At 35.3% G+C, this 72,089-nt stretch overlaps 1 protein-coding gene across 6 annotated transcripts; it reads left to right on the plus strand.

The window, feature by feature from the left end:
• The first annotated feature begins 20,757 nt into the window (after positions 1-20,757).
• LOC147406189 (lipid phosphate phosphatase 2-like) lies at positions 20,758-42,985 on the plus strand. 6 transcript variants are annotated; one of them, XM_086434152.1, is made up of 9 exons: positions 20,758-20,882; positions 21,174-21,232; positions 34,906-35,127; positions 35,242-35,329; positions 35,449-35,558; positions 35,956-36,049; positions 36,663-36,851; positions 36,947-37,006; positions 42,594-42,985. In XM_086434152.1, exons 3-9 carry the CDS (start codon positions 34,912-34,914, stop codon positions 42,791-42,793), a joined length of 957 nt encoding a protein of 318 aa, XP_086290278.1. In that variant the 5' UTR covers positions 20,758-20,882; positions 21,174-21,232; positions 34,906-34,911; the 3' UTR covers positions 42,794-42,985. The 6 variants fall into 6 exon arrangements, with proteins under 6 accessions (XP_086290278.1, XP_086290275.1, XP_086290274.1 ...); XM_086434149.1 differs by having other exon boundaries at positions 20,759-20,882; positions 21,174-21,228; XM_086434148.1 differs by lacking the exon at positions 20,758-20,882 and adding an exon at positions 20,914-21,017 and having other exon boundaries at positions 21,174-21,228.
• Positions 42,986-72,089: the final 29,104 nt, after the last annotated feature.

Consider the following 72,089-nt stretch of genomic DNA (forward strand, 5'->3'; position numbering starts at 1 on the left):
CTAGAGTTTTGTCAACACAGAGCTAAGGTTGGTCAGCAAGAAGTTGTATGTTTGTCAACACGGAACTGAGTATTTGTCACCACGAAGTTGGAGTTTTATCAGCATGGGTTGAGGTTGGTCAGCAATGAGCTGTAAGTTTGTCAGCACGAAACTGGGTATTTGTCAGCACAGAGCTAGAGGTTTATTGGCACGGAGTCGGGGGCTCGTCAGCACAGAACTAGAGGTTTATCGGCACGGAGTTGGAGGTTTGTCAACACGGAGCTAGAGGTTTATCAACATGGAACTGGAGGCTTATCGACACGGAGTTGGAAGTTTATCAGTATGAAACTGGGGTTTGTCAGCACTGAGCTAGGTATTTGTCAGCATAGAACTAGAGTTTTGTCAACACGGAGCTAAGGTTGGTCAGCACAGAGCTATAGGTTTGTCAACACGGAGTTAAGTATTTGTTAGTATGAAATTGGAGTTTGTCAGCACGAAATTTGAGGTTTATCAATACGGAGTTGGAGTTTGTCAGTATGGAGCTGGAGGTTTGTCAGCACGGAACTAGGATTTATCGACACGGAACTGGAGGCTTGTCAGCACGGAACTAGAGGTTTATCGCCACAGAGCCAGAGGCTTGTCAGCACAAAACTGGAAGTTTATTTGCACGGAGTTGAAGGCTTGTCAGCACGGAGCTGGGTATCAACATAAAATTGAAAAAATATTTTGTAAAAACAAATTACTGCAAACGGATTGAGTTTGAAAAACAACATTTTTTGTTAACCCCCAATTCAATTCTCTAAAATCAAGATCGGTCAGTCAGATCCCCAAAAAAGAGGTGGCACACAATGCCTTAGCAATGATACTCTTAAGTCACCTCATTTCATTGAATAGATATAGTTTATTCCCCTCGTATTAACAAGGTAAAATCGTTCTCAGGTATCGACTTTGATCAAGAATTGCAATTGGTACTTTAAAATTCTTTTTTTTTATTTTAAAATTTTTTTAAAAAAATTTCAAATCTAATTTGTTGGAAAATGATTGGATTCATTTGGATTGATCAATTGATTGTTGATCTTAATGGATCACATATGGATCATGATTCAGGTTAAAATTGGATGATGGGCCCAATTTGGGTAAAATGTGAATTGTGAACCCGATTTGGGTTGAATAGGGATCATGGACCCCGTTTGAGTCGGATTTAGAATGTTGATCCGATTTGTATTGGATACAAGTCGTAGACCCGGTTCGAAATGAATATGGATCATGGACCTAATTTTAATTGGATAAGGGTCGTGGACCCGATTTGGATATGGGTCGTGAACCTGGTTTGGATTGAATATAGGTCGTGGAACCAATTCAAAATGGGTACATGTCATGGATCCAGTTTGGATTAGATATGGGTCGTGGACCCAATTCAAAATGGATACGGGTCGTAGACCCAATTCAGATTGGATATGGGTTATGGACCCAATTTGGGTTGGATCGTGGACCCGGTTTGAATTGGATATGGGTCATGAACCATATTCAATATGGATACGGGCGCGGACCCAATTTGGAGTGGATATGGGCCGTGGACCAAGTTTGGAGTGGATACGGGTCGTGGACCTGATTTGGAGTAGATATGGGTCGTGAACTCAATTTAAAGTGGATATGGGTCATGAACCCAATTCGGGTTGGATTCAAGTTATGGACCTGATTTAGATTAGATATGGGTTGTAGACTCGATTTGAGTTAATCCTCAATAATGGATGATAATGAGTTTGATTATGACCGAGGTCGATAGTATATCATATTGAGTTGAGATCAATTTTGATCGGTAGAGAGTAGGCGAGCTTCATTTTGTTCAAACAAAAGGTAGCGAGTGGTAGGCCCTAAACTTAATGATAAAAGTGGTTCATTTAATCATCTTTAGGACTTAAAATTCAAAACAAAAATAAAGTCAAAGGAAAAAGTTGTTAGGACTAATATAAGGGATAAAATGAGCAATTTTTTAAAGTCTGTATTTAATGCACGGACTGAGGTACTTTTATACTGGTCCATGTTTTGAATACGGACCAGAACCTTAATTTTCGCCAAATTTTTTTTTTTTTTAAATAATGCAAAACATAAAGAAAAAAATTAGATTTCTCATTTACCAAAGGGAACATACAAAGAAAAAAAAACAACATAAATCTATACAACTTGTCTTCATGGACATTACAACTTTGCCTTCAAGGGCTTAAAAAAATAAAAAGAAAATTACAAGATACCTAAGGGTTCATACATCTTGAAACATTTGTATCATATGCCTCTAGTCGTATTGATGCATGTGGCTATAGCTGGTTTGAGGTTACTCAATCTTCAAACCTTCATGCACATTGAAATGTACACTTCTTAAGTTGGTGATTGAGGTGGATGTTCTCCTCCTTATCTTCTTAAATGAATGATCTATGAGGCTTAAGAGTACTAACATCCGGAATTAGATTTTAAAATAGGTGCAATGAGTTATGAAGCGATTGTGTACAAGTACATTTACAAATGTGTATCAACCCTCACAACGTTGAATCAAAAAAAGATAAAGAAATAAATATTGCATGTACTCTTACAAAGAAAACAATAAAGACAATGAAGTAAATCAACCAACAAATATGTTAGAAACAAAAATAAATACTAAGAAAAAAGTTGAATATTTTTTTTGAAAGAAAAAAAGAAAGAAAATGGCCAAGCAAAATTGGTTCGGACCCACTAACTTTTTCCAGTAGAGTCGCCAAGTTGTAGACATGAAAATGTTTATCTTTGAACCTCAATATTGCATTTTTGGAGTTACCACCATTCTTTTTTAGAAATGGATGTAAATGGGCACCCAAAATGATTTTGAAATCGATTTTATATTGTAATAACTCTCATTTATTGAAAAATGCACGGTCTACCTAGGATCTAAGTAAATAGGTCCAATTAGAAGATGGAGAAGGTGTTAGGCATCTCATCCTTTCCACCAAAGTGGTTATCTTGAAACTTATCCATTATTTTTTAAAAACTTAAGAAAATAAATGAAAAATGCATGCTAGAGGTGGTGTGTGCATTAAGTGAAAATGTTATCTCAGAAAAAGGTTTTGATTTCAATGTGACATTAGGGGCATCCTATGGAAAATGATAACCCATGTAGCCACATTATTTCTTATGGATATGAATGTTGGTTTGAATTTTTAGAGAGACTCCATGATAGAGTTCCCTTAAAGCCATAACTTTGATGCATGTATGTAAGGTTAGAAACTTGGTGTTTCACCTTAACAAGAGGGTGATACATTTCTTCATCATTGTCATGCATATGTGAGTAGGTGCATTGTGTACAACATAATATATGAGATTAAGGAAAAGAGGATTTCAATCCCACCCTTTAGATCGAACCTTAGTCCAAACTACTAGAGATGAGAGAAGATATGCATTACATTCTAAGGAATTTCTTAAAAAGAAAAATAAGAAGAAGGTTAGAAGTAGAAGATGCAAACTTTGAAAATAAACCTAACCTACTCTAACTCACATTGTCTCTTGATTCTCTTGGCTAAGCTTAAATCTTGAGAGGGGTTTGAGAGTTGAATGCCTTAGTTGAGAATGGATGATTAAATATGATGGGATTTTTGGTTGAAGGTTAAGAGATGGGTGTGAGTCTTGAGTTAAAAGGTTGAGTTGAGAGAGAGTTGGAAAAGTGAATATAAATTTTTTGTAGAGTTTGGGGTAAAAAAATGGGGGCTTGAGAGCATATCTTGTTCATAGAAAATAAGGGTATTTATAGAGTTTTTGGAGGACATTTTGAGATAAAATGGTCTAACCCAAAAAATAAAGAGAATGGACATGAGGTCTAGTTTATTTCTTTTTGAATTTTTCATTTGTATGATAGTAAAGGTGGAATTTGTAAAGACCCAAAAAATATGTTTTGATATTTGATTTTTTGATAAATAGAGATGAGAAAACAAAAAACACTTTTATGAGGGTAAGTAGGAGAGTGTCATATGTAAAGGTAGAGTGGTAGGTGAAAAGTAGACCTTAGTTCATTTGTAAATAACTCATAAAGCAATGGTGAATGTATATTTTTGAAATTGATTAATGGAAGAGCTTCATGTATGTACTTGAAGATTCTCACTTTTTAGGTGTAAGATTGGAAGTTCTCTCAAACTTTATGGATTATTATCAAAACACCTTTTTTGGTTTGACCACACTTTTTGGGAAGGGTATTTTTGAATTTTTACATAGCGGATTTGACTCTCAAATTGGATTAAAACATTGGGTATTGAGAGCTTATGGGAGATCAACATATGTCACATTTTGAGTGGGTGTGAGAGAATGGGCTTGGTGTTGGGCTTGGAATGGATTTGGGTTATGGACTTTATGATTTGAAAGTGGACTTGGTTTTGGACTTAGATAATGAACTTGATTTTGAGTTAGGAGATGGACTTGGGTTTAGGGTCTAGTATGGACTTTGTCTTGGGTTTAGATTGGATTAGGAAATAGACTTTGGATAGGGTATGGGTGATGAATTGGTTCATAGGGAATGGATATAGATTAGGGACAAAGTTGAGCATGCAAAATTATATGACATGATGCATGTATGCATGAAAATGATGCCAAGCAGCAATACAGGTCCGTTGAAATGCTTAAGTTCTTAGTTGAAATCCATTCGAGAAAATTTAGTTTTACAAACAGGTTCGTGCAAATTCAGTTGTCTACACCGGCAACCCATCTACATCTTCGTTTTCAATCGGAGTAGGGGTTATTTTCTATAAGACAACGTAGATTACTACGTCCCTTAGAGAAATTTTCTTCTTTATTTTCATGTTCTATTTTATAACAATTTATAGACAACAGATTATTGCTCTAATGACACAAAACATCAAGTTTATGAATCAAGACCTTGAAAAACTTGATCATTTTGATGGTCAAATTTCAAATGATAACAACAAAAGCTATTATTTATGTTCCGTCACTTTAAGGTTGCGTATGTTCCTACAATAACATGTCCAACTATTTCAATGGATGCAATTTCTAATTAAATCGATACTCAACGAAAATGACAAGATGATGATTTAGATTGTCAAGACCATGTACTCGATATAATGACTAACAAATTATTCAACTCACTTTGCAAGTGCACAACTACCAAAAATTATGTGACTCATTAGTGAAAAAATATTTAACCAAAGATGCAGTATAAAGTGTTTTTAGTTTCTAAATACTTTGATTTTAAAATGATAGAAAATAAATCTATTCTTGAACAAGTTTAAGAGTTGCAATTTATTGTTATTGAGATAGAAGAAAAAAATATTAAACTTCCCGAAAATTTTCAAATGGGTGCAATTATCTCTAAATTACCACCCAGTTGGAAAGATTATAGAAAAACTTTGGCTCACAATAAGAATTTGCAAAATTTTGATGAGATTTTAAAGGTTTAAAAATAAAAGAAGAAAATAAGATTAGAAATAGAACTGATGATCGCTCTAAATTTATTAAGACTCAAGAAAAAAAGACAACAAACATTTTACCAATAGAAAATCATTCAAGAAATTTATCAAAAAAAATAGTCATGGTCAGTTCAAAAAGAATGAAGGCAATTGTTATGTGTGTGGAAAAAAATGACATTTTATAAAAGATTGTAGAAAATATCAAAGAAAGAAACCAAAAATTGAATCTAACATGGTAGGAAATGTAGTCATTGACATTGTATCTGAAGTAAATATGGTTGAAATGAAAGGACATTGGTAGATCGACTCAGGTACAATATGACATGTGTCATTTGATAGATCTGCTTTCAAATCTTACAAAGTTCGAGATGAAGGACAACTTTACATGAGAAAATTTTCTACCATTAAGATTGTGGGATCTGGTATTGTGGAACTCAAACTAACTTATAAAAAAATTCTCTTGTTAAAATATGTTCTTGATGCTCAAGAAATTAGGAAGAATTTAATTTCTTCTTGTATGTTAGACAAAAATGGGTTCAAGTTAGTTATTCATTCTAGAAAACTAATCTTGATCAAAGATGATGTTTTCTCTAGCAAAGGGTATGTTGTAAACAATATGATTAAATTGAATATAATTAATTATAGTACTTCTGCTTATATTGTCGAGTCTTTTGATCTGTGACATGCTAGACTATGACATTTAAATTCTCAAACTATAAAGAATATGATGAATTTAAACTTAGTACCTAAGTTTAATAAGGAAAATGATGATAAATGTCATATTTGTATTTAGTTTAAAATAGTAAAGAAATCACATCGTAATGTAGAGAGAGCTTTTACTATCTTATAATTAATACATTCAAATTTATGTAAATTAAATGATCTATTAACTAGAGGTAGTAAAAGATATTTTATTACTTTTATTGATGACTTTAGTAGATATTGTTATATATATTTGTTAAGAAATAAAAATGATATTTTTGGAACTTTTAAATTATATAAAACAGAAGTATAAAAGAAAATTAAAATTTTAAGGAGTAATAGAGAAGGGAAATATTTTGATAATGATTTTACTGTATATTGTGAAAATTTTAGAATTATACATGAAGCTTCTACCCATATAATACCTCAACAAAACGGTGTAGAGGAACGTAAAAATAGGACATTAATATAAATGATTAATTCTATGTTTTGAAATTTTGATTTACCTATGAATTTATGGGGTGAAACTTTGTATTCTGCATGTCATATTTTAAATAGAATACTATATTATAAAGTTAACAAAATTTCATATGAACTATGGAAAAATAAGAAACCTAATTTAAAATATTTACGAGTTTGAGATTGTTTAACCTATGTCAAAAAATCAGATGACAAAATTAAAAAATTAGGATTTAGAACATATAAGTGTGCTTTCATAGGATATGCCCAAAATAGTAAAGTTTATCATTTTTAAACATAGATGATAATGTTATTATAGAATTTATCGAAGCACAATTCTTTGAAAAACTTCAACTTAAAGATAATGTTTCTAACTTCTAAAATGAAATTCATTCTGAACAAGTGTTAGGAAAAAGACAAAACAATGAAGAATTGGAACTTAGAAAAAGTAAGAGACCAAGAAATGATCCACATTATAATTTTGATCCAGATTTTTATACCTATATTTTAGAACCAGATCCTAAGATTGATAAATAAGCTATAACATCTTTAAATAGTATATTTTGGAAAGAAGCTATGAATGAGAAATAAAATCTATTAAATCTAATAGAACTTGGGATTTAGTATATTTACCTCTAGGTTGTAAGGGTATAGGACATAAATAGGTTTTCAAAAAGAAACTAAAACCATATAGTAGTATAAAAAAATTTAAGATAAGATTAATATCCAAAGGGTTTAAACAAAAAGAAATAATAAACTATTTTGATACATTTTCTCCCGTTGCTAAATTAATCTCTATTAGAGTTCTTTTAGCATTAGCATCTATTTATAACTTGTATATATATCCAATGGATGTAAAAATTACATTTCTAAATGGTGATTTAAATGAAGAAATTTACCTAGAACAACTAGAAGATTATGTAGAATCAAGTAAAAATAAATTCGTTTGTAAATTGAATAAATCTTTATATGGTCTTAAACAATCATCAAAATAGTGGCATGATAAATTTGATAAAATAAAATAAAATCATTTAATTTTAAATCAAATGAGTGTGATAGATGTATTTATTATAATAAGGTGATAAATGAAATTTATGTGATTGTGTCATTGTATGTAGATGATATGTTAATTTTTTATATAAATATTAATATAATTGTAGAAATTAAAAATGATCTTAAATCATCTTTTAATATGAAAGACATTGAGATGACATACTTTATTCTTAAAATAAAAATCATAAAAGAAGATAAAACCATAAGTTTATCTCAAGTACATTATGTTGAAAAAATATTGAAACATATAATATGTTTGACTATTCACCTTCACCTACTTCTTTTGATCTAAGTAAGAAATTATTTAAGAATACTAGTAGAGCGAAATTTCTATTAGAATATTCTAAAATAGTTGGTAGTCTTATATGTTTAATGCAATGTACAAGACCCGATATAACTTTTATAGAATGATTATTGAGTAGATTTACAAGTAATCTAGGACCTAAACATTAGAAAGCTATTAGAAAGGTTTTAAAATATTTAAAACATATTAAGAATTATTGTTTACAATATAGTAGTAAACCTGAACTAGTAGAAGGGTTATCAAATACTATATGAAACTTTAATTCTCATAATTTAAAATCTATAAGTGATTGAATTTATACTTTAGTAGGAGGAGCGATATTATGGGGGTCAAAGAAATAGACTTGCATTTTTACATCAAGTATGGAATCGTAGTACACAGCATTATTGGTTGCGGTAAAAGAAGTAGAATGACTTCAGAATTTTATTAGATTTATTCCATTGACTCCTATTCGTGATTATGCAATTATTATTTATTATGATAATAAAGTTATGTTAGTCATTTCAAGAAACAAAAAATATAAAGATAAATTAAAGCATATAGGCCTTAGATATAACATTATTTGACAGATGTTGACAGATAGGGTAATCGTGCTCGAGTACGTACCAACTTTAGAAGTGCTAGCGAATTCGTTAATAAAATCACTACCTAGAGAGGTAGTTTTGAGAATATCGAGGGGGATGACCCTAAGATCGATATCTATGAAAATAAAGTAGTTGAATCTCAATTTAGTAAATTTGGATATCTCATTTTCTAAGTTCAAAGAGATAAGAAGCTACTTTACTTTCTTTATTAGTGCACACAATATTTATAGATTGGCTATCTCTATGATGTTATCTAGTGCACATATCTTGTAATGTGAAAACGAAGAGTTAAAGTCTTAATAAATTTGTAGGCTATCTTAAGCTTAGGTGTTAAAGAAGTTACAAGGGCACCTATGACAAATTCACCTATATGAGTATAAAATTTTAACTATTTTAAACAAAGAATCAATCCTCTCTCTGAAATACTCATGAAAATCATGATTTCAGCGCATGACTGCAAAACACTTGTCACTAGTGAGTTAGATTATAATAAGTGTATATATAATTTCAATTTATTAAATAGAATTTAAGTCTAAAACTATAAGTTACTTAAATATCTTATAAACTTTGAATTATATATGCAAGTCAAAGGTTCAAATCGTTAGGTGCCCATGATTATACTTATTATGATCATTCTAATACACATCAAGTTTACCTTTATTCAATTAATTATTTTTTGAATCAAGTGGGGGATCGTTAAAATAAATATTGATTAATATTTATTTAGAATTGATTCAAATAAAATTAATTTTGTTTAAAATAATATTTAAAAGTTACTTTATGATTGGTATATTTTTTTGTTAAAACAACAGTAAGTATTTTTTATTTAGAACATTTCTATTGGTTGATATCTTTTTACATGGATTGAAGATTGTAAAAGTACTTTTTGACTATTTTTTTAAATAATTTGTAAATCCCACATTATTTTCTAAATTTTTTGGAGGGATTTTTAAACTTATAAATAAGATCTTATTCTCAATTCTTTCTCATTCCAAAGACTTTTTCCTTGAAAGCTTCTAATGGGTTGGGTTTTAGCTATATAGAAATTTGAATAATTCTTTTTTATTTTATATATATATATATATATATATATATATATATGGTCCCGTTCAACACCCTACGCTTGACCCTACACTTTACCTTATGTGTTTTGTCCTACATGGGTTAGAAGTTTTGGAATAGGCTGATTTTTGGTGAGGATGATCTCTATGGTGATGAGATCATCCTCACCAAAAATCAGCCCATTCCAAAACTTCTAACCCCATAAAAAATGGTTTACAAAAAATGGATGGTCCACGATTTTTCAACTTGTAAACATGGGGCTAGAAATTTTGGAATGAGCTGATTTTTGGTGAGGAAGATTTTCTAACCATAGAAATCATCTTCACCAAAAATCAGCCCATTCCAAAACTTCTAACCCATGTAGGACAAAACATGTTAGGCAAATTGTTGGGTAAATGGTAGGGTGTTGAACATTTCCCATATATATATATAAGAGAAAGAGAGAGAGAGAGAGAGAGAGAGAGAGAGAGAGAGAGAGAGAGAGAGAATACAAATAAATGAGGGCCGTCCAAATTTGGATAGACTCCAAAACTGACCTGACAGGTGTCGAAAGGGCCCACAAGGTGTCTAACAAACTCTTTGATTTGAATAGGTGCCTAGTGATTCCAATGAGTTTGATACCTATTGAGATTCTTAATCCATTTACGAGTGGATGTAACTTTTGAAATTGTTCTTTATTTATAGAGATCAATTCTGTTAAAAAAATATATTAATTAATTCAAACTTTCTATAAAAACAATATTTATGTATCTGAGATTCTGTGAGATAGATTTTCTCAAAATAGTGCAAATTTTGAGGAAATATGCAGTTGTGATAAAATTGGGCTCTGTTGTATCCTGAAGATAAGTTTGCCAGCAACCCATCTGCATCTACGTGTTCAATCGGAGTGGGGGTGTTTGTTGTCTATAAGACAACATAGATTACTACATGCCTCAGAGCAATTTTCTTTTTTATTTTTAACTTCTATTTTATAACAGAAATGATTAAATTATTTTATTTCTCTAGAATGTTCTATTTTAGATTCCTCTCTTTTAATGTGAAAAATTTTTGAAGCACCCATCCTTCTTCAAAATTTCAGTATAACCCTCTTCTTTGGATTTCACGTGGTGTTTCCAATGAGGTATGCCAAATATTAACGAAAAAATAGGGGCGTAAAATAAATACAAAAAGGCACATGTCATGTTACAAGGAAAGGTCCCCCAAAATTTTGAAGCAGTTTGACCGTTTCAAAGTTGGACTATATTAATGATTATTATGGATTCCTCTCCTCTTTGTCATAATGAGTTATTAATATGAGCTTGATCTATTGGTGTTTTTGGATTTCTGATAACTTTGATTGCAGAAGGTTAAAATTATTTGATTCCACTTGAATATTATACTAGCTCCTAGATGAATGTGGGTGTCTTGTTCATGTTGAGCATGTTGAAATCTGTTGATTAATTATGCTCCATTTTTTCTTTGCTCTTTATATATAGTTACATTTCTTATTTCTTTAATATTTCATTGTATTTTCCTACTACACCATCTCCTCTTTTTTCGAAGGTTGTCAAAGATTTTATGTTATGCAAAGTGTTTAAGGAGTTTAGAGGAGTCTTCTATGAAGATTTCCTTTTTAGATGAGATCATCATGGTAATATTTGAGATTTATAGTAGGAGTAGACAGGGCCGGCTGAAGCATAAGGCCATTTAGGTAATTGTCTAAGACCTCAATTTGTTTTTCTTTAAGGCCTCTAAAAAAAGTTATTTTGAGTTGCTATCCAAAATAATATCTTATCTCTAATTAGGATTCAAAATATGTTACGACGCATACAACCCACAAGTGCATCACATAATTTAAGGTTGCTTACTTAAATTAAATCAATAAAGGTTGCAATGGTTTATAAAATAGTGGAAAAGAAAATCATGGTTGTGCGTGTTAGAAGACCAAAACAAAACAAAAGATGTGACTCTTCGTTTTTATTTTTTAAATAAAGCCAATAGATATGTTGTTTAGTTGCAAAAACCTAGAGGTCAAAATTGAAGATGTAACACCCCGGATTTTCAACTCATATCTCGAGGAAATTAAATAGCGAGATTTGGAGAAAAATATCGAATGAGAGACTTAGAGTAAAATACTCGAATATTGCTATGGTTAATTTTGAGAAAAATCGACTTCGCCATTAGATTCAAAAGGATCGAAATATATACATTAGCCTGTAAGCAAGTCCGAATTCGAAGTCGGATAGAGAAGTTATAGAATCCTCGAATTTCGTGTTAAGTGGGACCCAAAACATTGGAATTTCGTTAGAGCGAGAATCGAAAAGATTTAATGATACCATTAGATCCGTAGTAAAAAATTATTCGAAATGGTATATTCGTTTGTCGTTTTCCGAGTCTGAATAGTTAAGTTACGATCGAAACTAGAAATGATGGGAAAATTACAAGTATACCCTCAGTTTTATTATAAAAGAAATCTTATTTATTTTATTTCATTTCATTTCTCTTCTTCTCCAAGGAAACCAAACGGCAGCCACTTCTCAACCCTAGGGTTTCAACCCATTCCCTTCAAGTTCTAGCCCGAACGAAGTCGAGTTGAACCTCGACGAAGAAGACAAAGTTGTCGGCCACGTCGAGAGCTACAACTTCACCATCTTTACTTACCCATTCTTGTTCATTTTCTCCATCCTCCATCAAAACCAGCCGGGTAGCTCGAGTAAACCTCAACACATTCCATCCGAGGGCTTCATCGAGTTAGGAGCTAGGTCTATACTTCATTATAGAGGAGAAGGAGAACGTCATTGTCGGATACCTTGCAAACCCTCGCTCGTTTCGCATCTAAGTCAGTCCAACCTCAACTCTCGAGCCATCCAACCTCGAGTTGTAGTGTTAGCTTGGATCCTTGGCGTTCACAACCAAGTAAGGGACTTCCAATTCTTATTAGTAGCTTTAGATTTCCGAAATGTGCATTTAGGGTTTTGAAACAAAACTTATTGTTTGCATTTAAATCGTAAAAATTGGTGTTTGATTCAAATTCATGGTAGAAGTAGGTGTTTTGTTTATGCTTTATCGAATTTTGATAACAAAATCGTGGGTGGGTCGAATGGTTCGAAGAATGGAAGAAGAAATCGAAAAAGGGATTGAAAAACCCAAAAATCGCGAGTGAGGTTCAGGCTGTAGGTGGGAAGGTCGGTGCCACCGGCACCTACCGAAGGCATTCTGTCGGTCCCACCGACAGAATGTTGCTTCTGCCACCGACGAAATCAAGAATCGTCGAAAATTTTATACTGTCGGCAGAACCGTCGGTCCCACCGACAACTGCCGATGAGTAAACTGTCGGTTCCACCGACAGCATCCTGATTCTGCAGCCGACAGCCACCGACAGACACAGTTTTGATCAGAACAGTGTTCTGACTCTTGGCTTGACCTCCTCACACCTTATACACTATTTCTCACCCTTTATTTCATTAAAAACATTTAAGTAAATGTCCTCTTTAATTTTTACTTTCCATTTACTTTAAGTTCTTTAATGAAATTAAGGTTTTACCCCCCATTTCGGAACAATGGGAATGGTTTTAAGATCCAAATCTCAAAGGATCAAAATCCGAATTTTGGTTTCAAGAACAAAACGTATTTTTCGACGTTTTCGGCAAGTTTTCAAAATGTAATAACTTTCGTATTACTTTGAATTATATTACAAAAACTATATGGTTGCGAATCTCGTGATCGAGACTTTCATTTCGAAAAACCCGTTTTCAATTTCGAGAACTTTGAAAAATTGAGTTTCCGATACTTAGCCAATTTTCACCAGCTTCCCTTAGTTTTAACAGCTTTGGTCCCGTGCATCGTCGGTACCTTGTTTTTAAATAAACTTTGATGGTTTTCAATGGAAAGACCAAAAGAATGACTTTGAAAGATTGAAAATGAATGGTTGATTTGAAAGGATGAAAAATGAGAATGTTGAGAGAATGGGAAAAGGGAATGAACGGTAAAATGTCAGAATCACACCCGAGGGGTGATGTCTGCATTTTACATTGTATGTTGTGTGTAGGTTGGTGAAAGGATATCCAGGTTATTAATGAAAGGGTTGCATGTTTATTTCCGATTATGTTAGCGCTTGCGCTGAGTACTGTTATTTATTTTAGGCCGGGTGGCCACGGTTGCATGGTAGGAACTGGATATCCGTTCTCAACCCTGTTCTGTTAATTTCTCTTTTGTTTTAAATGAAAAATCATATATGTACGTAGCTATTTTGTGAGTTGTTAAAGGGTTTGTGAATGCCTGAAGGGATAGTGTGTCACATCATCCGGAGGGGTACACTATCCTGGGATGTACGGTAGGGACCACCAAACTCATACGTGGTATGGGACGCGTATGAGAGTGGAGTCACAACTGGAATCCGGGTCCATTCCTTTCTTATCTTTACCAGTGAACGTGTATTGTAAAGGTGGTCGTATACGAGTGGAGTGTCATTTGGGAATCACATGCACGCCTGATAGGCATAGACGAAGATGATTAGTCAGTGATCACTAACAATCTAGTAGTAGTCGAACGTTCTGACACATCGAAAAGAGACCCATTGCTTACGGTCACGTCAAACGGCCAGCCTGAGCCGGATAAATGGTTCCGCAAGCGTGGTAGACACGACCAGCCACAAAATCAGGAACTACGATGTTATTGGGGAATATCATGTCCTGACTGGGAGCGATCCAGTCGTGAATCCCAACTCTTTAATTCCAATACTCCACCATTTGTATTATGTATCTGTTGTTATATTTCGAATTATAAATGAGAAGCATGTCTATTATTTCAATGTTGCCAACATTATTTGCATAAAATGGAAAATGTATAATGAGTATGGATGATTGATGCTATGTGTTACTTTTAAACTGTTTAGTTGCTCATCCCTGGCTATTTGTACCAGTTGATCGTATTTTATCTTGTAAAAATCTTGCATGTATTAAAATGTTCAGTATGCTTTATTCGATCATGTTTAGGAAGGGTTATTAGTAGGAATTGGCTGTGGACTTACTGGGTAACCATTGTTACTCACCCTTTCCTTCCTATTTTTTTTAGTTTCAGTACTTGCAGCTACCGAGGCAGGCGTAGAGTCAGTAATTGAGGAGTATCTGGTCGATCAGATCGACGATCAGAGTTTATTGCTTGGTGAGCACTAGGGCCACATCCCTTAGCGTTGTCAGTTTCATCCAGGATGTGTGTAGTTTTTGGATTGAGAGTTTAGGCCTATGTTAGAGTGAGAATGTTTTGGTAAGCCTGTATATTGATAAATCTTCCGCACTCTGATCTACTTACATGTTAGATGTAATTAGTCTTCCGCTGTTATTTTCCTGTATCTACATTTTTATATACAGGTTTTGTTATAAATTGGTTTATCAGGTTTGAGTTCCGTGGAACGCTAACATAAATAGAGGAGACCATGCCGAAATTTCGAGGTGCCACCTAGTACCTTGGGATTTGGCCTTGGGATTTGTGTTAGCGTTTGGCGGGGCGCCACAGAAGAGGCGCAATTGTTGCAATCTCAGTCCATTTGAAAATAAATAATAAAACATCAAAGCTCTTCAGTTGATAATAACTTAACTAAAAGACAAAAACATAATGAAGACGAATAGTACTTTATTTATAAAATATCTAATAGAAAACTTTGACAAAATGGTTTTATAGATTAACTTAAACCTCGAATGCTCTGTTGTGCAAGCACTCCCTGGTCATCATAAGGTTTTGTAGGTATTGAGGTAGGGAGATGATATTTTCCCCAACCTATTTTATCTTTTCCAATTACATATCCAGGTCATGGGAAGTTGCTCCTTATTCTCAGGCCCAACTGTTTTTGTGTGTAGATTTCATTTAAAGGCTATAGGGCTGACATTTATGTAGTTTAGTTCGCTTTTACACGTTGAATAAAAAAAAATACTTGAATTCAATAAGCTGATTTTCTAATGTAAAGGTGAACCAAGAGTGGCTCAAAAACTCATAAGATCAATGGCCAGAAAAAGTATATCATTGTAGGCATGCTATGGAAATCATATGAATCAGATCTTAATCTATCATATGGATCTACCTTAACCAACATGCAATCATATATATGCAGGTAAAGAAAATTAATCATTTTTCTTGTCACACCAAGGATTAAATGTAGGTGACACATTCTTATACTTTGTGACTTATGGAGTGTATTGTAAGTTGTAAGCCTAATAAGGCTATTAGTGCTCACATATGCAGCAATCAAATCAAGGCCTATCAATCATGTATTGTAACATGTGTCTTGGGTCGAATTATCATGTGGTACATAACACATTTCATATCTTAATTATATACGTTAAGCCTAATTGATGTGCGAGACAAAATATCGAGATGCATTGGTAAGGAGGGGATCTATCTTGGATACTCCCACCATGTCACAATACCATGTGTGACAATGTTAATGCAAGACAACCCATAGGAAAAAAAGTTAATGATGTACTAAGTATGATGATTAGGCGGTATCTACCATGCTATGTCACTAAATCATAATACACAAATATTATAACTCAAAAGTATTAATGTCCTTTCACGTCATTTTATACTTATATAAATATGATAGTTGGTAAGGGCAAAGCTAGGATTTTCTTGTAGGGGGCAAACTAAAATTAATAGTAATGTTGAAGAATTTGAAAATAAATGATTTTGGGGAAAAATTCAAGAATTTTTTTTGTTAGAGATTAAAGAAAAGGGCATTTAGGTCATTTCTTATTAGTCTATGAGAGAAGACTAAAGTCAGATTAAAAAACGTAGGATATCTCAAATATCTTTCGAAACGCCTACATGTCCCTTTGGCGTTGGTCTTATCACCCTCTTTAACTTGAAATCAAATTTTTTTTGATATTTGATCTTTTCCCAAAACTTGCCATCTTCAACCCTCTTGAGTACAAAATTTTATCCTAATTTTCAACATGAAATTTAGTTTACATTAACCTTAAGATCTAAATAACAATATATGATTTTTGAAATAAAAAATGATGACATTTTTTTATAGAAAATTACAGGGTCTTATATAAGGCGATTAAGGCAATATTCAAACGTTGGATTGGATTGAAGATGAAGTTAAATATATTAAAGTTAATTTTTTATATAGGTTGAATTGCTTGAAGATGAGTAAGTTTAGGAAGAAAAAAAATAAGGTTAGTTCTTTGGTTAATAGGGTTGCAACTCGGGCAAGCTTGCCCAAGCTCAAATCGATTGATTGGCAAGCCTAGCTAAGATACGTCAAACATGGGTTGAGCTTGGGTTACACTAACTCAACCCGAACTTAAATTGGGTGGACCTTGAGTTGAGGGTTTGGGCAACCTAGTTCAACCTAAACCCGATGTTATATCTAACATATAAATAATTTTTGTACTAATTATATATTTTTAAGTAATTTTAATGATTTCTTTTTCAAGATCTAATTTTTTTTTTTACTAATTAAAAAAAATTAGGTTTGTTCAATGAACCAACCCACCTAACTTGTCCAAAACCTCTACCTTGGGCTAACACGAGTTCAAGCAGAGTTTAGAAGCTCAAGCTTAAGTTGAGTTTGGGTTAATGAGCTTAGGCTCAATGTTTGGGTTGAGTCGAGCTTCGATTGTTGAGCCTGGGTTTAGGGCTATGCCTGGGAGGGGAGATTAGAGGGCAGTTGGGGAGGGTGACAACAAACTTTAAACGGACAAGCGTATCTTGAATTAAAACAAAATGCAAAGAAATCTAAAATCACCCAAAATATTAAGTCCCCCCTCCTTCCCCTAACTTTGGCCCCTTATCACGCCTAATTGTTGAGATCACTTGGAAGATAGAACATTTGAGAGAATGAAAACTTCTCAAAATATTTCTTTAAGCCTATCATTTTCTTTCGATCATCTCTCTTTTTAACTTACTACTTATATCATTTATCCTTGCGCATGCAATTTCAACCAAACATATGCTAAACTCCATTTAAATGAAGACAAATGAATCAATTTTCTAATATGATAATTGACATGTATATGCCAATCATGATTTGTGTACTTTTATGTAGGTAAAGACTCCCCTACTTATAGTAAAAACCTAAATTTTAGTTTTTTTTTTTTAAATTACTTGAAGGACCTTCGCGGAGGAATTTCTTTTTAATAAGTCCTTGAGTTTTGGAGGGGTTGCTTGATAGTTCATTTAGTTAACTTTTTTATTTCTTAATGGTCCTTTAACCTCATTTCAGGTTATAATGTTTTTTAAATACTCTAACTACTTTTTTTTTTTCATCTTCTTCACATACTTAGGTTTTCCAATGACGATTATAATCGTTTTCGACGATTATAATCGTTTTCAATGATTTTTACCAATTTATTATTGAGTTCGACAATAAAACTGGTGAGCTTGATAATGGTAAAACCTACCCTTTTTTCGTTTTTTCAACTAAAATACATGGAAAGATTGACTAAAAACTTGACATAACGACTAGTATAGATGCTTTCAAACAAAATAACCATTCTTGATGGATTTTCATAAAAAAATAAAGTAAAAAAATTGAAAAAACCTAGCTTTTTTACATACATCTTCAAACTGCTTGAAAAAACCGTTGAAAATGACTTTTTCTTCCTTCTCAAATCCTTTTCATCGAAATGGATTCTCCGAAATTCGACTGGGGCATCGAAAATCCAATATTTTTTAGATGAAAATGGTGAGTTCAAATGATTAGAGTAGTTTTGACATTTCAATCATGAGAGATGTGTGGACTGGAGTTAAAGGAGTGATTAGAAATAGAAATTTTACTAAATGAACTATTAAGAGAAGATCAAAAAATTTAGGGACTAGTTAGAAAGAAATCTCTCCACCAAAGCCCTTTAAGTAATTTTCTCTTATTGTTTTGGATAAAAATAATGGCTTTGAGGCTTATTCTTTTCTACTTGGGATTGAAGTTATATATACGAATCTATGTATGTAAAAGAAGGAAAATTACACTTCTTTTTAAAAATAACAAAGGTATTTGGCTAGAGGGATGATACTTCATTTAGAAAATTTTGAATGGATTACCCTAGCATTGCCCAATAGAAAAGGTGGCAGTTGGAGGAATGTGGGATCCACCATCGCATGGATAAAGGGAGCGGATCCTTTGTGTTACTTATTTCTTGCAGTTTCGTGTAGTAATACTTGGTTATATTTTGATCATGATTTGAATTAGATTTAAAAAAAAAAAAATAAACTTCTATTGTAAGCTTGATCAAGAAGATTGAAAATGAACAGTCTTTGAATTTCGAACATTTCAACAAATCGGTTTTGGTCTTTACACCACGTGGCGCTCTCTCAACCATCAAACCGTACTACACAAAACTGCAGAAAATAAGTAACACATAGGATCAACTCCCATGGATAAATATCAAAGCCAAATCAATTAATCGATCGATCTGTTATAGACTTTCTATAGACCAATTCAAATCTATTGGTTTTGACACTTTAACCACCGTGATATTAAGTTTCATATAAGTGGGATCCATGAAACACGACTTCATGATAAGATCATCTCGGATATTAATAGATTTGGTTGGGATCAAATTGGTACCAAATTGATGTCCGTCCAATAAGAAATTTACTGCACCCAAATTTGTTTGATCCAATCAAATCTATCATTTTCTAGTTTTGAATTGATTTGGTCAAAAGTTAATATTTTTGAATGGATGCTAGTTCAATTTGAGTCAATTTAATGAAAGTAAATATAAAGTATAACATATTATTTGTATATTTCAAACAAATTATCAAATTAATATCTATCAAGTCCGAAGATCGTTTATCCAAAATTGATCTTCTAATCGCCCTTTAGAGGGTTGGCAAGATGGCTTGGATCAAATCGCCCTTAGGGACCAGTCTCTGGGATTTATACTAGAAATTACCCGATGCGTGCTTGGAGTACTGCACAAGCTTGAGGGAGTAGTAGGTTTGCTCTAAGAGACCTGAACCCCTTTATTACCACCCAAAAAATGAAAAATAAATTGGATTCTCATGTAAACCCAAATCCCTGATCCAGATCCATATCCAGACCCATAGTTAATGAATCGGATCTTGGATCCGATCCATTGATAACACTAAAATTTTGTCCAATCAATGATCGGACCTAGGGATGACAGTCCACCAGGGATGACGGTAATACGACCGATAGCAGATGTTGAACGACCAATGAGGCGTCATTTATGTGATAATACCTTAAGAGCATTAATATCCACATAACTGTATGACACGTGGCAAATATTTGGGACCGAAGAAGAAACTTCTTAGAAGCACCCCCCCCCCAGGCGAACAACTCCTCGGTTTGAAGTTTAAAACTTCAAACAGAAACAGGTTTGAATAGAGAATTAGACAAAAAGACAAATGGCGACTGTAACACCCATTTATCACGTCCATTTGTGGGTCCCACTTTTATTTCATTTCAAAGCTACTCTAATTATGTTATCAAATCAGGTTTCCAAAATTGGACCGGCACTCAATGAGTCTGGTTTGACTCATGATCCAATAACTCAATGAGTCTTATTTGACTCATGACAATTGAATCGGCTCAGACAAGTCAAGTTATTTAAATTAAATTGTTTTAATAATAAAAAATATATTATAAATTCTGAAATATTATTATTATTATTATTATTATTTTAATTATTGTGGGGTAAAAATCTAGTATTATTATGAAAAGAGAAATCCAACCTGATTTAGTATTAAGGTTCTCCATTAATCTTTTTTGAAAATGTTCAAACGATTAAATTTGTGTCAAATTTGAAAGAGTTTGGACTAAAAAAAAGAATTCCTATTTTTAATCTAAACTTTATCAAATTTGACGCATCGAAGAAGACAATTGAAGAATCCTTATAAGATGAAGAAATTAATTAATATTATATATTCATAAAATCTTCTTAATAAATATTTAAGGTTTTAAATAATATATTAATTTTAAAAAATAACTTAAATTTTCAATCACTCAAATGGATTAGTTCCTACTAGTAAATTAATTTAGTCTATTGATGATGATAGCAAGACATTTATCTCAATAAAAATAATCATATATTAGTGATTTCTAAAAAAAAATAAAAAAAATAAACTGACCCGACTCAGTAAATTCTTCATTAGCCAAGTCCACTCGGAATCTTGCGAGTTTAGTAACCATACCAACAAATCGTCTTGCTCCAACCATTCTGTTTTGAACTTCGGAAAAAAAGAAAAAAGAAGAAAAAAAAGTACAGTTAAAACTTAAAGGAAGGGCTCTGATTCGATTTTAATCCTCTCCTCTTGTTTTTTTTTCCATTAATCTCTCTCTGTAAGAAATCCAAGTTAAAGGTAGAAGACACAATAAACATTGGTTTTCTCGCTTAATTCCAATAAATTTTTTTTTTCGCTTTTTCTTTATTTGTTTCCTTTCGCTTTTTCTGAGTTTTATCTGTCTTGGGAATAAAAGATTATCTCTTTTCGTTGGTAACAATTCAAGCTTCTCTTACATTTTTGTTTTTGTTTTGTTTTGTTTTTTTTTTATCCCCCTATTTTTACTCTGAAAATCTGATTATTGTTCGTTATCTAATCCGTGGAATCTTGCTTAATTTGTCGGGGTTCATCAATGTCTCGATTTCATAGGGAATCTGGATCTCTCCGTTGTTTCGGGAATTTCAGAAGAATTTTTCAATTTCAGGTAGGTAAGATTTTTGTTCTTTTCGGATTTTAGTTTTTTTGTTGTTGTACTTCGTTATCGGATAAATCAAGAAATTACAACATTTAGCTTCCTGTGCCATAATTTTGGTGTTGAAAATTTCAAATCTCTTGTGTTTTTTAGTCATTTTATTGTTTCTGATTCTTTGTGTATCCTTCAATGCATCCAATTTTGATCCTTGAAACTTGATAATGTTCAAAATTTGAATAGCATTTCGAACTCATGTATGTCGGTGTTTCTAATTGTAGTTATGCTTATATACTTGTTTGTTTTACGTTTTATGTTTTTTCTTTCTTTCACACTTTTGAATCTTTGGATCTGCTGCTTGAGAATTTATCTAAAACCCAGAAATACTTTGGGCCAATTTTATGATAAAAAAAATCTGATTCTAGAAACTTGCAACTTGAGTGATGGTCAAAGATTATATTTTATTTTTAAATTATTCTTCAAAAGGTTGCAGACCTTCTATGACAAGACATCTTTTATAGTGGGTAAGGAGGAAATGTAGAGAAGGTGTTTGAAGTTTCTCTTTAATGGGTGTTTTAGGTTACCGACATCTAGCTGGAATAGTTGATTTCATATAAATGGTTGCAGGAAGGCTTTTAAGGTGTTTTTTGGTCCAATTAGAGGACTGAACTAGGAGTTTGGAATTATTGGGCTAATTGAGGTTGAAGATGACAAATGGGTAGGAAGGGAAGGGAGACAGAGATTTGAAAATGTGATCACATTAGAGAGTTTTGACGGTTGTGCATTATATTGCACACTAAGGCCTGAATATGCAGTTATTGATTCCCAGCGTTTGAAGATGACAAGTGGCTAGAAGGGAAGGGATCAGTCTTCGAAGATTATAATTTATAAGAGGGATGAGGGATGCAAACAATATTGCTGATTCTCTAGCCATAAGTGGTGAAATTAGGGACCTTATGTAACTATTGGAATAGCTTCCCCAACTTTGTGCTTATTAAAGCAATGAATGATGGACTACAGATCCATGTGTCGTGTATGCCTACGCAAGAGCAGTTGCTTGTAAGAGTGAGTGATTATATATGTATTTGACAAAGGTAGCGATTGTTTGAGACTTGATGATGGGGACAGCCTTTCTAGAATTAAAATTGTTGTGTGAATCTCACAATTTTTTATAAGTATAATCTTATTGAAAAGAAAAGAGAAGGAGGACGAGATGAACCCTAAATAAAAGAAAAAGCAAAAAAAAACTCAAAAAGACAAAAACAAAACCAATCTCCCACTACATTACAAGAAGCAAAGCTCCTCCCACTTGAAGACAAAGTTCTCTAAGAACACTCTTTCAAAGTCCTTGTGAGTTGCTACATGATTTTTTTGGGTGGTCTTGCCAGTATAATTTTATTACCTGTAAAGAATTGATTTTCTTTTTGGGAGGTTGATAAGACTCAAAAATTTGATAGAAGGGGCATGTTCTCCTTCGTCAACTAATGGCATTTTGAAGTTTGTTGACCAAGGGACACTTATCAATGTAAGATTGAATATGGTATTTTAATTCAGTTGAGTTGACTTGGGGGTTCATTTCCCTTGTTAAAAAACTTGAGGAGATTTTCAATATTTGATATCCACCTAGGATATTTAATGTTTTTGACGGCATCCTATTGCATATAATATAAGTTATCGAAAAATTGCAGTATCCATTTACTTAATGAAAAATAATACCTTAATAATTTAGTACCAAATTGATTCGCTTTATATTTTAAATAGTCGATTTATTTCTTAATTATTATATGTTATTTATTACTCTTAGACTTAATGACATCATCTTACACGCACCTTTTGATATCTCAATTATTGTCATTGGTCTTCCATGATTATATATATAATTTTTTTTGCTAATCTATTTTCCATGATTATATTTTGTTAGAGTTCTATTCATTGTACGAATGATGTGGGTCCTACCCACATGTCTCTCATGTGTAGGTGGGAGACACTTCTTATAACATGTATAGACATGTGTATGTGGGAGACACCACTAAATATATCATGTATAGACATGTATGTGGGAAACATCACTACATATACCATTTATAGACATATTTATGTGGGAGACATGTGGGCCTAGCTGTAACGGCCATGTACTTTGACACCTAGAGTTTAGGTGTAGCTTGCCTTGGAGTCGCCCGGGAGCATTCATGTAATATTATATAAGGCTCACTATGAAGCCATGTCAGCCCCGTGCCAGGGCATGTCTGTTAGCTTAGTGACATTTATGTAATAAGGGAGTATGACCGGCCTCCATTTTTGATGTTTCCTTATTGAAACCTAGGAAATGAATATTAGCATCCTTGTAGGAAAGGTGTCTAGTGCTTCCCAATCCCCGACCTATACCCATGTTGACTGAAGCCCTCTAGCCTAGCTACGTGGAGTCTCGCGTGTCATGGGATCATCTATTGCTTGTAACACACCTATTGCTTTTGTTACGTGTTACATCGTGTAATCTCAATATTATATCAACAAAGTTGCTTCTAGGCTTTGCCTCGTGTTGTCTCGTTTACTTGTTTACTAGCTACGTTTGTGGTGTACGATCATTTTTATAGGCTTGCTTGTGGATTAGCACCCCTTGTGCCGCACGACCTCACTTCGAAAGAATACGGTCGTGATAGTTGGTATCAGAGCTATAGTTGTTAGAGCACAGTTGGTATTTAAACCACGTTGGTTCGGGTTCACTTTGGTTTCACCCCCAAGCTCTTCCCTCAGTTTCTATTTAGTTCACGCGAATAATGGCAAGAGGAGAGAAAAGTACTGCGGACCAATCTGCTCCAAATACACCATTACCACGTACAAACCAAGAACGTATTAAGGTATTAGAAGACAAGATGGCCATGCTATATTGTCTCGTTGAGAAAATTACACAATTAGATGGTCGCCAGAACACGCTAGAAGAAGAATTCGTGACCCTCAGAGTTAGAGTAAGTGACCTCGCGGAAGATACCCGAGGATCCCTAACCAACTTACAGGAACAGATTACGGAGCTCACTACGAAGGTAGGTCTCCTAGTCAGAGCCGTTGGTAATGAATGGCCTACAAGTAGTGATGCTTCTCCCTCCCGTTTGCGAGTCCCCGAGCCATGCGCTTTCAGTGGTGCATGCGATGCGAAAGAGCTTGAAAATTTCTTATTTGATATGGAGCAGTACTTTCGTACAGCTCGTCCGGATTCAGAAAAGGTAAAAGTAACAATTGCTTCTATGTGTCTTGCAGGTGGTGCCAAACTATAGTGGCGAACAAAGTACACTGAGATGGAAAGTGGCCAATGTTTCATCGATACATGGGAAGACCTCAAAAGGGAGCTGAAGAATCAGTTCCTACCCGAGAATGTGGAGTTCATTGCCCGTAGAAAGTTGAGGTAACTCCAACAGACAGGTACCGTACACGACAATGTCAAGCAGTTTTCTGCCTTGATGCTTGATATCCATGACATGTCAGAGAAAGACAAGTTGTTCTTATTTACAGAAGGTCTTAAGCCTTGAATTCAGACAGAACTACAGAGGCAACATGTGTAAGATCTCACGACTACTATTGCCGCAGCTGAGCAGTTGACAGATTATTCTCCCGTAGATGGGAGCAGAAAAAAGGTACCCTCTCAGTCGAAGGGGTACTCTCCGCAGCGTGAATGCACTAATGGGTTTTCCAAAGGTAAAATGGAGGATCTAGACATAGTCCAAGCAGGAGATCCCAACGGGATTCCTCCCCTTCGAAGAACACATGTATCCAGTCTGCCAATCACCGCAACAAGATTCTGTGTTACTTGTGTGGTCGTCCTTATATGATGTTCAAGTGCTCGTAGAAAAGCAAGTTGAACGCACTGTTAGCTTTTCAGAGTGACCCTAGTCACGAGAGTACAAGTGAGAGAAATGATGATAAATCTTCTCACATGGGAGCAATGCATCTGTTGAATGCAATGAAGCAGATATCTGAGACTCAGAAGATCCGTCAGCGTAAGGGTCTCATGTATGTCGACATCGATATTAGTGGTAAGACCACCTAGGCAATGATTGATATGGGAGCTACGCATAGCTTTATTACCCCTGCAGAGGGGAAGCGCCTCAATATCCGGTTTGAGAAAGATTCAGGTCATATGAAAGCTGTTAACTCTAAGGCCACTCCTATACAAGGGTTGGCCAAATTCGTGACTGTCAAGATAGGCACATGGAAGGGTAAGTTAGATTTACTTGCAGTTCCACTCGATGAGTTCAGAGTTATCATTGGGATGGACTTTTTGCGACAGAACAGGACCGTACCAATGCCATTCGCCAACACTTTGTGCATGCGAAGTGAATGTCCAAGCTTCATTCCTATCTCTACAGGTAAAGAAGAGGAAAAGATGATTTCAACCCTTCAGTTGAAGAAAGGTGAGCAAACGTATCTCGCTACCTTACGAGTTGAACCTGATGATCAGGACCATAGTTCAACTCCCCCATTAGTAAAATAGATATTGATAGAATTTGATGATGTGATGTTAAAAGTGCTTCCAAAGGCCCTACCGCCACGTAGGTCAATTGATCATCAGATTGAACTAGTACTTGGTGCCAAGCCTCTTGCAAAGGGGCCATACAGACGAATCCTCCAGAATTAGCTGAGCTACGCAAACAACTTGATGGACTTCTGGAGTCTGGATTTACCAGCCCTTTGAAGGCACCTTATGAGGCGCCTATTTTGTTCCAGAAGAAACATGATGGGTTATTACGACTTTGTGTAGACTACCGAACGTTGAACAAGGTTACCGTCAAGAATAAGTATTCGATTCCACTGATTTCCGATTTGTTTGATCAACTTGGGGCAGTCAAGTATTTTTCCAGTATGGATTTGAAATCAGGTTACTATCAAGTACGGGTTGCAGAAGGAGACGAGCCAAAAACTACCTGTTCTACTAGGTATGGTGCTTATGAGTTTTTAGTCATGCCTTTCGGCCTTATTAATGCACTTGCCACATTCTGCACCTTGATGAACAATCTCTTCAGACAGTACCTCGACAAGTTTGTTGTGGTATATCTTGATGACATTGTGGTGTACAGTTCCACCCTTGAAGAACACATTCAACATTTACGCAAGGTATTCCAAGTGCTTTGCGACAATCAGTTGTATGTCAAGCTAGAGAAGTATTCATTTGCTCAAGAACAGATCATGTTTTTTGGCCACATTGTGGGTAATGGACAGGTTCGGATGGACATGGGGAAAGTGCGAGCTATTGATAAATGGAAAACCCCTTTTACCGTTAAAGAACTCAAGTCATTCCTTGGTCTTGTGAATTACTATCGACGTTTCGTCCTAGGGTATTCAAAAAGGGCCGCACCTCTCACAGACCTGTTGAAGAAAGATCACACTTGGTTCTGGTCAACAAGTGTCATGAGGTGTTTGAAGACCTCAAGCTTGTTATTATGCAAGATCCTGTCTTAGCTCTACTCGACATCACCAAGCCGTTTGAAGTTCAGATAGATGCATTTGATTTTGCTATTGGAGGAATGTTGTTACAGGATGGGCATTCGCTTGCTTATGAAAGTCGGAAGCTCAATGATGCTGAGAGACGGTACATTGCACAAGAGAAAGAGTTGTTAGCCGTCATCTACTATTTGAGAGTTTGGAGACATTATTTGCTAGGATCACAAGTTCAGGTGAAGACTATTAATGTGGTCATGAGCCATTTCCTGACTAAGAAGAAGTTGATCTCAAAATAGACTCGTTGGCAAGAGTTCCTTGCAGTGTTTAACTTGACCTTGAATTATAAGCTAGGAAAAAACAATAGTGTGGCCGATGCCCTGAGTCGCAAAACAGAGCTAGCAGCATTTCAGCAACAAGTTTCTTAGGTTACCAGCGCTTTACAGTAAATAATTTATTATGGTTTGAACAGTGATCGCCAGGCGAAGGCCATATTGGATATGGTGCAGAAGGGGAAAACACGCCGTTTTTGGCTTCGGGATGGGTTATTATATACCACCAAGAGCCTCATGTATGTTCCACGTGCGGACGGGCTAAGACGAGAACTAATGAGAGAGTGTCATGACACTCCATGGGCTGGCCATCCAGGATAGCACTGCAAATTAGCTCTCTTGGAGCGATGATGCTATTGGCCGAACATTTGAGATGATGTGTTAGATTATGTGAGAACCTGCCTCATTTGCCAGTAAGACAAGATCGAGCGGGACAAACCAATCGGGCTACTGGAACCGCTTCCAGTCCCCCAAAGGCCTTGGGAAAGTGTTTCTATAGACTTTGTCTCTAGTTCGCCGAAGGTTGCAGAGTATGGTTCCATCTTAGTGATTGTGGATTATTTCTCCAAATATGCTACATTTATCCCGGCATCGACATATTGCTAAGTAGAGGAAGCAACACACTTATTTCTCAAGCATGTCATCAAGTATTGGGGTGTGTCCAAGAACATTCTCTGCGATAGAGATTCAAGATTTACAGGGAAGTTCTGGACCGAATTGTTCAAATTACTTGGGTCTCAGCTTGATTTTTCGACCAGCGGACATCCTCAACCAGATGGGCAGACAGAAAGATTTAATGCCATGTTAGAGGAGTATCTCAGGCATTTTGTCACTGCCAACCAGAAGAATTGAGCGAATCTTCTTGATATTGTACAGTTCTGTTTCAACCTTTAGAAGAGTTCTTCCTCCAACAAGAGTCCTTTTGAACTTATCACTGGCCAACAATCTTTAACTTCTCATATTATTGTTTTAGGCTATCAGGAACAGTGTTCAATGACGTACAAGTTTGCAAAGCTTTGGCAAGACAACAATGAAATTGCCAGATCTTTTTGAAGAAGCTTCGAAGTGGATGAAAAAATTGGCTGATGGACATCGTCGACCAGATCGTTTTAAAGTTGGTGACTTAGTTCTACTCAAGACAGATCAGTTGAGAAGGTTCAACCGAGTACAACGAGCACACAGAGGACTACTATAGCGTTATGAAGGTCCAATGCTCATCTTCTCTCGAGTCGGCAAGGTCTCCTATAAGCTGAAGTTACCGCACTGGTTACGTAACATCCACCTTGTCTTCCATGCCAGCTGTCTCAAGCCATTCCATGCAGATCCAGCAGATCCAATGCGCAACATTCCAACACGTACACCTTCTCATTTAGCAATCCAGTTAGAACGTGTTCTCGACAAAGTTCTCGCAGAGTGTCAAGTTAGCAGCAGTTCAAGCAAGCAGCATCACACGGAGTACTTCGTCACATGGAAGAACATGTCAGAATGTGAAGCTACCTGGGAAAGTGCAGAGAACCTACAACCTTTCAAGCAGAAGATTGATTTGTCAGGGACAATGTGACGAGGACATCTGCAGAATAGGTGGGGGAGACTGTAACGGCCATGTACTCTGACACCTAGAGTTTAGGTGTAGCTCGCCCCGGAGTCACCTGGGAGCACTCATGTAATATTATGTAAGGCTCACTATGAAGCCATGTTAGCCCCGTGCCAGGGCATATCTGTTAGCTTAGTGGCATTTATGTAATAAGGGAGTATGCCCGGCCTCTACTTTTAATGTTTCCTTCTGGAAACCTAGGAAAGGAATATTAGCATCCTTGTAGGAAGGGTGTCTAGTGCTTCCCAATCCCCGGTCTATACTTACGTTGACTGAAGCTCTCGAGCCAAGCTACGTGGAGTCCCGCGTGTCATAGGATCATCTATTGCTTGTAATACACCTATTGCTTTTGTTATCTGTTACACCATGTAATCTCAATATTATATCAACAAAGTTGTCTCCGAGCTTTGCCTCGTGTTGCCTCGTTTACTTGTTTGCTAGCTATGTTTATGGTGTACGATCATTTTTACAGGCTTGCTTGTGGATTAGCATCCCTTGCGCCGCACGACCTCACTTCGAAAGAATACGGCTGTGACACTAGCACTACTCATATCTTATTCTTAAATGGACTATATAAATAAAACTTAAGAAAATGGGTTGATTAACCAAATCTCTAACCATCTCTATTTTCTCATCTTCTTTCTTTTTCTTTTCTATTCTAAGTGAGTTTCTTGGACTTAAGTTGCTGTTAAATCATAGAAAATCACATAGAATAGAAAAAAAGATGAGAAATGAGAGATGGTTATAGACTTGGTTAATCAGCCCCTTCTCTCAAGTTTTATTTATATTCCATTTAAGCATAAGATATAAGTAGTGGGTTAGGCCACATGTCTCCCACATACATAAGTTTATACATGGTATATGTAATGGTGTCTCCCACATACACATGTATATACATGTTATAAGAAGTGGTGTCTCCTACCTACACATGTGTCCCTTACCTACACATGTGAGATATGTGGATTGGACCCACATGTCTTTCATACAATGAATAGAACTCTAACACCCCCCTCTTAAGCTGGACCATAGATATCAATGATACCCAACTTGGAACAAAACAAAGATAAGGGTTTAGTAAGGCAATTCACATTGCCACCTGATTATCACGATACTTCTTCACATGTAAACCATGATTTGAAGAAGAGAGCAGACCCACATCTCCGAAGTTGTGTGTGCCATCGCACAATACTCAGCTTCAACACTAGAGCGAGCCACCACTTTCAGTTTCTTATTACGCCAAGTAACAAGATTACCACCAACAGACTTAGAATAACCAAAACAACTGTCGAGACTAATTGTAGCTCCTTCAACTTGATCACGTAGCCCCCAAAAAATATCCACAACAACTCACAACGACAATCAATAGCCCTAGATTCACATTCATGGTTTCATTTGCATCACAACAAGGGATTGAAACCCTTTTTTACCACAAAACTATTAAAGGTAAACCGAAGGAGGAAGAAAAATTGAAATAGATTTGATTGATGATCACGATCATATATTGTTGCTAATGATAATCTTGATGGAGAGGACAATAGCAGTTAGGAAGAAAGGCTACAATGCCATATCTTGATCTTTTATGGAAAGAAGTGAATCTGGTGATGTATGTAAATTGTTTGATGAAATACTTAATAGACATAAGTAACAAATGAGTGGTTGTTCGCTAGCGGTATTGCCACTGTCGATGTGGAAGATGGACTACCAAGATCAGTCTCTCAAGAGAAACTATGCTCTGTTACCAAGTTAAATCATAGAAATCACATAGAATAGAAAATAAGAAGATGAGAAAGGAGGGATGGTTAGAGACTTGGTTAATCTGCCCCTTCTCTCAAGTTTTATTTATAGTCCCTTTAAGCATAAGATATAAGTAGTGGGCTAGAGGCCCACATGTCTCACACATACATATGTCTATACATGGTATATATAGTGGTGTCTCCCACACATACATGTTATAAGAAGTGGTGTCTCCTACCTACACATGTGTCTCTCACCTACACATGTGAGACGTGGGTTGGACCCACATGTCTTTCAATAACATATATGTTATTCCAAAAACATCATGAAACATGGGCATACAGGTGAGTCAAATTCCTTCTTTTTTTCCCCTTTTTTTAAGGTGCTCGTTCATGTTCTGAACTAGATCTAACTAAACTCAATATGGGAATCCGAATGAAATCATACTAAAAATCTCATATCAAGATTTAAACTAGATCCAATGTAGGAATCAAATACCTACTGCATCATAAAGATGAAAATAGTAATATAAAATATATTGAAAAATAATTATCCATAGGAAGGAACTAACAACATCTAAGACTTGATGCCATAGCTGACATAATTAAAATAGTTCCTAAATTATCCAAATTATTGAAAATGAATGGAGATTGGTTGGATTTGGGTAATTGAATCTAACCTTATCTATTTCATACTTTGTTAAACAACAATTTACTTCAATATCTGAACTGTGCATCTTTCTTTTATATAGTAATTGTTATCGGGGGGGGGGGGGGGGGGGGGGGGAGGGGTTCAACTTGATTAACTAAGATTTACTGAATAATAATAAATGGAACAGAACACAACAAACTTTTTACAAGTTTTGTCACAAATTCAATTACTAAGTTTCTTTTCCATTACATCTCCAAGCCCCATTTCACATGTTTAGAAGCGTCAGGATATGAACCCCCTTTTTAGTAGGTGGGGTAAGTAAAATATCATGTCATACATGCCTTCATATCTGAAAATCACACGTCTTTAGTTGGTGAGTTGTTGCTTCTCCTTGTCATGTCCATGGTCATGTCACCCCTCTCTTGAAAATCATGATGTTATACTCTGGGCACATTTTTTCTTAGGATTTCTTTGTCTATGCAATCCTCAGACTTGAGAGTCATTGATTTTTTTAGTAATGGTTGTGCCTGTGGACTTGGAGGGTACCAAACTTCTCTAGATTTGGGACTAAATAACTGGTAGTGTTCAGTCTTAGGACTGGGCAGAGATTTCATTTGGGCTTTTAGGTATTTTTTTAGAGTCATGCTACTCGCGCCCACCAAATACGTTCTCCGCGCCCACTTACTTTCCACTAATACCCTTATTGAAGTATTTTCCACACCCACCATCTTCTCCACAGCCCATCGAACAAAAAACCCTTCTTCTTCTTCTCCCCCTTGTCCTCCTCCTCTTCTTCTTCTTCTGTCCATCTGTCTCTCTCTCTTCATATTTATCTCCTTTTGAGTTTTGTGAGAGGTTGAATCAATGTAGATTAGATTTTTGAGATTTTTTCTTTCAAAATATTTATTTATTTATTTTTCTTTTACTTTTTTGCATTTAATCATCAAAGAAGATGGAAAAAACACCATTAAAATCTTCAAAAATGAAGATTTTGAATCGAATAACTAGAAGTTTTTTTGTACAATTTTGCTCGGTAGGTTTAGAACGAACTTGTTTTAGCAAATTCAGTAGGTTCCTATTGAACATAACTTCCTACTGAACTTACCGAACATTATCTATCAAAGAACATAACTGGTTTTGCAGTGCTTCTGTAGGTTTCCACCGAAATGGTTTTGTCATGTTCTATAGGAACTTATGTACGGTAGGTACCTATCGAATTTGCTTAAACAAGTTCGGTCTGAACCTACCGAATGACTGAACAAAACTGTAAAAAAACTCCGAGTTCTTCGATTCAAAATTATCGTTTTTGAAGGTTTTAATGGTGATTTTTTCTATTGTCTTTGATGATTAAATGCAAAAAATTAAAAGAAACATAAAAAAAGAAGATTTTGAAAGGAAAAAAAACCCTAAAACCTAATATCCATTGATTCAACCTCTCACAATCTCAAAAGGAGATGAAGCTGAAGAAGAAGAACAAGGAGATTGAGGGAGAGAGAGAGGTAGATGTGGAAAACAAGGAGAGAATGGATAGAGAACATGGTTTGGATTTTTTGATTAATAGATGGAGAAGATGGTGGGTGTATGGAGAAGGGTAAAAAAATAACTTCCAATTTAAAAAAAGATAAAAATAAATTAAACTTAAGTGGGCGTTGAGAGCGTATTTGGTGGGCACGAGTAGCACGTCCCTTTTTGTTATTATGATTTGCCTAATTTTACAATATCAAGATTTCATGTGACTAGTCTAGATTATGCAGAATTTTTTTAGCTCCCACAGTAATTGTTACAATGTGCATTGGTATTTCCTTGTAAGGAAAAAATGAATATTAAAGAAAACAAGATTATAAATGTCAATCATCCATGATACCATTATGAATAAAATTTTCTTCTCACCTTTTTTTCTAAGATAGAGTGCTTCGACTGCTGTGAAAGATAAGAAACACTGCTTCCGTTCTATATTCTAAGATCTCGTGTTACTTGATCATTTGATTAGCTACCTTATAGAATAGGTAGTTGTGAATATACATCTAGATACATAAGACTCTTCAGTACATAGTTTTGGAACTCGTTCTATATCTAGTCAACTCAGTATACCTAACTGCTGTCAAAACTCATGTGACCAAAGATTTTGTTTATGACTTGATATTTAGACTGACTCAGATTTGATTTGGCATGACTCGACCAATTCTCAGGATGGCTCATGCTCCACCTTGGTCTGTTGTCTCAGTTGACTCAGATTTGTTCAGATCCGATTGTCCATATTTTCTGAGTCACTTGGTCTTGGTGTCAAATGATCTGGACTTTGAGTCCGAGTTCTAAATTCATGATTTTGTAGGCTGCTATAATTTAATCCATTCAATGGCCTCTGACTTGAGTTTACTCTCAAAGCGGACTTTCTGTTGTAAGAGACTCACCATGACAACATCTGATGCACATACCTCAGAGGTTTGAACCAATTGAAGTACAAGTGAACTCGTCATCCCATTGAACAATGCCTTCGAGAGGAGGTAGCCCAAGAAGTGTCTACTTCTATTAATATCAAGGATCCTACTTCAGATGAATTTAACTGAGCATGCTTGGATTTTAGGAACTTAGAAACAGAAATAAGCCCAATAGTAGGTAACAATAAGCCCAATAGTAGGTAACATGAAGCAACTTCTTGTTCAACATCTTAGATGAGAAGAGTTCCAGTTAACACTCAAGGATCTTCTCACAACAACCTCCACTACGATACAAACCTGACAATGAGTTTACGAGTGGTGCGAGATAGGCTAATCACCAGACTGCTCTGGAATAGGTTAATAGCTGGAGACAAGAACGAGTGAATCTAGTTTTGAGAGCATGACAGTGGCGTAGAGTTTTTAAGTGAAGGCAAGCGCAACTCTCTATTTCCTCCCTCAAGGCAGGTCCGCTATAAAGCCTACCAGCCAGAAAGTCCTCAAGAACGGGAAAGCTGACCAAAAGACTATTCCATAACCGACTCTTGTTGCCATAATAAATCTTGTAGCTTCGGTTGTACCAAGCTCTAAAAGAGTTTTCTTTGAGCGAGCGATCTTTCTATTGGGTTGCATGCCCAAGGCAATGCTTTTTTCAGATTGAGCTGGATTGATCTTCACTATCGTGCCTCTTCCTTGTATTAGTTGATGCTGCAGCAGTGCCTAATATGAGTTTGCTCCTGCCCCAGACAGCTTCGAGGTTTCCATCGATCGATTATGGAGGGTTTAACCCCTGCAAAGTCAGAGGAATCATTATTTACAGTCCTAAAGCTTCTACAAGTTTGTGGGATGTGATCTGTAGGAGCATGTTTTAGTGTTTCATGCAATATTTTTCATGACCGATCCTTATGCTGGATGTAGCTTATTAGTTACTTAAGCATAATCCCAAAATTTATCATTGTAGTAAAGATTTTAAATGAGTGCTTGTACACATTAAGTATTCTATAATGGGATGTTTATATGATAAACTGAATCCGAAATATGGGGACCAATTTGCAAGTTTTTTATTTTTGTACTGTTGACCCAATGGGATGTGGTCGTGATGGGACAAATACCCCAAGCTTTAAGTGTGTCCCATGGGTGTATGCATCGATCCTGTCTATTGGTTTTGTTCGATGGTACCTCAAACAAACAGATTTTTAGTTACTCTACCACAGCTGTTTTGTGAAATTTCAGAGTATATTGTCTCTGCATTTTTGTGGGGTAAAAATTCAAGACCTTTTTATTCTTTGGTTTCTAGGAATACCCAAATTGATTTCATTATTGTGGATTTACTAACATTAAGGGTGGCTGCAATCATTTTTTTCTCTCCTAGTGACATTATAAACCATTATTGACGTGTTTTACTTACAATAATATTAATACTGGTTTATTAGGTGATTTGGGTAGAATTCAGTGTTATTTTCCCCACAGTATTCTCCTCTTATTTTTTTTTTCAATATCATTTGTGCTGTAACAGGACAGAATGAGGGAGGTCCAGCTAGGCACACATACTGTTAGATCCCATGGACTCAAAGTTGCAAGGACTCACATGCATGACTGGCTCATATTAATGCTTCTTGGAGTTATAGTGATCATTCTCAATATTATCCATCCATTTTACCGTTTTGTGGGGAAGGACATGATGACTGACCTCAAATATCCAATGAAAAGCAACACAGTGCCTGTATGGTCTGTTCCTGTAAGTTTCACTTTATTTAATATATTAATATCATTTAATTTGAAGAGTTAACCCGATGAATTGATCTGTTTGAAGCAAGTTCCATTGACAAGCCTTCTTTTCCCTTGTAAACAGTTGTATGCGGTGCTGTTGCCCATATTCGTTTTTCATGGCTTCTATTTTCGTAGAAGAGATGTCTATGATCTGCACCATGGCACCCTAGGTTACTATATTTTTATTCTTTGTATTGTTATTATGAATAGTAGCCCCTCATTCACTATTAGTGAGCGTCAAATTTTATAAAGTTTAATCTGATGATGGAATGCTATTTGAAATGAGCAGGGCTTTTATACTCTATATTGATAACGGCGGTTCTTACGGATGCAATTAAGGACGCTGTTGGTCGACCTCGACCAGACTTCTTTTGGCGTTGTTTTCCTGATGGAAAGGAAGTATGCTCCATTTTTTTATTTGCTACTTTTAAATCTTAACGTTAATCATAGATAATATATTCTTACTCCCATTGTTGGACAATCAAATCATATTGCAAGTTGTCCTCAATATGGTGATCATCAAACTAGAAGTTAGTCCGCTCCAACAGTATTAACTATTTGAAAAGCTGACCTGAAGTAACAGATAAATTTGAAGGTCTAGATGTTTCAAGTCAACTTTTCACTAAGTTAGAAATTTCAGAATGTACTGAATTTTTTTTTCTGAGGATGGTCTTCATTGTACATACGTGGGCATTTGCTTGTCCAACATGATCTGCTTGTAGGCCCAGCAATGGAAGAATATCCTAACTTGTCTATTTAACTGCAATCCTGATTGTAGCACTTGTGATTTTCTCAGGTTTATGATAAAACTTTTGGGAATGTTATTTGCCATGGAAAGGATAGTGATATACGGGAAGGACATAAGAGTTTTCCAAGTGGTCATACTTCATGTAAGCAGCATTATATTGGTATCTTAAGTTTGTTAGTTCTGCTAGCCACTCCAACCAACTGGTTTAGATTGAATGCAGTACAAGTTTATGCATTGAACACTAAAAGAAGAATATTGAATCAAGAATGGAGGATGAATGTTTTCAACTTCAACACATGATGCTTTTTTCATTCAAATGATTCATTGAGTCCATAATAGTGGAAACCTTTTAGTGTATATTTTCCTCCGCTCTAGGGTGTGTCATACCCCCAGTTTAGCTCTGTGACCCTCTTATATTCATAGTTCTCCCTTCTCCAACAGATCGGTCTTTTGGAGTAGTTGATTGGTTAACATGGTATTAGAGTGCTAAGTTCATAAAGGTCATGGGTTCAATTCTTTCCACCCTTGTGGGGGAGGGGGAGTGCTGAGTGTATATTTTCCTCCACTCTCGGGTGTGTCATACCCCAGTTAAGCTCCGTGACCCTCTTTTATTCATAGTTCTCCCTTCTCCAACAGATCGGTCTTTTGGAGTAGTTGGTTGGTTAACATCTAGTGTCCGGATTTATTCATATCAAAGTTATATTTTGCAATTTTTGTAAGATATAACTTGCTAACACATGGGTCTTCTTCTGTAGGGTCTTTTGCTGGTCTCGGTTTTCTTTCCTTATACCTATGTGGAAAACTTAAAGCATTTGATCGTAAGGGCCATGTAGCAAAGTTAGGCATTGTCATTCTTCCTTTACTTGCAGCAGCTCTTGTTGGTGTTTCGAGAGTAGATGACTATTGGCACCACTGGCAAGATGTGTTCGCTGGAGGTCTCTTAGGTTCGTGACAGTATGATTGGTCATTTAGTGGTAGATGAAACTACTTAGATCTACTCGTTTTAATGCTTGGAATTACTACTTTCCAATACCTGCAGGTTTCACAGTATCAACATTTTGCTATCTTCAGTTCTTCCCGCCCCCCTATGATACTGATGGTAACATTTTATCCTTTTTGCAATGATCTATCTTTCTTCCTTTTTCTGTTTCTTTGTGTTGCTTTATTGACTTACGGAATGCAAGATGTTTCCATGCAGTTCTTTTTTTTTTTTCCTTTTCTTTGTATACTTGCCTTCTTGGGAATCAACATAAGCTTGACCATTGAATATTTATTTATTTTTAAAAGGAGATCATTGAATATTTATTGCTTTTGTTATAAAAAATATTGCATTACTTTAAGGCTGCAACATGATTTATGCTCCAGAAAATATGCTCATCCTCCAATCTAATCTCATATGCTGACTACAGTATATTATAAGCATGGTTCAAAGTTTTGTGCCATTTCAAATATTTTGGCACACAATTCTGGTTTCGGTTGAGATCAGAATGAAATGTGGACTTGAAACATTAAGTGTTTCGGATTGTCTCAGCACGATTCGGTTGAGACTGTTTTGGTTTGTCACCTTACCAAAACATTGCTTCGAAAAAAAGAATTGAGACCTTGGTTGGCAGTTTGATGAGGTAGGTATTTAAGCAATATGTAGTTCCTAACTTTCGAAACTCTTTGAAAATAAAAGATAAATCTAGTTGTTTTGTGATAGGATCCTTGGTTCGTATGCAAAAGTTTGATTCACTTCAAGGGGTACCTTCCTCTAGATACTAAGTTATTTATTTTATTGTTTGAGAAATACGAATTACATTCATTGACATATATAGAGTTCATGCCCGATGATTTGGAAAGTAGACTCCTTAATTAATACAACTTCCTAAATTAATAAAATTGAAAGAGTCCTAAAATAATTAAATCCTTAATTAACAACCATACTCTTAAAACTACTAAAATTTCATATACGTGTCCAAACTGTTGGAATTTTCAAAATATAAAAGTTTTTTTTGGTTTTGGTTTTGGTTTTCCTAAGTTGGAAATTTGGGGATTTTTTGTGTAAAAAGTTTAGTCCCATGTTGCTCACAAGTGAGAATGTGGAATACCTAATAAGAGGGAGCAATCTATGTTTGTTATCTTATATGGCCTACCTTTAGAGGTTTGATCTGGAGCTTCAAGGTGGTGCAAAACACCACCCTCGCATGTGCACGTGCATCATGCGAAAGGGCATTTAGGGCGCATTAGGTGCTTTGTGATGCACTTTACACTTCGCACGCACACATTGTCGCTAAGAGCTAGGGGCCCTTAAGATTTTCGAGATTTAAAGGCATCCCAGGGTTGTGGTTGATCTGTCACTTTTGATGAATTGGGTGTGATTTGCACCGCATGATCACATTAGTATTCAATCGGCAACGATCGGCGTACATCGGATCAAGTTAGTATCCAATCAAGAATGATTGCGTGCATTGGATCAAGTTTATACCCGATTGGCAACAATCGGATGCCTTGGATCAAGGTAATACCCAATTGAGAATGATTGGGTGTGTTGGTTTGTGATTGGTGTCTGATCGGTACGTTGGATCCATTAGATCAAGTGGTTTCCGATCATATGCAATCAGGACCGTTAGATCATGCAGATTCAACCAATATGTGTTGATGGTAAGGCATGAGACACATATCTTCGGTAGGTTGTGATCTGGATCGTTAGATCTATGTTCAGATACAATCCAACAAATCCTAAACTAAGAGCCATTAGGTCATGACTCTTCATCAATACAAACAGAAATGGCTATAAATTGCCTACCAAAAATTAGATTTTTATACTAAAAAATTTTGTGCTTTCATATTTTCAAGCTTAAGAGTTTAGCATCGTTAGAAATCAATTTTAAGAGTGTTCTAGGTTGAAATTGGATCGTACATAATCCAATTTAACATTTCTGAGTATTGGCTTCATTGTATTTTGAAGGCAAAATATTCCTAGCCTCGTTGTGTACTTGTTGGTTAAACCAATAAGGGAAAATATTTGCCTAAAAGTGATCGCATCTTATTCGAGCCTTGAAGTTCTTTTTTATCTCAATTATTCCTTCATCGAATTTCTCCCAGTTTCTATACACATTTTTTCAACACTAACATACTAAAATAAATTACTTACTAAAAGAACGTATCCTAGCATCCAACTCCCTCTCCCCTTCAAAACGACTTATCCTCAAGTCGGAAAAATTTCAATAGCACTCTCATCATTAAGCATGTCCATATCAGCCTCCAAAAGAGTAGTTGTGGTTTCTTGCAATGATGTCCCTATTTGAATAGTTCATCACAATTGAAACAAATACTTTTCGATAGTCGCTCTGCTTTCTTTGTTGGGGAAAGTCAATGAATAGGAGGAAGCCTAGGAGGTGCTTTAGGATCAAGAGGTGTTGGTTAGCACAAAGAAAAGCAAATAGCCAAGTTGAATGCTTCGGTTAGTAAGGCAGGCTTAAGTAACTAAACTCAAACAATATGTTTTCATGTAACTCCGAGACAAAGTAACTAGTTAAAAAAGATTCTGGTAAGTAAATTCATGGTTTAAAATCTCAGTATGTTTCGTACGAAACATTTCGATTTTTCGAAATCTCGAGACGAAACAAAAAATATGTAATGTTTCGGTAGTTTTTATGAAAAAATAAAGGAGAAGGAAAGGAGGAAAGAAGAAGAAGAAGAAAAGGGAGAGGAACTTGGGTGAGGTCGTCGATCGTCGGAGTCACACTTACATCATCAGATTCATGGTAAAAATCCCTAGCCATCTTCTTCGCCTTTTTCAAGGGTCTTTTCCTTTTTTTTTTTTCTGAAATTAACAAAAGCTACATGTAGCAACTGTTTTTTCGTCAAGGAAATGCTCTTTACTCTAGTCTTTTTTGGAAGATTGGGGTTATTTAGATAAAAGACCCCATATTTCTGTAAATATTTGAGAAGTCATGTGCTTTGAAACTTATGATATCCCCTTGACCACAGTCTTGTATGAATTAAAAAAAAAAAAAAGTCAATCTAATGTTTCGATTGTTTTGGGAATGTTTTGTAATGTTTTGGTATTGTTTCGGTATCATTTCGATTTTAAAAAAAATCAATGTGACATTTTAAACCATGGGTAAATCGGTAACCTGATTGGCAAGCATTTCAGATAGGCCTTGAAATTCACAAACCGTATCAGTTTGTTTGAGTTTTAGATAACGCCACACTCAGATTTGTGAAATTCACAACTGTTGGGCACCAAGTCTTTGCTCTGATACTAGATGATAGGATCCTTGGATCCTATTCAAAAGTTTGATCCACTTCAAGGGGGATCTTCCTCAAAATACTAAATTATTTATTTATTACTTGAGAAATGCGAACTACATTCACTAATATATAAAGTTTATGACTCCAATGATTTGGAAATTAGACTCCTAAATTAACACAACTTCCTAAATTAATAAAATAGAAAAAGTCCAAAAATAATTAAATTCCTAATTAGTAACCAGACTCCTAAAACTAATTAAATAACGTATACGTATCCTAACTGTTATAAATTTGGGAATTTTTGTGTAAAAAGTTTAGTCCCACATTGTTCACAAGTGAGAATTTGGGATACCAATTTATGTTAGTTTCTTATGTGGCTTACCTTTAGAGGTTTAATTCGGTGTTTCGAGGTGGTACGAAGCATCACTCGCACACACGTGTTGTGCGAAAGGGCGATTGGGCGCTTTGTGGTGCACTTTGCACTTCATAAGTACTCATCGTTGTAAGAAGTTGGGGAGCCTTAAAGTTTTCAAGATTTAAAGGCATCTAAGGGTTGTGGTTGATTTGTCAGGTCTGATCGATCAAGTCTGATCTTCGCCCCATGATCACACTAGTATTCGATAGGGAACGATCAGATACGTTGGATTAAGTTAGTACCTGATTGGGAACGATCGGGTGCATTGGATCAAGGTAATACCTAATCGGGAATGATTGGGTGTGTTGGTTTGTGATTGGTATTCAATCGGGGACAATCGGATCCGTTAGATCAAGTGGTGTCTGATCGGACGCAATCAGAACCGTTAGATCGCGCAGATTCAACCAATAAGTGTTTATGATAGGGTATAAGACAAATATCTTCAATGGACTGCGATCTGGATCCTTAGATCTAGATCAGGCACGATTCAACGGCTCCTGAACTAAAAGACATTGGGTTATGACTCTTTGTCAACATACACAAAAATGACTATAAATAGCCAACCAGAAATCAAATTTCTACACCAAAAAATCCTGTGCTTTCATATTTCCGAGTTTAAGAGTTTGGCATCGTTAGAAATCAATTTTAAGACTGTTCTTGATTGAAATTGGATCATAAATAATCCAATCCAACATTTTCGAGTATTGACTTTCTTGTGCGGAAGCATAACAAGAGTAACGATAAAATAACAAAAGGAACACACAAATTTACGTGCTTCAGCAATTGCCTACATCCATGGAGGAGAGGGAAAAAATCCACTATCAATGATAAATTTACGTGCTTTAGGAAATTCACGGAGGGGTTTATCTACATCAGAGACCTTTATGTACCACTTTCCAGATGACAGTTGTATCATGGAAGTCATGTGTATCTTCAACAGTAACAGAGCTAATAGCTATTATTTGTTATTATAAATCCCAAAAATCTGATAATATTATGTAGACCTCAATCTAAGCTTCTCTTGAGGTTATCGGAGCCTTTTATTAAATCATAAAAGTAATATAAACCTCCTTTGGATTAGATGTCCAACATAGAATGAAAATTGAACCATTGGAAAGGTAATGTGTACTCTTCAGAAAAGAGAATGGTTACCTGATTCTTACATCTGAGTATTTTGAGAATATACTGAATTTGTTCTAAGGAGAAGAAATATCATTTATTGAATTAGACGAAGTAATACACATTTTTTTTATGAACTACTTAAGTTTAACTAACAAATGACAGTAGATAGAAGCTGATGAACATTTAAATAAATATCCCAAATATTTTCTAAGTTGTATTGTTAAAAGAACTGATGGGAGGCTTTTAATGATTGTCAAGTGGAAGCTCACATATGGATAAATTTTTATGTTGCAATCCTTTTCGTGGTTGGCGTCAACTGATTTTGGTGAGTAAACTCTCCTAAGAAAGATAGGAGATGGGAATATTTCTGTGCAGTACCATATGATTTATTTATTTTTATTTTTATTTCTTATCATTTTTCTTTTAGATGTATAAACTGGACTTGAGCCCACGACATCTAAGTTGAATTGAAATATGTCAACCAATTGAGCTATGGGTCTAAGCCCCTTGATGTCACATATGATTATTCCCTTTCATGTAGTGCCTTGTTCTCGTGGTTTACAGTGTTTGAGGTAGATGATAATTTCAAGAATTCTGCTTTTTGTTTTTTTTGGTTATATGGTTGGAACTCGTTACATAAATATAGATATTGTAGGTATTCTCTATTTATACATTTAGAAACCAAACAAGATTTTGATTTACTCTTAAAGATGGCCAACCTTTCCCTAATCAGAATAGGACAATTATATCTGTTTGCTCTCTTCCAATTACAACCTCAGAGCGAATGTGCAAGTTAAAGGTCTTAAGAGGATGAAATGATGACAAAAAAGAATGTAGATTGAGGTTGTGAGAGTGACATGAATACACTTGAATTATTTATTGACTGGGTCTTTCATCTCTTGGATTGTAGGATGGGGCACTTATGCCTATTTCCGGATGTTGGATGAGACAAATAGTTCACAACCAACTATTGCTGTAAATCCGCTCAATATGCAAGCGATGGAGGTGCAAGTCGTGCAACAACAACCTGAAAGAAATAACCATGAACATCTGGGATTGTCTGGACCACGTGACTCTACTCTTGATGAAATGGAATCTGGGAGGAGGTAATATCGCGTATCTTGTACTTTTGTGTAGGCTTGAATTGATGATGTAACTACCTTAGATTTCTGTATATACATATGTGCACAATTGCTTGATTAGCCCGAAAAGACCCGTCATGCTTTCTATTGTGGTAGTTGTAAAGAAGTATTGTGGTGTACTTGTATGGTTCTGTTTCAAAATAATTTTTTTTGTTGGATCCGTTTTAAAAATGTAGTTCAATTTTATTTGTAGATTTATACATACATATATATATATATATATATATATATATATATATATATATATATATGGGTCAGGTTCAAGGGCCATGTGAGAAAACATGTAAGAAAACTTTCGGCGGTAAATAAAATTTTAAAATATGGGTTAGAAATTTTAGATTGAGCTGATTTTTTGTGAGGATGATCTCTATGATGGGAAGATCATCCAAAAAAAAAATCAGCCCAATCTGAAACTTCTAACCCCATTAAAAGTGATTTAGAATGTGGACCGTCGATTTTTTTTCAATTTTTATCACTAATTTGTAAATCACTTTTGATGGATTTAGAGGTTTCTGATTGAGCTGATTTTTTGTGAGGATGATTTTTTTGCAAAAAATCAGCTCAATGCAAAACCTCTAACCCTTATTTTGAAAAACGAAAGTTTTCTTACATGTTTTCTCACATGGCCCTTGAACCTGACCCTATATATATATATATATATATATCGGGTCCCGTTCAGCAACAAACATTTTGGCAAAACATGGGTTAGAGGTTTTGGAATGGGCTGATTTTTGGTGAGGATGATCTCTATGGTGAGGAGATCATCCCCACAAAAAAATCAGCCAATTCCAAAACTTCTAGCACCAGTTTACAAGTTGAAAAATTGTGGACCGTCCATTTTTTGTAAATCATTTTTGATGGGGTTAGAAGTTTTGGAATGGGCTGATTTTTGGTGATGATGATCTCCTCACCGTAGAGATCATCCTCACCAAAAATCAGCCCATTCCAAAACCTTTAACCCATGTTTTGAAAATGTTTGTCAAAATGTTTGTTGCTGAACATTTCCCATATATATATATATATATATATATAGGGAAATGTTCAGCACCCTAAGTTTTACCACACACTTTAACAAACGTTTTTTGTCCTACATGGGTTAGAAGTTTCGGAATGGGCTGATTTTTGGTGAGGATGATCTCTATGATTAGAAGATCATCCTCCCCAAAAATCAGCCCATTCCGAAATGTTTAGCCCCATGCTTACAAGTTGAAAAATTGTGGACCGTCCATTTTTTGTGAACCATTTTTTATGGGGTTAGAAGTTTTGGAATGAGCTGATTTTTGGTGAGGATGATCTCCTCACCATAGAGATCATCCTCACCAAAAATCAGCCCATTCCAAAACTTCTAACCCATGTAGGACAAAACGCGTTTGTTAAAGTGTGTGGTAAAACTTAGGGTGCTGAACGGGACCCATACATATATATATATATATATATATATATATATATATATATATATATATATATATATTCCCCCTTGACTTAACCCCCCCTTGCTTTCATGTTTGTTAAGTGCTATCATTTTCATTTTTTAGTAAGGCCTCTGAGAAAAAAAATCTTGGCGGAGATATTGCCATTATTGCTGAATATCTCAAAGCAATGATTGTGGCTATATGTGAAGCATATAAACTGCTTGCAATCAGACATGTTGGAATACTTCTCACCATTGAAAGAAAGCCTCCTATCGCTGGTGACCTACAACCGAATTCTTGTACATGGAAATCAAGTAAGAAAAATAACTGACAACTTTGGGAGACTGAACTGAAGAATTATTTAGTCATAAAAAGCCGCTGAAAACAATTAAAAGTGGACGGTAGTGCATGTAAGATTGTGTCCAAGGTTGCACAATTTCATGGTTTCAAGCATGAATCTTTTAATATATCAGGCCATCAAGTGGTATGATGAAGTTTCACAATGTTATTGCTAGTTATTCTTGAATAATTCTGTTCTTAGAAAACATGCCAAACAAATTTGATTGTAATGTAAATTTTATTTTTACTTAGAATTGACCTTTGTCACTGTAAAATTTTTTAATTAATTCTTGAAACAGGGTCTGAGTTTCTGGAAGTTAATTTTAGCTTGGTTTTATCATCGTATAATAAGTAATAATATAGACAAAATGTATTAACTCCTGTATGGAATTCTCTTGTGAATAACCAAATGTTGGAATTAAACTAAAATTCCTATTATGGGATTTTATTTTTTTAATTTTTTTTTCAAACAAACATGAGTTGGAACCATGAACTAACTCCCTCCTATTAGAGACTGAATATTCGAGCTAGCTTAAAATGTAAAAATATTTTAGAAATAAATTCTTTTTTAATAGTTAAAATGTAAAATTAGTTAAGACAACCTTATAAAGTTGTTACTGCCTCGTCCCTTCTATGTTGTTTTAGGATGAGAGAAATAAAAAATAAAGACAAAACTAAGAGAATCTAGGATTAATTTTAAGTTTACTATATACAAATACTGCAATATTAATGATTATGTTGAAAGATGAAGGGCATTCAAAATTACAAATTTAATGTGTTGGAACAACATGGAATAATATAATTGTCCTTTTGTAATTTATTCATAAATCAATCTTTGAAAAAACCCAAATAAGGGATCAATTGATTGAATGAATGAATTAACAAATTAATTGGTAAATTGATGATTAATCGCAAAATAAGGTGAATTAACAAATTATTTGTATAACTCTCTCTCTCTCTCTCTTTGGCGTATGTGTGTTTTAATTACAATGCTGGAGGAAGTTGCCTCAATTATGAGATTAACCATATACATAAATGGTACATTTGGCTGTATTAGGGAAGTAGTAGCCTTTTTTGGATGTTTATTTTGTGTATGTTAGTAGAGAGACTAGCAAAACAGCTGTTAAGCTATCTACTTTAATTGTAAATGAGGGTTAGAGTTTCTATAGGAATGGCTTAGAGTTTCTATAGGAAACTGTACTTAGGGTCTCCCTTAACCCCATTATTATTAAAGGAGAGAGAGCTTTTGGAGTCTGTCCAATAAAAGACTAAGAAAACACTTACCTCTACTAACTTAGTAAGCTTTTTAAAGCCTTACTTATGGTCATTTTGTTAAATGTATTAGCACATTTGAATCTAACACAAAACTGATCTCTAGATTTCATGGAAAAACTCAAATAAAAAAAGAATAAAAAAAATCATTTTGGATTTAATCCAAGGTTTTGAAAATGAACAATTAACAAACTTTCACAAAAGTCCAAATTTCAAATTAAAATTCAACAGTTAAAAATAATTTTTTTTTTTAAAAGTCAGATAGGAAAAAAAATATTTAAAGAATTTTTTTTTTTTTTAAAACATAAACCAAGACTTTGAAAATGGACGATCATTGAACCTGCAACTTTCAAATAATATGAACGGTTAAAGTTGAATTTATTGTTAACGTGGTACTATCTTAACCGTGCAAAAACAATACAGGAACAAAGAGCTACAGTGGATCCGCTTTCTAGTAAGAGTTAAAATCTTAGTCGGACTCAAAGGCTAATTCCTAGTTTCTTCCCTTGCCACCATCGCATTTTTCAAATGTTTGAAAAAATCCTATTAAATCCAAATCTTTGTCCACTAGTTTGTTTAATATCAACTAGAGTAGAATACAATAATCCACTAAAATTCGTGGTAAATAAGGGCTGTTATGTTACCACTTTAGTAGTCTGTCATACTTTATATTAGAAATATCTTCCAATGTTTTCAAACTGATGACAGACCCTAAACGTCAGTATTGCATGAGAGAATAATATAAAATGATCAAAATACCTTCATTTTCAACGTTAGAAAAAAAAGAAAAAAAGGTCGATTTTTATTTTGTTATTCTCACAAAAAAACTCATTGTCTTCAACATTGAAGCTATTACTTATATTTAACCAGTGACAATGGTCCATCCTCTTCTTCATCCTCCCCTCAAACCTTGTCTTTATTTATTTTTTTTATTTTTTTATTAATAAACACATTTTTAATGAGTTCAGTAACTTGATGCCAGTCGGAATCGAACCCATCTCTATATATATATAGTATCATCACCTAAAAAATTTACCAACTAAGCTAGTTGACACTTACGCCCAAGCCCTATCTTATTGTTGAGTGGGTTTAAATGGGTTGGATTTTATCCAAAATTCGATTTTTAATGGATTTGGTTTCTCAAGTATATTCGAATTAAAATATGGGTCAGAAATGGATTGATGTCTCTTGACCCGAGTTGGATACGGGTCCATTCCTATATCCATCTATATTTGAATGATATATTATTTGGTATGTTGTATATGTCATATGTTTATATTTTTTAGTCTATCATTCATTAACAAATTAGTGTTAGATGTAATGGTCCAAGTTTTTTTTTTTCCGAAAGTGGAGAGGTCTTGAGTTCAAATCACATTTAAGTCATATTTTTTAATAAATTATTTAGTAATAATTTTAAATAATCCGACCCAACCAAACTGAATCAATTAATTTGGTCGAATTATATCCAGATATGGGTTTAATGGAAGTAAAAAAACCGGATATGATTTAAACTAGTAGGATCCGAATGTGAACCCAAATTAAAAATCTGGATATAGAAATGTCCTGCCAGAACCGACCCATTTTAAGCCCTATTGTTGAGGTTAGGTGGTCAAAGGATGTAATTATATTCTTTTGGTTGAAGACAGAGGGCAATTCAGTAAACCTCAATGGAAAACAAGTCAAGGGAGCATGTCATTAAATCAATTAAGAGGGATTCTTAAATGGGGTGTTAATATCTTTACCATTACAACGAGAGGAGTGGAAGTCATTTGGATACCAAAATTTGGATCTTAGAAATGCCTCCACTATTACATTTAAACTTAGAATAATGCCGAAGTGACCTTAGGCTCGAATCTCATATCATACTTCTTGACGTGAAAGTGTATGGAACCATAGATGCTTTTTATTGAGATACGAGTGAAAAAGCATCTATGGTTCCTATCCACTTTCACGTCAAGAAGTGAAATATAGGGTTCCAACTTGAGGTCACTCCAGCACGACTCTTTAACTTAATATAATCAAAAGTCATTTTGATCAAAAGTAAGGAAAAGTTAATTTTCAAAATTAAAAAAAATATCCTTTTACCGTGTTATCTTTGAAACCTCTTTTGTGAGGATGATATCTTACCATATAGTAGTTCATCTTCAAAAAACAAAACAAAAAATAAAAAGTCAGCCCATTTGAATAGGTGGGTTGTAGAAATAAGGTTCTCTCCAGATCCCAACCTATATATGTTGTATTTCTCGACAAAAAAGAAAAAAAAAATGGCATCTTCATTATTTGGTTTGTCAAACACACTCACAAAATTTAGCAAATAACTATAATAACTTGGTTCACAAATTGATTAGTACATGATTTGTTGTAATACATGAACCCATTAGGAATTGCATCGTGAATTGATTCTCCTCGTGGTGATTTTATATAGTAGGAGTTAATCTAGCTAGTATACAAAAAATTTATTCTACCTGTCTATATCTTTTTTTTTCAATCCCCCTACTTATCTCATTTTCTCTTTCTCCCTCCTTTTTTTTATCTGGCATAATCCCATAAATTATTTCTATAAAATCCAAGAAGTTGGTGTCTATTTGGACCCATGTTAAAGGCAATCCATGTATTTATTTACCCCTTTGATAGGTTCCGCAGAACTGCAATTAGAACACTCACGTAAATATTCTCTTCGGGTGAGAATGTACCACAATTTTCTGGAATAATTTTTTTTATTGATAACCCACGGCTGCTTAAATAGCAAACCATGTTCATAATACTGAAAATAGAGGAACAACCAAAGGCCACTATCACCAGTAACCAACACCTAACATATAAAATAACAAAAATTGACTCCATGTACTAACTGAAATAAAATGCAACAGAAAGATAACATCAAGCATAAATTTCTCCAACAGCTATGACCCAATCCCTGCCATTCTCATGCACCACTGCTAATCTCCTCCCAGATATTTGGGATTTGGCTTGGGACCTCTATCCGAACGTCACAGCTTAACAATACTTCCCCCATCGGGTGGACTCTTGTCCTCAAGGTCCACATCTGGAAATTGATCAAGCAATGACTGGTGCATCTCCCACGTGGCCTCTTCTATTGGTAAATGTTTCCATTGAACCAAGTGTTCCTTCTTCAAATTTCTTGCCCTGTTTGACCCAATGTGTATCTAAAATGTGTTGAGGCTCGAGTACGATCGCCCCTTCATTAGTTACGGGCGACAACTCAATAGAAGGCATTGGACGTTCTCCAAAAGAAAAAAATGTAAGAGGGAAATGTGAAAAACTTGATGAATTCGGGCTCCTGCAGGTAGCTGAAGTTTGTAAGCCACTGCTCCAATGTTTTGTATCACGGGATATGGCCTATAAAATCGATTGGCAAGCTTTTGGTGGGCACGCTTAATAATTGATTGTTGCCGATAGGGATGCAACTTAAGAAACACCATATCACCTACTTCGAACGTTACATCCCGCCTCTTTTGATCAATCGTTTGCTTTATGCGATTGATGGAGGTTTCCAAGTTGGCTTTGAGCTTTCGTAGTAACTCATCTCTAGACACCATATTTTCATCCACGTCATTGACGGAAGAAAAAACGTTATGGTAAAGTGGGATTGAGGGACGTGGATGCCCGTATAACACCTGAAATGGAGTCATTCTCGTCGACGCATGGTACGTTGTATTATACCATAACTCAGCCCAAGGAAGATAGTTACTCCACTTGCACGACCATTGATGCACAAAGCAACAAAGATATTGCTCCACACAACGGTTGACTACTTTTGTTTGTTCGTCAGTTTGTAGGTGATAGGAGGAGTTGAGTCGTAGCTTGGTTCCTGACATTTGAAAAAATTCTTGCCAAAATCTGCTAATAAATATTGGATCACGATCACTGATGATGGATTTTGGAAGATCATGCAACTTGATAATTCCTTCAACAAATTTTTCAGCCACACCTTTAGTAGTAAATGGATGAGTTAAAGTTAATGTTGGTGAAAACTCACTTTGTTTACAACTTAGACCATGAACAACAAAGAATCAAAGAATAGAATAGAATCTATCAATCTTATTGCATACTCACACAATCACAAGTTCTCATCTTGATTGCTGTACAATAAGATCAAAATGAGTACCACACTTATCCTTGGTCAACCAACCCCCTATATATATATAGCATCTGTTGTAACTGACCAACAGAATGCTGTTAACAGATTGTTATAACCAACTAACTGTAATGACACCTCACTACAAGTCACCACCAGACACATGGCAATAGACTCATTAAATCTAAGCCTAGTATTTTAACAAATCTCCACCTTAGGCTGATTTAATTGACTTTAGTTATTTCTCCTCTTGAACACCAAGCAATTCCAAACAATGCTTGAACTTAGGAGCTACCAAGGACTTAGTGATCATATCAGCAGGGTTTTCTTCAGTGACCACTTTCTCCAGCTTTACTTCTCCCTTAGCAATCACATCTCGGATGTAGTACAGCCTCACATCTATGTGTTTTGTTCTTTCATGATAAACCTGGTTCCTAGCCAAATGAATTGCACTTTGGCTGTCACAAAGCACCTTTGTGTCAAATTGCTTCAATCCCAATTTTTCTTCCATTCCACTCATCCACTTAGCTTCCTTCATAGCTTCTGTTAGGGCCATAAATTCTGCTTCTGTAGCAGATAATGAAACCACATGTTGCAAGTTTGCTTTCCAACTCACCACATTTCCATAAAGCTTGAACACATAACCAGTTAGAGACCTTCTACTGTCCAAACACCTTGCATAATCTGAGTTTACAAAACCAGTGACTCCATCTTCACTGATTTCATGTTTCTTGTAGACCAAACCAATTGTAGTGGAACCTCTGAGATACCTCATAATCCATTTAACACCTTCCCAATGCTGCTTCCCCGGACTTCCCATATATCTACTGACAACACTTACTGCATATGCCAAATCAGGACGCTTGCACACTATAGCATACGTTAAACTCCCCACAGCATTTGCATAAGGAACCCTGGCCATGAACTTCTCATTTTTTTTAGTTTTAGGTGAATCTTCAGATGTCAATCTGAAGTGTTGTGCAAGAGGTGTTGCAATAGGTTTTGAAACATCCATGTTGAACCTCTTAAGTACTTTCTCAATGTAACCACTTTGAGAAACAAACACGATGCCTTGTATTCTATCAACTGTGATCTCCATGCCTAGAATCTTGCTGGTTGGTCCTATGTCCTTTATTTCAAATTCTACCTTAAGCACCCTCTTCACTTCCATGATCTCAGATTTATGCTTGCCTGCCACAAGCATGTCATCTGCATATATGAGCAAGTAGATGTCATTTCCACTATTCATTGTCTAGTTGTAAACACAATTGTCATACTCACAACGTTTAAACCCATTCCATATCATAAATGAGTCGAACCTTTTATACCACTGCCTTGGGGATTGCTTAAGTCCATAAAGAGACTTATGTAGCAAACAAACCTTCTCTTCATTTCCTTATTCAATGAATCCCTTTGGTTGTGACATATGAATCTTCTCACTCAACTCTCCATACAAGAAATATGTTTTCACATCGAGTTGCTCTAGCTTTAAATTATCCCTGGCTACAAGTGACAATAGCATTCTAATTGAGCTATGTTTCACAATAGGTGAAAATACCTCATCATAGTCAATGCCTGCTCTTTGAGTGAACCCCTTAGCCACTAACCTAGCTTTGAATCTAGGTGGCCGAACTCCTGGAATTCCTTCCTTCAGTTTGTACACCCATTTACAGCTTACCACTTTCTAACCTTGTGGTATCTCCACCAAAGTCCAGGTCTGGTTCTTATGAAGTGACTTCACTTCTTCCTTCATGGCTACTAACCATTTTTCTGAATGCTTCCTTGTAACAGCTTCCCTATAGTTTCTTGGCTCTTCATCTTCAATCTCATTTGCTACTAGCAATGCAAAATAGATCATTTCTGTGTAGCCAAACCTCTCAGGTGATTTCACATTCCTTCTCACCTTGTCTCTTGCTAATGAGTAATTCTCTATTGAACCAAGAACTTCAGTACCAGCTCCATCTTTTTCTTGATCATTGGCTGGTGGTGTTGCAGACCTCTTCTCGAGCTCTACCTCAAACTGAATTCTTTGAACAGATTCTTCAATGTCTGAACTTGTCTTTTCCAACTTTCCATAGAACATATCAGCTTCTCTAGACACCACATCCCTACTTATAAAAGTCTTGGGATGTCCTTTCTCCATACACCAGAGCTTGTAGCCTTTGACTCCTTGTGGATAACCAATAAACATGCACTTTATTGCCCTAGGTTTTAGTTTTCCTTGATTAACACATAGGCAATGCTGCCAAAAACTTTCAAAATTGACAAATCTGGTGGTTTTCCTGACCATCTTTCTTCAGGCGTCAGCATGTCTATGGCCCTTGATGGACCCCTATTGATTAGATAAGTGGCTGTAAGAACAGCTTCTGTCCGAAAAGACTTGGTAAGGTTTGCATTTGACAGCAAACACCTCACTTTCTCCAATATTGTCTCGTTTATCCTCTCTGCAAGGCCATTCTGTTGAGGAGTCTTCCTTACAGTGTGGCATCTAGCAATATCCTTCTCCTTACAATTCTGATTGAATTCATTTGAGCAAAATTCAAGACCATTGTCTGTTCTAAGCATTTTAATCTTCTTTCCTGTTTGAGTTTCCATCAACACCTGCCATTATTTGAACTTGGCAAAAGCATCATTCTTATTTTTAAGAATGTAAACCTAAAGCTTCCTTGAGTAATCATCTATCAAAGTTAAAAAATATCTAACACCTCCATGAGATGGCACCCTTGAAGCTCCCCATATATCCGATTGGATATAATCCAATATGCCCTTTGTGTTATGAATGCCCTTTGAGAATTTCATCCTTGTAGCCTTCCCAAATATGCAACGCTCACAAAACTCCAAATCTGTCACCTTAACTCCATTGAGCAAGTTCTGGTTGCTGAGCTCCCTTAGGCTATTGGCACTCATGTGCCCCAATCTTATGTGCCAGAGTTGAGATTTAGAGATCTCATTACTTTCTACTGTAACAATTTGTCCAGGTACTGTTGTCCCTTTCAAAATGTACAGTCCATTCATCAAGCTCCCTTTCATCATTGTCAATGATTCCTTTGAAACTCTCAAGACTCCACCTTAAGCCCTAATACTATAACCCTGAGAATCCAACATACTAAGAGAAATCAAATTTCTCTTTAATTCTGGTACATACCTCATTGATTCCAAGATCCTAACTGAACCATCTTGAAGCTTCAATTTTACAATTCCCATTCCAAGAACATGACAGGCTTAATTGTTTCCTAACAAAACTTGTCCACCATTGCATTCTTTAAATTCTGAAAACCATGTCTTATTGGGGCACATGTGGAAAGAACAACCCGAATCCAAGACCCATTCTTGATTAGTCTTGAATGTTGTAACACATAGTAAATCAGAACTTTCATACCCATCCGATGCAATATCTACATCTCCATTGTCCTTTTGTTTCTCTCCATTTTTCTTCTTTCTTTCTGGAGAATCCTTCTTGAAATGTCCCTCTCTATGGCAAATAAAGCCTTTCTTCTTATGTTTCGACTTTGATCTGTTATTTCCTCTTGAGGTGAAATCTCTATTTTCTGTCATTCCTCTAACATTAAGTCCCTTTCTTGCTCCATCCTCCATTCATGCTTCAGATTTCTTCTTGAGTTCCTTTGAGAACAAAGCAGCTTGGACTTCTTCCAATGACAGTGAATCCCTGCCATATATCAGCGTATTAGAGAAGCTCTCAAACTCACTTGGCAATGATCTCAGTAGCAACAATGCCTAGTCTTCATCTTCCACCTTAATCTCAATGTTTTCAAAATCAAGAATGATCTTATTGAAGTCATCCATATCATCTTCAAGAGAGTTTCCTGGTGCCATCTTCAAAGTATACAATTTCTGTTTCAAGACAGCCTATTTGCTAGAGATTTTGTCATGTACAAATTCTCTAATTTCAACCAAATAGCTGCTGTAGTCTTTTCCTTTGATACTTCCCTCAACACCTTGTCTCCTAAACTCAAGATTAGAGCACGATGAGCCTAATCCAGCATGTCCTTTTTCTCCTTCTTAGTCAATGCTAGAGGCAGATTCTTTTCTCCTGTAAGTGCCTCCTCGAGCCCTTGATGAACAAGAATGGCTCTCATCTTCAACTTCCAAAGGTTGAAATCATTCTTCCCCGTGAACTTCTCAATGTCAAACTTGGTTGACGCTATTGTCCTTCCCCAAAAGTTCTGATCCCAATTTGTTGGTGAAAACTCACTTTGTTTACAACTTAGACCAATAACAACCAAGAACCAAATAATAGAATAGAAAATAAAATAGAACACAAGTCTATCAATCTTATTGCATACTCACACAATCACAAGTTCTCATCTTGATTGTTGTACAATAAGATCAAAATGAGTACCACACTTATCCTTGGTTAACCAACCCCCTATATATATATATAATATAGGGATGCATTCGGCGCAAAACATTTTGACAAACATTTTGGCAAACATTTAGGGACCGTTGGATATAGGATAATTGGACGGATCAGATTCAATTTAACGTATAATCATAAGTTATATAATATTTACAGCGCCACCCTTATTCTTTCCTGTATTAGTGCTCCATCCCTCTTATTTTAAACCAACATATTTTTACAGAGAGTGAGAACTCTCTCATTCTCTCTCTCGACAAATGCACTTCTCTCTCACTCTCTCAAACCCTCTCGCGATCGACATAACCCCTTTCTCTCTCACTCTCTCAAACCCTTTCTCTCACTCTCTTTCATTCTTGATCAATATCCGATGGCTCCATCGAACTGAACTCTCTCGACAGACGCCCTTCTCTCTCACTGTCTCAAACCCTCTCGCGATCGATAGAGCCCCTCTCTCTCACTCTCGTGCACTTTCTCTCACTTTCTTTCACTCTTAATCAATATTCGATGGCTCCATTGATCTAAAACCCTCTTGTCCTCGCTCTCACTATTTAAGTTACATCTCCTTCGCTCGAACGACGAAGACTCCATCTTCCTCACAGACAAGTACTCTTCCTCTCTCATTGTTTAATATTTCACATAAAAATCAGTTTGATTGGTGATTGTTAGATTTATGGCCATTTGATATATGCTTCCAACTCTATAATAACAATCGCAATCTTAAATGCAACATACCACCTTATTCACCTTGGGATTTACTTCTTTTTGTGATGAACAAGCTTTTAGATTACTGTTTTATTTGAAACAATCCATATTTTTCTCCATCTGAATGTGTTTAAGTTTGACTAAGACCACCCAAAGAATTGAACAAAGATTCCAATTAAGTTTGGTAGGGAAGTTTATAGTTTTTTTTTCTTTATTGTTTTAGGAAATTTCCATTTTGGGATTTTTTTAGGGCTTCCACAATGTGTGCCTAAAAAATATATTAGAAGGAAAAGAAGAAGAAGAAAAATGTTAAATTGACTTCCTAAAAAATAGAACCATAGAATCCTTCATTTTCAATCTGTGTTTATGAGAAAACTTATAATAAAAAAAAAAAATTGAATTAGAACTAAACTTCTTTGACACCACACCATCTCTCGTTTTCATAGTAATTAATGCTTCCTCCATCTTCTCTTTAAATCCAATTGAACGAAATAACTCTCTGTTATTTCTGTCGAACCCTCTCTCTAGTCTCTCTCGTGTTCAAACCTTCGCTCTCTCTCCATCTCTCGCGAACTCTCTCATTCTCTCTCGGTCTCGCTTTTGGTCTCGCTCTCACTCTCTCATTCTCTCTCGTACGAATGACGAAGACTCCATCTCCCTCGCAAACATGTATTCTTTCTCTCTCTCATTGTATTAATTTGAGTTCTGATTTGACGAAGAAAAAAAATCCGAAATTATTTAGGATTTTTTTATTCTGATTTGAGAATATTTCATCTGTGAAATATTTCACATAAAAAATTCCAATTAGTTATTGTGTTTCTTGATTTTAATCTCGTGAGTAGGACTAGTACGGTTAAAGGTCCAAAAGTATCGGTAAGAAGTTAAGGTATATCGGTAGTTTGACAATATAGATGGTAATAAAAGACTATGTTAAGAAGTGAAACAATGTATAAATATTATTGATTTAATCCATCATCTTCCTTTCTCTTTGTGGAGTTCTTTTCTCTTTTATATATTTTTTGGGGGTAAGTAAAATGTTTGTTATGGCCATACTAGGTCAGCTTCAATTTGATGAGGGTTCGAATGAGTTTTGAACCTGAGCCTCATATCTCCACAATACAAGTCCTTGCCAACTTAGAGATGGCTAGGCATTTTTGCTTTTTAAATTCCTTGTCAAATCCGTTCGACTAAAGTGATGGATTTCTTATCTGTTGTATGAGTTATTTGTATCGAGGGTTCGAATCCCTCTTTTTCTATTTCATCTGATTACTTTGAGATTCTTCTCAAGGATTTTTATAGGCATCAAATAGGCCAGATTGTGAAGGGTTAGAAATGAAAGAATGCCAAATTGATCTTGGCCTCTATGACATGAGATTAGGCATTTTAACATAGTCGAGGCATAAACACACAATTAGTTCTTGCTTGTTTTGCACTAGCAAATATGAGTTCAATTTTAACACATCTACATTGTAATTACAGGAGTTTTACAATGCATCAGTGCCACTTTCAGCTCAGGCAACCTTCCCATACCTTTTCACTATTAACAAGTACCTGCAGGTATATAATTTGCATACCCCCACCCACTTTTACTTTCTATAATAACAGTGGTTGGAAAGTAATTGTTTGATTAGCACATTTGTGGGTTTTGGTTTACAATAGACATTTGTAAGAAAGATGTGATTATTAACATCTGCTTCTCCACTTTGGTTGCAACCTGGATCATTTGATTTTGTGGGAACTATTGTTTATGAGATAGACCAGCATCCATACCAGAGCACCTTCTACAATGGTATCGTTGAAGTTGTGGAAGCTAGTGGTTTTCTCAGCATGGAGTCTATTTTACTTGTTACCTTTGGGTTAGCTCTTCTTACCCTTTTTGGGTTGTGGATACAAGGTCAAATACAAAATCTTTCCAAGGTAAGCAAATTATTTTATAATATATTTTGTTAATTAATTTCTTGTTATAAAATCTTTGGATATGGGGAATAAGTTTTTCTTGAACCTAGGGAGTTTCTCCTTTCTTTCCCGTATTCTAGAGTTTCTCCAAGGTATGCTGTTCTTTTTGAAATAATTAGATACTATGGTTTGTAGGGAAGAGTGGGGGATCGGTTGAATGAATCCATACTATGATGTTCAAATTTGTGGTTTGAGCTTCAGATGCATCAATCATAAAGGAGATAGAATCAGATTTATAAGGGTGGGTGGTGTGACGACATTACAGATGGGTGTGTGGAATACATGCTAGAAGATGAAGTAAAGTTGGCGGCAGTTGAGAGGCTAAGGACCTCAATGGAACGTGTTGCATTGCTTAAGGCGGCCCAACCCCCACCCCAATCTCCTAAACTTGATGAAGAATCAAAAGAAGACGTGGATGAAGATAAAATGGAAGAAGAGGAAGGTGGCGATGGAAAGAAGAAAAATAAGGAAAATGGTGAAGATGATGGAAAGCCCAAGGGGCCTTCAACCCTACCAAAGCTGATTGTAGAGGAAGCTGAGCACTGTGCACTTTAGGCTGCAGTGCTGCAGGAGTGGCATATGCTGTGAAAAGAGAGAGGAACAAAAGTTCATTAATTTTATGCTTTTCTTATATAAGATTTGACATTGTATTCTTTGTAGTCTCTCATTTGGCATTAGGTAGTTGAGGAACCTCTCTGATTAGAGAGGACGCTAATTGAATCCTTTTATCTTCTTTTTTTTGTTTTTTTTTTATTTTATTTTTTTTGTTTTGTTTCTTTATTGTACATCCTGTACCAGGTCTGTGGTTGTTTTTTTTTTCTTTTTCAATTTGATGATGATGATTTTGTTGTGAAGGACGTGAACAAAAGTGCTTTGTTTGATAAATATTAAAATTAGTTCCTACAAAAGTGAGAAGTCAAAAACAGATCCGATTTTAGTTTCTAGATTATGTGGATATTCTTTTGGAAGATAATGTCCTCACATTTTTTATTCAAGGACTAAAACAGCCTTAGTGATTGTTTCTAAAGTGTTACTTTAATGATCAATCACAACAACATTTACATCATAACTCAAACTATCACACTTGGTGAAACAACCTTTCAAATACATACAAATGCAATAAGCGTTGATGCTAAACAATGATCCTTTATAACATAACATCTCAATGAAATTGAGGATAATTATTTGACATCATAGAGTGATAGAGATACCACACTACATCAAGCAATCTGAAATTCCAAAACACCTGGTTGAGAAAGGTTACTAGCTTGAAATCTACTTCCCAAAAAGCCGGGTTGAAAATAACTAACCAACAATCCTTCCTTGGTATACCTAATAATATAAGCTTATACAAAAGTCCAGAATGCAAAGTTGACACTATAACTTAAAAACTGATGGACTAAATGCACACCTAATACACAAATTACGAGGGAACAATTTATTTCCACGGCATGTTAGCCATGCCTTGTTGGTTGTTGTTATTGCAGGCTCCCATGCTCTAATTGAGGGGGCTGCCAGGACCACCAGATGACTCACTCATGGTCCCTCATGATGGTGGACTACCAGACCCCACCATTCCACCACCACCCGATCCATGCTTTGGCACTGCAGAAGAATGTTCTGATTGGTTTAACTTTGACTCTTTGCGCCCATCAACAATAAAACTACCCACAACCACCTGAAATGAACCAAGCAGATCAAGTAAGTAAACATATACATGATTTTCGCCAGCACATTCAAGCAAAACATATACAAAAATATAAGGAGAGAGGAAGTAAAAAAAGAATAAAGCTGAAGTCACCTCAAGATTGTACCTCAAATATCATGCTCAATATTTTTTATAAGTAAACTAAAATAGACAAATAGATTAGATTTCTATGTTCCACGATACTATTTTTCAGGTTTGTATACAATATAGTTTGGTTCCCAATTGATTGAAACTTATACATAACAGAAATTTAAAACCTTAATCCTTACTTGCAACTCGGACTTCAAAAATTGTTGTCATAACCATCAAAATATTTCAGCTCACATTCAAAATCTGGTAACAAATGAAGGTATCAGCTTTTGAAATAGTGCAAGCCTTTAATGATATCAGATGTATTCAATAAATCAATTCCCTTTTGAAATAGTAAAAGAGAAAATAAAAATGTGCTAATAAAATCATGTGTGTACGTCCATATTTGGGATTTGGGACAAGCTGAAGAATGCACATATTAGCACGTACACCAGACAAGCTTTTCCAACTGGATTCATTAATGTTCCTTAATAAGAATGGATTGAAAATGTCAACATTCTGCAGTATCAAGACTTACCTTTGATTCTAAGCTAAACAATCTTCCATCCAACACTGCAAATCTATATAAAATCACCACCAGCCCCATTTGTTGAAGTAATCCGTTGCATCAATATGTCCAAATCAGGCCAATAAAAAAAAATCCAAATCAGAAGACCATGATGCAATACTTATATCATACGAGAAAGACCATGATGCAATACTTATTAAGATGTCGACAAAACAATCTAGAATACCTGCAGAAACATTAATGTGATGTGTGTGGATGGTAAACATGGAATTAGGCATGGTGGGTGCCAATTTCATAAAGTTACTATTTTCTTGCACGTCTGCTATTCGAAATCAGTATGTCATGAATTTCTCATGTGTTTTAGTTATGAGTCTGGTAGATAAACTAAATTCAAATTTATGTTTGTGGGTTTGTGATCTTGTTGGTTGGTTACTTGGGACCAATAGAGAAACTGAAAAATTTCATTTGCTCACGAGATTAAAATAAAAAAACACAACAACTAATCGGATTTTTTTATGTGAAATATTTCACAGATGAAATATTCTCAAATCAAAGAATAGAAACTCAAAATAATACCTAAATTGTTATTCAATCAGGTTCATAGTCTATTGTTAGTTTACTAAAGTGAAGATAAAGAAAAGCCATAAATAAATCCGGATTTTTAGTCTTCATCAAATCGAAACTCAAATTAATCCAAGGAGATGAAGCTTAAACAGTGAGAGAGAGAGAGAGAGAGAGAGATAGAGAGAGTACCTGTCTGTGAGGGAGATGGAGTCTTCGTCGTTCGTGCGAGAGAGATGTAACTTAAATAGTGAGAGCGAGGACGAGAGGGTTTCAGATCGATGGAGCGGTCGAATATTGATTGAGAGTGAAAGAGAGTGAGAGAGAGGGTTTGAGAGAGTGTATGAGAGTGAGAGAGAGGGGTTCTATCGATCGTGAGAGGGTTTGAGAGAGTGAGAGAGAAGGGCGTCTGTCGAGAGATTTCAGTTCAATGGAGCCGTCGGATATTGATAAAGAGTGAAAGAGAGTGAGAGAAAGGGTTTGAGAGAGAGAGAGAGTGAGAGAGAGGGGTTATGTCGATCGCGAGAGGGTTTGAGAGAGAGAGAGAAGTGCGTCTGTCGAGAGAGAGAATGAGAGAGTTCTCACTCTCTGTAAAAATATGTTGGTTTTAAAGAAGAGGATGGGGCACTAAATACAGGAAAGAATAAGGGTGGCGCTATAAATATTATATAACTTATGATTTATACGTTAAATTGAATCTGATCCGTCCGATTATCCTATATCCAACGGTCCCTAAATGTTTGCCAAAATGTTTTGCACTGAACGCCTCCCATATATATATATATATAGCATCTGTTATAACTGACCAACTGAATGCTGTTAGCAGATTGTTATAACCAACTAACTGTAATGACACTTCATTACAAGTCACCACAAGACACATGGCAATAGACTCATTAAATCTAAGCCTAATATTACAATAGTTAAGAAATGTACAGATATACTTAACCTATCAACTACTACCAATATCATGTCCTTACCGTGAGACGTAGGCAATCCTTTAATGAAGTCGAGAATGATATTATCCCATACTTGGCAAGGAATGGGTAACGGTTGGAGAAGTCTCGCAGGTGAGAGTGTCTTGGATTTCATCTTTTGGCATACTTCACACTGCTTGACATATTCTTGGACTTGGTACATTTTAAGCCAATAAAACTATTGAGCCAATCGTTTGAATGTCCGTAATACTCTTGAATGCCCCCCTATTTTTGTGTCGTGAGCCTCGTGTAATAGCCTTTTCCGTAACTCCCCTTGGGAAGGAATTAGTAACCTACTTTTGAAGTAGAATAACCCCTGGTGTTGTGTATATGGCCCTTTGATTTGAGTCTGGGCAATTGATCTATTGACATAATATATTGATCTCCTTCGTATGCCTTCTGAACGTCATCCCACATGGTCATTGTGGGTACATGGAAGTGATTAAGGACTGGACTATAGGAGTAATTTTTGGAGAGCCCCATTTTATTATATCTTTAATTCTTTGGGCCCCCAAATGGAGGGGTCCTTAAATAAATATCCTGACAACCATTAACAATTTTGCTTGAAAGCCTGATTGATCGATTTTTAAGTTTAAAATTTTAGATTAATTTTAATAATGTTTCACTTTACATTATTTAATATTTTATTTATTAATTTTTAAAATTTTAATTATTAAAATTATAAAATTACTGTTTTGCCATCGGAGAGGACTTTTTGCGTTTTAAGTCGTTTTTCAATGTTCCAAGATGTTTTATAATTGATTTTTCGTAAGGAATTCAATGAAAATATTTGATTTGTGTCATTTATGAAATTTTTGTGTGGAATGGTCGTGAACTTTATGAGGGGCATTTTCGTAATTTTGTCAAATTATGTGAAAATTGGTGAAATGATTTATTTAGTTTCGATTTGTTGTTTTATGTGTTTGAATGAGTTTTTATAAGTGTAACGTAGGCTTTAGGGATGTTTTAAGGTTAGGGGTATTTTGATAATTTGGTTATTTTTAGTGATTTTTATCGTGAAGCTTCTTTTTATCTAAAAAATGATGATTTCTAAGCTTTTGGGGTTATATTTTCCAAGCGTAGCGTGGTTTCTATAGTTTTGTCAGTTCGAGATACCTCATCCAGATTTCTTAAATAAATCTGGTAACAAAATAAAGTATTGGAATAAACATTCATCATTGGGAACCGTTGTAATTGGGTTGACGAGTTGATTAATCAGACGAATGCAAAAAATGAGGTGTCTACAGATGTCCCTTTTTGGTAGAGGGTTGAAGAAAACTAGATAGCAAATCTATTTTCGTAGATGGTGCGATATCCGAATGCCAAAGCTAGTGACAGTTCCTTTTGCAGCCTGATTTAGCAATTCGTCGGGATGCTCAGATCCTTGAGCATAAAACTCTCCCCGAACTAAAAAGTTGTCAGGTCATCGAGCGAGAACTCTCACTGACAGTGTCAGATCCCTGAATTTAAAAAAATTCTCCTTGACTAATATGTGCAAGTGTGTACACTTGAAATCTGAGATAAATCTGAGAGGGTTTGAGCAAAATTTGAGCATAAATTGAGTATAACTGAGCATAAATTAAGCATAATCTGAGCATAAAAAAGTTGAATGTCTTACTTTACCTACCCTGGGTGAAAGAGTAATGATAATTTTTTTTAGGGAGTCCTATTCTACCTACTCGGGGTGAAAAAGTAATGAACTAAACTTTTTGGGAGTCCTACTCTACCTGTCCAAGGTGAAAGAGTAATGAACTAATTTTTTTTTTGGAAATTTTTACTCTACCTACTCGGAGTGAAAGAGTAATGAACTAATTTTTTGGGAGTCTTACTCTACTTACCTAGGGTGAAAGAGTAATGAATTAATTTTTTTGGAAAGTTCTACTCTACGTACTCGGAGTGAAAGAGTAATGAACTAAGCTTTTTGGGAGTCTTACTCTACCTGCCCAGGGTGAAAGAGTAATGAACTAATTTTTTGAGAAGTTCTACTCTACCTACTCGGGGTGAAAGAGTAATGAACTATTTTTTCTAGGAGTCCTACTCTACCTGCCCAGGGTGAAAGAGTATGAACTAATTTTTTGGGAAGTTCTACTCTACCTACTTGGGGTGAAAGAGTAATGAACTATTTTTTTCTAGGAGTCCAACTTTACTTACTTGGGGTGAAAGAGTAATGATTTTTTTTTGGAAGTTTTACTCTACTTACTCGGGGTGAAAGAGTAATGGACTTATTTTCTGGGAGTTCTACTCTACCTATTTAGGGTGAAAGAGTAATGACCTATTTTTTCTGGGAGTCCTACTCTACATACTCGGGGAGAAAGAGTAATGGACTTATTTTCTGGGAGTTTTACTCTACCTACTTGGGGTGAAATAGTATTGAACTATTTTTTCTGGGAGTTTTACTCTACCTACTCAAGGTGAAAGAGTAATGAACTTTTTTCAGGAGTTCTACTCCACCTACTCGAGGTGAAAGAGTAATGAACTATTTTTTCTAGGAGTCCTACTCTACCTACTCGGGGTGAAAGAGTAATGAAATTTTTTCGGGAGTTCTACTTTACCTACTCGGGGTGAACGAGTAATGAACTATTTTTTCTGGGAGTTCTACTCTACATGCTCGGGGTGAAAGAGTAGTGAACTATCTGAGTAAAATCTGAGAAAACCCTCGACGGTATCTGGTTAAGCATAATCCGAGAAAGCCCTCGGTGACAACTGACTGAGCATAATCTGAGAAAACCTTTAGTGGCAACTAGCTGAGCATAATCCAAGCAAACCCTAGGCGGCATCTGGCTGAGCATAATCAGAGCAAACCCTCGGCGGCATCTGGCTGAGCATAATGTGAGCAAACCCTCGGCAGTAACGAAGCAAAATCCAATATAACCCTTAGTGGCAACTGAGCAAAATCCAAGTTAACCCTTGGTGGCAACTGAGCAAAATCAAAGTTAACTCTTGGCAGCAACTGAGGAAAATCCAAGATAACCCTTGGCGGAAACTGAGCAAAATCCAAGTTAACCCTTGGCGACAACTGAGCAAAATCCAAGTTAACCCTTGGTGGCAACTGAGCAAAATCCAAGATAACCCTTAGCGGCATCTGAGCAAAATCAAAGTTAACCATTGGCAACAATTGAGCAAAATCCAAGTTAACCCTTGGCGACAGCTGAGCAAAATCCAAGTTAACCCTTGGCAGCAGCTAAGCAAAATCCAAGATAATCCTTGGCAGCAACTGAGAAAAATCTAAGATAACCCTTGGCAGCAACTGAGCAAAATTCAAGTTAACCCTTGGTGGTAATTGAGCAAAAGTGGCTGAAGAATGAATGACTTTTGGGAAAGAATGAATGAATTTGGAGAAAACTGATTAAAATGAATCGGGAGACGAACAAATCTGGAAGATAATGAATCTGGAAGAGAATGATCGAATCCAAGAATGAATGGATCTGGAAAAGAATCTGGGAACGAAAGAATGCCATATCTCCTAATGAGTTATTTATAAATCTCTAGGCACAGTCAAATGTGAAGATAATGAATCTGGAAGAGAATGATTGAATCCAAGAATGAATGGATCTGGAAAAGAATCTGGGAACGAAAGAATGCCATATCTCCTAATGAGTTATTTATAAATCTCTGGGCACAGTCAAATGTGAGATCCGAAGTGCTTTTGTCTTTTTACCTCAAGGTTTTATCCAAAAGTTTTATGAATTTAAAACCTGAGTTTTTATTTCTTTTGAATCTCAAGGGTTTTTCAAAAAATTGTTATCACGAGGGTAACCTTAAGTTTGGGGTTCCCATTATCTTTTAGGATTAACATTGCTCAAAAATAAAATGCCCCTAGTTTGACAATAAACATGGCATTGAAGATGATGCAAAAATTAAAAAAATGCCACTAGTATAAAGGAGGAAACTACATATTTAGAGGAAAAAGAAAATGCCCCTTGTATAAAGGTTTGAAATATTTGATTACCACAAGCGCAATAAAGATCCAACTTTTAATTTTGATTAAATATATAGAAGGTTGTGAGTCAGGCTCAAGTGAACAACATTATTTCCTTTTGAGACTCATCATAGAATTCACCCTTCTCTCCCTTGGTTCACTTGGGGAAGTAAACATTTTCAAATCGATCGTAGACAAGATGCTTGTGACTTTTGAGTTTGTGCCTGGTTTAAGCTAAGTATTGAACTTGATCATTCGGACTTCTCATGTTTCAGCTCGGACCGCTCTTAGATTTTTTTTTTTTTGCTTCGTTGTTCTAACTTTTGCCTAGATCGTCTTTTCAGATTTTTAATTTAGCGAGCTTGCTTTAACTTTTACCTAGATCGCCCTTTTAGGTTTTCAATCTAGCGAGCCCCTTTTTTTTATTGTTGCCAAAGTTGTCCTTTCAGAATTTCAACCTTACGAGCTTGCCTTAATTTTTGCTTAAGTCGTCCTTTTGGGGTTTTCAACCTAGCAAGCCTTTATTTATTTATTTTTTATTTTTTATGGAATGGCTATTTGATCATGCTTTGCTATCTTCCTTGACTTTTCGCACGGTACATAGGAGGACTTTTATAGGTAAGCTTAGGACTGGGTATAAAAAGAAAATGATTTTGAGGCTCAAAAATCCGAATGCCCTTTGTGTGGCATTTATTTTATTTTTCCTTAAATTTTCTTCCTTATTTTGAAGATATTTCTTTTTTCTTTTGAATTTTTTTTTCTGGATCTTTTTTGTATGGGGAAGTAGATTTGTTTTTGATGTGGTCAGGCCTGAAGTAATTTCTCAGGTTGCCTACGTACCCCAGAATTTTGGGATCAGACCAAAACGTAGTTCGAATCTTTCCGTCCCTAGGTTAGGTGATCAGGTTCAAAAAGGAAAAGGCATCATTTTTTTTTAAAGACTGCAAAGGACCGAGAAAAGAGATATTGAACTGGGTAACAAGAAAATTGATTCAGCCAAAAATGGCCTCCTTAAATGTAATACCGCTTGATCTGGTTAAGGTTGATTGACTCTGGTAGTTCAATTCTATCATGATATTGAAATCTGAGAATTTTTTAAGATAATATTTTCTTAATGAATGAATCTTTCCAATTAGGTTTGAACTTCCCTCTAGGGTAAAAAATAAGTATTCAATTCTCTTTGAAATCTGATGGTTTTTCAAAGTAGTATTTTCTTACTGATAGATGAATATCTCCAATTGAATTCAGACTTCCTCCTATGGTCGACGACTAGTGCTCAATTTGATGGTTAAATCCTTGACTTATAAGTGAAGAACTTTGATTTTCCTATCAAATGTGTGACTGCTTCTTGATGAGTGTCTCCAAACACTCAATTATACGCACATTTTCTGGATATTTATCTTGATTTTTGTACCTATTTCTCTATATTAAGATAATAATCATGATAAGCCTCAAACCACCACGTTGCATGTTAATTAGGCTTAATTATATATAAATAAATTCATTTACTAGATAAATCTAATTACGTGTGTTTCTTGTGCAGAAAATCAACAATTTGGAATCAAAATCTCAAGGCAAAAGCATTTGGGCCCACTTTGGAATGCCCTAACACTTTGGAATGCCTTAATCCTTAACTCATATTCTCCTCTTTTGTCTTTTTGTGCAAAGAAAAGTGGAGGCTACTTTTAGACTCTTATACACACATTTTTCTCTATAAATAGAGCCTTCATTTCTAGAGAAAGGGTCCCATCTTGGTTCTCTTATCCAAGACTCCTTTAATCTAAGGCTCTTTGTCTATTCTCTTATTTTTTGTATTTTCATTTTCTAGTTATTTTCTTTTGGTTAACTAGTCTTGTAAGAAGTAGAAGAAGAAGAAGTTGTAATTTTCTCCATGAAATGAAGAAAAGTTCTTTCATCTCTTGTCTTCCCTCTCTTGCAATGACATTAGGCTAAGTTCCCCTCCATTGGAGAGTGGAAAAGCCTAGAGCAAGTTCTTGTGTTATTTCTAATTTTATGCCTTTCTTTTATTTAAAATGCTTATGAATTCTCTTTAAGTTTCTTGCACATTTTATTCTTAATATAGATACTTTATGCTTAGATTAGATCAAGATAAAGTATGCTTAAATTAGATAATTTGTAGTAAGAAGTTCTCAAGAAATTCTACTTTATTTTTGTTCCTTTATTTCATTTTAATTGCAAAACTTTTCGATCTAAGGAGCTAACACCAAGCCCTTATGATTGAGTTATAAAAAGGCTAGAGACTAGAAATTGCTTATTAACATGTTTTAGGTAGATCCACCTCCAATGGTGTTTTAATTCATAAGTTTACTTGCTTTTAATTTCATTTACTTTAGTTTATTTTCTAGCAATTTTACATCTTCTAATAAGTTCAAAAATACAAAGAAAAACAGTTTTAATTCCTTTTAGTTAATTGGAATTTTATCTTCTTAGCTTAGCTCTATTCCTCCTTTCTCTTGGGTTCGATCCCCTACTTGCCCCACAAGTAAGGTAAAACTAAGATTATTATTAACTCCGGTGAGAAGAACAACGATAGTCTCATCACTTCTTTTTTGATGAGTTTGCATGTGGTACAGAACTCTAAGTTGTTTTTTTTCAATCAAGTTTAATTCTTCGTACCCTTGACGAGTTTAGTCTATTTTTAACAATTGACTTTCTAACAAGACCTTGAGGTATGGGATTTCCATTTCAACTGGTAAGACTGGTTCCATATTATGTACTAGAGAGTAGGGAGTAGCTCTAGTGGAATACTATATTAAAGTATGATATGCCCACAAGTATGAATGACAACTTTTCTGATCAATCTCTATATGATTAATACATTCTCCTAATGATTGTTTTGAGATTTTTATTAGCAACTTGCTTCAACCGCTCCATTAATCTGAGGATGGTAGGGAGATGATGCCGAATTTTTAACTTTGAACACGGAGGAATGACCTAAGCTTTGAAGTACGACCTATTATCAAAGATCAGTTCAAAAGGTACCTCCATATTGACTGAGAATATGCGCTTGAATGAACTTTACAACTCGAGATACCGTGAGAATAGCACTGATATATTTTCTAACATCTTCTATGATTTCATCAATATAAACGAGTATTTATTCTGTGTTGAACAACACCCAAGCTTGCACCTCAAGTCTTTTGAAATTTCTAAGTAATTCATTACCCCCTCGTGTTCCTTTGGGGATAGGATAATTTTAATCCGAATTTCTTGAGAATTATTTTTTGTTCTGAGGTCAATGATTTTTGATTTATCGATTAAAGGTTGAGCCTGACTCTTATCTTTTTGTTCAAGAGAGGAATCTATCCTTGAAGCTAGATCATTAGTTAATTCGTTAATACGCTCGAGGTATTCACAAATTTCATTTATCCAATCAAATTTAGATGGGGCGACAGACACCTCTATGACTCGACAAACTAACTTGACTCAATAGAAAAAAGAGTCGACTCGAAAAGAAGACATGACCTTGATGAAAAAAAGGGACTCGAGCTAACCCAAATGACTCATGAAAACTCAAGACTACTCACAACGGGCTTAATTAGGACTAAGGACTGAGACATTGCTTACAACCGGCATGACTGAGGCATTATGATCTTCAAGGAACAACTGGGAAATGTTGAGATATTCTAAAAGATTTCTGATGATTGATTTGGCGTTGACGTTCGTTCTAACTGACTGGACTAGTAACCCTAACAGAACGGTGAACGATTGAGCTTAGGTGCAATGATAACCTTGAGACCTCATCAAATGTGAATCTGATCAATTTCAGTGTTACCCCCTTGATAATATTTTAAATGAATCCTAAGATTTTATCGAATTCTGTGCACCAATCCATTAAACAATTCATTCATATAATGATTATTCAAAAGGAAAATAATTTTACTGCATAAATCTGATTATTTTTCACAATCATTTTTTAGGAAAACATATTTTAGTAATTTTTCAAGGTCCATGCAAAAAAATAGATTTTTTTGTAAATCATTTTTCCTTGAAATAAATAGATCTTTTGTAAGTCATTTTTCCTTCATTTTCTTTTCTTTTAGAAAATATTCTCTTCTGAAAAATCATTTTGTCTCTGGAAAATATTTTTCTTTTTGGAGAACATCTTTTTTAAAAATGGATGGAAGCCCGAATTCAACAAAAAGTTTGAATACCATTTTGATTTGACTTGTCCGACCCATCATGATTGTTGGATCGAGATGGACTGGGTCATTATGAATTATTGTAAAAAATGAATTATTTATTAGGTCGATGCACCCATTTTAATCAGGTAAAACAAAACCTTAATCATTAAGGACAACAAAATATTTTGATCTCATACGTACATTTTGATCTTATCATTCACATCATCACATACATTCATCAATCACAAGGTCCTATTAATTAAATAACCTGGGAATACCCACGATAAGTTTGAGTCGTGACCTAGAGGTGAGGTTTCTAGACTCTAAGCTTAATACGTGCAATGCATTTTTATCTGACCACTTTTGCCCAAGTACACCCATATACCTCTCGAGCACACTTAATTAGACGTGGTAATTTGGTTTGATATACCGTATAGGTGATAATCTAAAACTCCAACTCACTTCTCTGAAGTAAAAAACAACTAGTTTGATCCCCAGTTGAGAGGTGGCGCACGAGGCTGAGCAAGGGCCTACTTAAATACCTTTCATCTAGAATAGACGTAGTCTATTTCCCTTGTACAGTAGGGTACAGCGGGGCAGGATCTCGCTTAGGCACTGTTTTTGACCAAGAAGTGCAATTGATGTACTTGGATTATCTTTAATATACCTACGAGTATGAGTCAAGAATTGTAACTTTCATAAATGGTTTGGCATCCCACGAGGGGACCGACTACGTACTAATACTACGTTGTCAAAGGGACATGTGACTGTGTGGCTTACAATAGGTCAAAGGCTTAGGTCGTTCCAACCTGGGTGCATCGATATACCTTTCATAGTCACTTGATCAGACGGTACTGATGCCCTAGTTTGATATACCCTAAGGTATGTGACTGGAGTTGTAGTTTTCATGAATGACGTCGCATCTCCGAAGAGACTAGGCTACACACTAGTGCCACGTTGGCTATATGAGACATACAAGCATGCAAAACAGTAAACGTGCATGTGGTGTGTGCAAAACAGGATGGGGTGTACCCGGGGCCTCTTCAAACAAATGGGCTCATGGACCTGATCATATCATCACACATTGATACCATATGAATATTAGCCAAAATAAATATCAATCCAATAACATCATTAAGATCATCAATAAGCACATCAACTATATACCTGATCAAAATCAATGGCAAATCCATTAATGATCATGGCATAGAACAATTGATCAAAACATTGCAATAGGCATAATTTTTATAATTTTTAAGGTCCAATTAATTATCACTTTTGGGTGATCCAAAATAAATCGAGATTCCAATAGATGTTACATTGATGATAGAATGATAATTGTTGAGATGAGGAGCGATGAACCCTTTTTTTAAAAAAAATTATAAAAAAAAAATTAGAAACACATCTCAAAATAAAATCAAAGAGAAAGATCCTAGTGCCAAATGAGCTCACTCTCAGGAACATTAACTGTGTTAACACTAGATAAATTCGGATTTTCTGTGAATTAGGAAAATACAATCTGAACTTGCATCGATGATATCTTAGACTCCAAATAATGAAATTGAATGAATTCAGATTCTAAATTAATCTACTCGATGGGATCTACGTTTTATTAATAGGTGCCCAGACTTAATTTTGACTAGAATATTCTGTAAAAATGTTTTAACATTACTGTCCCAACCTTCATTCAGCAACAATTTCAGATTTACAGATTGAACTTGTATTGATGATATCTAAGGCTCTCGATAATGAAATTGAGTGAGTTCAGATTCTAAATTAATCTACTCGATGGGATCTACGTTTTATTAATAGGTGCCCAGACCTAATTCTGACTAGAATATTCTGTAAAAACGTTTTAACATTGCTGTCCTAACCTTCATTCAGCAATAATTCTAGATTTACATACTGAACTTGCATCGATGATATCTAAGGCTCCCAATAACGAAATTGAATGATTTTAGATTCTAAATTAATCTACTTGATGGGATTTACGTTTTATTAATAGGTGCCCAGACTTAATTCTCACTAGAATATTTTGTAAAAATATTTTAACATTACTGTCCCAACCTTCATCATTCCATCCTTTTCATATGTCAATTTGAATATTTCATTATTTAGGGATCATAAAAAAGTGACCCTTAATTGGACAAAAATACAATACCCAAAATCATCCACAATCAAGTCACAAAAATAAATAAATAAATAAAATAAATCGAACTAAATAAAAAAAATTAGGTCATCCTGATAATGCTCCCATACTTGGGATTTTTCAAGTCTGATCCTCAATAGTCCCCAATGGAGTTGTCACTGAAAGCGCCCTTGATCCGCGGGGTGCGCGGATCCACTTTTGACTTTTAAGGTTTGGGAGTCGCCACCTAGTTATTATGGTCTAGGAATCGAATATAGACTCTAAACGAATAACTCAACTAATCTACCATAAAAATATGGGTTCGGGGATCACATTACGGAATTGGAAGGTGTTAGGCACCAACCCCGCCCAGGCAATGCCGGTTTCTACTTATCCCAAATAAAACTATATTGGTAACAAAAAGACCTAGATAAAAAAATAAAAGAATTTTACCTTCAAACGTAACGATTCTATTCCCTCAGATCTGATAAAATCGCTCCTTGTACAGTACTCCTCACTTTGTTCTGTCTCTGGATCTGATTTCTAATCTCTGAGACAAGGTATCTCTTTCCTTGATCTGGAATCTTCGGATTTGTTTACGGATTTCTAAGTATTTTTGAAGGGTTTCTAAGCATTTTTCAAGCTATAATAGAAGTATGGGTGTTAGGTAAGGAGTTGGGACTTCAAAATTAGGGTTTATGGGAGGCTAGGGAAGCTTTTTGACCTACTTCTCTTAGGATTTATTATTTGATGCAAAAATAGGGTGTGGAGGCTCCTATTTATAAAATTTTTTAGAAGAATTAGGGTTTGATTAGGGTTTCTTTTAGAGTTTTAATTAGGATTTTGACTTTAGTCTTATGAGATTGACTTAGTCTTTAGGGTTTTAATTTAGGATTTTGACTTTAGTCTTATGAGATTTACTTGATTAGTTTAGATTAGGGTTTTGACTTTAGTCTTATGAGATTGACTTGATTAGTTTAGATTAGGTTTTTGACTTTAGTCTTATGAGATTGACTTTAATACTTTGATTTTAGTCTTTCTTGGTTGACTTTTAGTCTTACTTGATTGAA

The sequence above is a fragment of the Akebia trifoliata genome, chromosome 3 (assembly GCF_017979445.1).
Source record: "Akebia trifoliata isolate Shusen 1 chromosome 3, ASM1797944v1, whole genome shotgun sequence".
Classification (NCBI taxonomy): domain Eukaryota; kingdom Viridiplantae; phylum Streptophyta; class Magnoliopsida; order Ranunculales; family Lardizabalaceae; genus Akebia; species Akebia trifoliata.

Excerpts from the sequence above, each read along its gene's own strand:
- LOC147406189 (XM_086434147.1), top strand. The coding sequence starts at position 21,157 with ATGTCTCGATTTCATAGGGAATCTGGATCTCTCCGTTGTTTCGGGAAT. Across the intron at positions 36,050-36,662 it reads TCCAAGTGGTCATACTTCAT|GGTCTTTTGCTGGTCTCGGT; the intron begins GTAAGCAGCATT and ends CTTCTTCTGTAG. Across the intron at positions 37,007-42,593 it reads GCCCCCCTATGATACTGATG|GATGGGGCACTTATGCCTAT; the intron begins GTAACATTTTAT and ends CTTGGATTGTAG.